The following is a 71,923-nucleotide window of genomic DNA, read 5'->3' on the forward strand; positions in this document are numbered from 1 at the left end:
GCTGTGTATTCAAACTTGAGCTCATGCCCAATGCAAATACAGGATGGATGTTGTGACGTTTCACTCCATATGAAAATATGCTTATGATATGAATATGACATAACTGAGATATACTTTATGCAAGATGGCTCGTGAGATATCATTGGAAAGGTTATGATTTACTGAATATGATTATCCAATTGGTATGACTGTATCATTTCTGTATCTGAAGTTAGGAATATTAACTATGTATCTGTATTTCAAATGTATCACTTTGGGTGTCACCCCGAACCTTCAGGTGCAACAATGGAAAAGCCAGACAGGGCTAATTGGCCAGTAGCAGAGACAACGGACTGTGAAAGGGCTTAGGGCTTGTCTACACTGGCACTTTACAGCACTGCAACTTTATCTCTCAGGGATGTGAAAAAACACCCCCTTGAGAGCAGCAAGTTTCAGTGCTGTAACGAGCCAGTGTAGACAGTGCACCAGCGCAGGGAGCCGAGCTTCCAGCGCTGGTAGCTATGCCCCTCGTGGAGTGTTTTTTTTAGCGCACGTTCTCCCAGGACTACACAAGCCACGTTAAAATGCTGCCACAGCAGCGCTTTAACGTTGCCAGTGTAGACTAGCCCTTAGTCTTCCTGTGGATGCTGGAGACAGGCCTACGAGCAATGGCTGCCACAGCCATGCAGAGACATGGATCCGAGTCACCTGGTACTGGATACTCCTCCTCCCCTTCTGGAATGCCAGTGGTTTTCTACTGGAAGACAAAGGGTTCCCGCCTTACGCAAGAGCTATATAAGGCAGGGGAGTGACATCATCATCATGGTTCTCCTCTGCCTCCCCACCCTAAGAGACACTGAAAAAGATCTGGAAGCAAGAACTGAATGGGGGTAGAAGAAGGATTGAGCCCAAGCTGCAAGGACGTCCAGCTAATGAGTAATAATAACTGAGGTTTCAAGCTGGAGGCCAGTGCATCTGCCTTTTAAGACTTTCTGTAATCTGCCTGTAACAATATCTAGGGTGAGAAATTACTATTTGTAACCAATTTCTTTCGTGAAACAAGCTTAGTTTTATTTGTTTAGTAATCTACTTTGTTCTGTTTGTTCTGTACCCCTTTAACCACTTAACATCTGCCTTTTATAGTTAATAAAATATGTTTGGTTTCTTATTAAACCCAGTTTCTGTAATTTCTAACTGGGGGGAGGCAAGAAGTTGTGCATACCTTCCTCCACCTTGAAGGAGGAGGCGGATTTCATAATATACCTTTGGGTCTGCACTCCAAGGGAGGTGGACACCTGAGTGCTGGGGCAAGTCCCTTAAGCTGAGCCTTTCCAGAACTGATCTCTTGTTTCATTCTGCAGCAAGACAGGTAAAAAGGGTCCCAGGCTGACATAATAGGTGGGCTCAGTGGTATCTTAGCACATCAGATGGCATCCTAAGGGGTCCAACCCATCACAGGGTAGTTGTGGGTGGTATTTGCAATAGCATATAATTTTTCATTTCCCATAGGCAACATTTCTTATGTCAGCTGTCAGGGTTATTTTGTTCTTAGCAAGACCTATTATTAACTAGCTAGTTCTAGCTAGCATTTTACTAATCTGACTGTGTGTAGCTGAATGCAATACATCTAGTTCATGTATAAATTTCAAATTATTAGCTACACTCTTAGGGGAAAGGGTTGGGGATGTAACTGGAAAAGGCGAGGCACGGGTAACTACAGTTCTTGTCTGCCTGTGTCTGGGATGTGCACATTAAAAATCCCATAGCACTTGCAGGGAGATAATCCCACTATTTTGGCAAACATTTCCTTTCTCAGCAATAGGTTCTAATACCCAAAGCTGTAAACAGGGTATTACTTATGTGCATAACATATGCTGATTTTCCCCACACACTTATACTACCAGAAAACTATAGGAAGAGTTTTGAGATACCTCAGCTAACCCAATGGTGCACAGATAATTAAGGCCTAAACCAAACATAGGGGATACACATTCTTCTGAAGTGAGGGCCTTAACTAATAAAGACGGTTTGTTTAAAAGAAGAAGTGGTACTTTCTCATTCACTTAGATAGATAATCCTGCATTTCAATATATTTATAATTTTTACTTGCTAGCTATACTTAGTGAATTGAGATGAGAATTTAGACCTATAGGGGCAATTTTTTTAAACGTGGATAGCATGGGTTAGGATTAGGGATCATGGATATCAAAACTGGTTTTGGACACAAAAATAAGTTGCAGTTACTCCACTTGTATGTACAGTTACCCACCTGTCATACAATGTAATTTTACAGGAACAATGTTTAGCCTTAGTTTGAAATTTACTGTGCAGATACTCTTCTAACATATACTGTGCTGGACAGTCTCCTAGATATTCTGTCTCTTTCACACACACACAAAATTGATTTATGTATTTTGTATTTATTGTTGCTGGGCAGGTGGAGTTATTTTATCTTGATTTTATTTTTCAAGCACTCCAAACTGTACTTGCCAAAAGGCAGCTGGCCCCAAAGAGTGTGCAAATGAAATTAAACGTGACATGGTCAGTGGCATTGGAACAATTCTTATAGTGGGGTGCTGAAAGCTACTGAACAAAAATGTAAACCCTGTATATAAACCACTTCGAGCCAGGGGGTGCTGCTGCACCCCCAATACCGCTAGTTCCTGGACATGGCAATGTAGGAAGGGGAGCATGGAAGTGCCAATAAGGTTATGATCCCAAGCATATGTGGGGTTTTAAAGGTGGGATGGGGGCTGTTACTTATCCTCCCCCTCGCTTCTCAGGGGCATTGCAGCAGAAGCACTATGCCTCACCTACAGGAAATCTAGTCATAAGAAATCAACTAAAGATATCCCTGTCCTTCTGCCATCCTCAAAAAGGGAGCTGGTTGCCATAGGAGCCGGGGAGACTCACTCAGTATATGGGAGCTTTGCTTCCCCAGTCAGGGCCCCCCCTCCAGCAGAATGACCCCTGCTGCCAAGTGTTGGCATCTAGGGCAGGCCGTGGGGCAGCTGCCAGCCTGTCAATGGTTTTCTCCATAGGCCAGTCCCAGCACCTTGAACTCCCCGGGCAGCCAGCCCGACTCTTGGAGTCCAGGGTGCTGCCCTCCTTGCTGGGGCACCGAGAGGCAATCAGCCCCTGCACCAGGTGCAGCCACCCAGCCCGCCTCCGCCACCTGCCCTGCGCGTCCCTGCCAGTAACTCACGCATTTAGCCTGTGAATCAGACAATAATACCGCTCGCTGATTGGCTGGCAATGTCCTAACTCTGTTCCCTGATTCGCTAGAATATCTTAACTTTGTTTCCTGCTTCGTTGGCACGCTCGCTACTGCCAGAGGGTCTCCGATTGGTTAGAGTTGGAGCCTATCCCCTTTTATGATTGGTTGCATGCAACGTCATTTTGTTTTTTGATTGGCCGGCACATAGCTCATTCTGATCTTTGATTGGTTAGTATCCTATTTGCCCTATCTTTGAATTGGTTGTATTTTTCTTTCCGTTTTTCTGATTGGCTGGCATCTTATGTGAGGTCAGTTCCGGTCTCCCCGCGGGTCACGGATCACGTGACATGGGTCGCCTGGGCCACTGAGGGGAGCGGGACGGCTTCTCGCAGCCAATCACAGCTTCCCTTACTTCCCTCGTTCAAAGTCGGCGGGCGCGATGGCCAATGCCGGTTAGGTCCCGCCTATGTGTGTAGTGAGCGACGGTCCTGGTAGCCAATGACGTGGGGCGCGGCCTGGCGGCGGAGGTGGCGGCTTCGGCGGGGCTGGTGAGGCGGCGATGGCGGACCGAGGAGGCGGTGGCGGCGCTGGGGCTGGCGGCGGCGAGGGAGACGCGGGGGCGGCGGCGGCGGAGCGGTACAATAATGAGATCAGGTAGCGCAGCCCGGCGGGGCTTCAGGGACAGAGAAGAGCGGGGTTTCACACGCCCCGCGCCGCGGCCTGGCCGTCGGGCCTCCCCCACCGACCCCTGCGGCCGCAGGCTCCTCCCCCAGGGCCTTGTGGTCCCGCGCACCCATCCTTCACTCGCGGTGGTTTCGCAGGGTCTTCCGCTTCTCCCCCACAGCGCGCCGGGCAATCTCCCCGTGAGCCCTGGGTCCGGCAGCTCCTTCCCTCTCTACCTCCGCCGGGCCCCGCCATCCCTCTGTGCCCCCTCCTCCCCGCCGATCCTTCCCTCCCACCCCCTCCGTGCTTCCCCCTTGGGCCCGGCGACCCCTCTCTGCTCCCAGCGCAACCGGGCCCGGCCACTCGTTTGAGCTCCCTGCAGCATGCTGCCTGTAGGCTAAGCACACCACTAGCTGTGTCCCCTGGCGAGACGCACGGTGTCCAGGGCCTCAAGGGGCAAATGCAGCTGTGGCTGTCATGTTTGATTTTTCTCTGACTCGTGCTCTCCTTCCATGCATCCCAAACTGCAGAGTTGCCCCCTTGGTAGTAATTGTATAAAGCTAGAATTAAAGCATTCCATCCTTTGGGGCAGAAGTGGTGTCTTTGGTGGGGGGGTTGAAATACAACCAACACGCTGGGACTCTCATCCTGATTGGGGTGTACCACAACAGAAATCTGAAATAACAGTAACGCTCTCTGATGCCCGGTACAACAGACAGGAACTAATGCCAGCATGAGTGGTAAAATAGCTTTCCTGGCCTTACTTAATTGGAACAGAAGAACCTGCCATACTTGTTCAAAGGTCCATCTAGCCCAGTATCCTGTCTTTTGACAGTGGCCAATGCCAGGTGCTTCAGAGGGAATGAACAGAACAGGTAATCATCAAGTGATCCATCCCGTTGCCCATTCCCAGCTTCTGGCAAACAGAGACTAGGGAAACATTATGGCTCCTGGGAGCACATAACCTGGTGTTATGGCGATAGGTGTTCTAAAAACTATAGTTCTGTCTTAACAGTACAATTCATGGTGTTGCTGATAAATCCCTATGCTGTTTGGGACCTTGCTCTCTGACTGTCATTTGCCTTGTTTCTGTCTCATCACCGTTAAGATTAGCTGGGATGCTGTTATTGTCAGTTCCTAGGATGATGTTTTCCAGGCCTCACAGAAGAGTTTTCTCAGTAAAGAGTGCCCCTATATTTAGAATTTGCTCCCTTTGGTGCTCCATCACTGTTAGAGTTTGGTGATCTTTGGGGCATCATTCAAAGCACATTAATTTTGTTTTGCTCTTGGGCATCTCAGGGTTAGTAGCAATGGTCAGTTATGTACCACTTAGTGGGCTGCCTCTATAAAACCTATGTAAAACAGCACCTGGTTTCTAAAACTGTAGGTGCTATATGAAACTTAAATCAGCAGAAGTAGAAGTCTATATAATCTGAGTGCTGAGTTGCATGTGTTTTGCCGTTCACCACCTTATAACCTTTGTTTTTTTCAATTTTGAGTCATCATGCCAACATTGGTATTGCACTGGCACTAAATGGTGGGCAAAATTGTTTTCCTGAGAGCATCAGAAGAGCGTTTGTTGGTTGCAAAGGTGAACGTTTTTTTCTATATATACACTTATTAAGCTGCCTGTGTAGTGGGCTGGGTGGCACATTGGGTTTAGTATATTAGCCTTTCATGACTGCAGATCAGAGTTCAAATCCTCCGTTAGGTCATAAGTGAAAAGGATGCAGATGGTCTCATCCAAGTCCCTGGTGGACACTCATTCACATTATGAAATAACTAAAAACCTTGGCACAATCGGCAGCCATTGCTCGAGAGGCCTAAGATGTGACTATAGATAGACACGGTGATTCAGGTCATGTTTGAAGTGCTTTGGCAGAGCTGTGTGAGGGAAGCTTGCACAGTGCCTGTCCGTACTAAGATGGTTCAATCTAAGGGTCACTCATTTTCATGAGTGAAAAAAATCACATTCAGACTTCTAATGAATTTAAATTGTGAGGGGGGTAAACCTATTAAAGTACTTGTACTTTTAATTTTATCTATTGAAACTTGACAAAATTTGTCATGTCCTTCTGCTTTTACTAGTTTCACTTTTTGTAACACAAATTAATCTATCCTGCAACTAATCAGCAAACACAAATAGTTTTCTTCTGGCTTTACACACAGAATGGCTCAGCAGCAAGCACTGAGATTTCGTGGCCCAGCTCCCCCACCAAACGCTGTCATGAGGGGTCCACCACCTCTCATGCGCCCACCTCCACCTTTCGGCATGATGAGAGGTCCACCTCCACCACCTCGTCCTCCCTTTGGACGTCCTCCATTTGATCCTAATATGCCTCCAATGCCACCTCCAGGAGGGATTCCTCCACCAATGGGGCCTCCACATCTACAGGTAAAGAGTGTATGGGTTTGGTTTTCTGTTTTTGATGTGGATGGATGTGGTAAGAACTCAGCAGCATTCAGAAGTGATTACAGCAGGAAAAGAAAAAAGTAAATGTTAAAACTAATTGGGTTTTGATCTTACCCTTTTTTATCACACTGCATGTTGTTCAAAAATACCTCTAATAGAAGATCCTTCACATTGTTCCGAAAGGCAAACATAATGGAATCATGTGCACAGTTAAGATGAGTTCATTGACAAAAAACTCCAGTAGTGCAGAGGTAAAATTCTCTGGTAGTGCCTGGTGTCCTTCCAGATCATCAAGTTCAACTACACTCTAACTTCTGAAAACCAGGTAATGAAGAGTAGAGCTAACACAAATTAAACCTCAGAAAACCATGAAAGTTAAGGTACATGCCACCCCTGCAATATAACTGCTCCTTGGAGCTGACCTTAGCCACTTGAAATGGTTTAATAAGGGTGGTGCTATAATAAGACATGAAGAATAAAAAGGAGACTGTCCCATTGTGTTGTGATCAACAGTTTTTAATTCCAACATTTATCTGCATGCACTCCAGCTGAATTCCTTGTGTTAGATGTGGTTATATTGAACGGTGGATCGCTTAGTTGGAGCAGTTTGGAAGAGTTGTTACTGTGATATGAAAAGAGGTGCATATGTACCTTGAGGGATCAAGCAGGCCTAATTTCAACACTGGTTCTGTAGAGGTGTGTCAGTAGTGGTGCACAGTCATCTTGTCATGTGGATTGCCACCAGTCTAGTGAAAGGATTGTAATATTTAGCAAATTTGGGTTAGTTGCTCTGGAGTGGGCTCAGTCTGTGTAGTTAGCTCATGTTTGCTATACCTGACTTAAACCAGAGTTTTGTCTTAGCAAAGAAATGTACTTTGTCCTACAGTGCTTGTAGGTGCAGTTCCCTGAGTGTTCTGCAGCATCTCCAAGGATAGAGTGCTTGTATGTGTGTTATGGGTGGGTTGCAGTTTTGCTCAGAGAGAATGGAATTAAGATTGTGTTGTGGTGATGGCATATACCTTAACTGTGTATTTCCTGGTGTTTAGGAGGGTGAGCCTGGCACCTTTCCCACTGCTGGAGGTAGCATGGGGAAGGTGGGGAGTTCGGGATTCTCACGCTAGTGGAGGAGTCATGGGAAGGAATTGTAGGTGTATTTGTAAGGGAGGGAGGAAGATTGTGCGCAGATGACTCCACTTCTTTTCCCTCCAAGCACGTCACTGGAGGGGAAGGTGCCCAACTGCCCACCCTTTATGGTAATGTTCTGTTCGTGCTTCTGAGCTGCCAGAGAGCAAAGGTTTCAGAGGATGATCCCTTATTTGTTGAGGAATTGTAGAAAAAATACTTTTTTTGGAAACCCATTTTTTTTTAATCAAAGCTTTAAGTCATCCAACTGGGTTTTCAAAGACATAGTGTTTGATCTCGTACATAAATAAGGTTCGGTATCTAGGGTGTTCTGTCTCCTCAGTAGCTGTGCCAGAGCACAACCCTGAGGGGCAGAGCCTTCATCCCACTCCCTCCCAACCCCCCCGGCACTACTCTGATTCATACACACACATTCCATATTCCCTTGCTCTCCACCAAAAAAGTTATAAGAATCAGAAGAAGTTATGATCAGCTCATGCTAGTGGAGCTGTGTATCAAGAACCCTTGACCAGATGACACAGGATATGCTTTTCTTTGATCGCATTAAATTCCATTGTTCAGGAAAGGGTGAAGACTGAGTCATGATTACGTTATCCTAACCACTTACTATCTTCACTGTCTTGTTTTTAAGTTCTTGCCATTACTTTTAAAGTAAAAGCAGAGTTTACATGTAGATTTCATAGCATTTTTAAAATATCACTTTTAAACCAGAAATTTGGACCTCTGGGTGAAATGTTCTAAAGAGCCCTGCAAAATGAAGGCAGAGAGCAAGGAACTTGCACAAAATGCATTTCCTGAAAACTGCCTGGGGTAGGCCTTAAACTCTCAGTGCCTGGGTGCAGCTAAGGTCCAGTGATGACAGCATGTCATCTTGAGCCACCTATTCACTCTCACAGCAGGCTGCCTGCAGACCTGTTTTTACAGAGTCCCATGTCTCGCAGCATATATATGTTTAAATGCATCCATGATGCTTGTGCCAAACTAGAGTTACAAACATTGCCCTCAATAACTTTTTCAGTATTGCTTCCTGAAAGGGCCGGGGGGGGCACATGCTAAGATAAATCTTGAGTGACTAAGATCAGTTTGGGACGGATCAGAGCCTTAGTTTGAGTCCAGTTCTGCACAAAAAAAGTAGACTAACCAGATGATTTTGTAAAATGCTGTGTTTTAGGGGGTCTGTATTTTGGGGACCCCTGGCTCAAATGACCCCAAATTTGAACTGCTTACACTATCTAGCACAGCAAATTTCAAAACAATCAGAATATACATATGTTTTTTAGAATACTTAGAATAGTCGATAGTTTAAACAGAAAGAAATGCTTAGTCTTACCAACAGGAGAGTTGTTGCTTTGCGATTATGCTAAAACAGTGATACTCAAATTGAGGCTCGCAAGCCATGAGTGGCTCTTTAATGTGTCTCCTGCAGCTCTTTGCAACACATGATATTAAAGCACTGTGATTCAATTATTAACCAATCAGGATGCTTTTATAATGTTGTTAACCAATTGTAATTGATAAAAACAGTAATACCTGGTCAGTCATTTTTCTGTGAGAATATATATAAACTAAATATTTCCCCTGCATTACTGTTTAAATATGAATGTATAGTAAATGAAGCAATGAATTCACACTACTGATGCTCTTTTGGGTAATGTTGATCTCTAGTTTGGCTCCTGAACCACCGAGGTCTGAGTATCACTATGTTAAAAGTTCACGTACTATGGGGGGCATGCATGAAATAAGAATTTAGAATTATATTGGGGTGTATCCAATTAGCATTAAGCATTTTAAAATTAAGATTTTTTTGCTACCTTTGGACATTTAGTAATAATGACTTAAGTTGAACTAATCCTCTGCTGGATCATCTGTTAAGTGCTTTACAAAAAAAAAATATTCACAGCTGATATCTCTACTTTGTTGAATTTGTACAGTTTCCCCTTAATGTCTTAATAGTAAACCATTAGCAGGTAGATAATTAAAAGGTATAATGGATTGTAATGAATTGTCTGCTTCTGCAGTGGTACACCTGCTCATACCCCACTTTGTATATCTCATTGTATAATTGTCTTGTGGCTTTACAGTGAATTCAAATGATTTCTAGCTATTGATGCCTGGAAGACAGTTATTCAGCACGTTCTCTCTCCTGTTTTCTTTCACTTGCATCTCCTGTAGGGATATTTTTTTTATTTCTCTCTTCAATGAGGGGGGAATCATTTATTCCACCCCATGCCTCTTCTCTTTTTACAGCCACTTCTTTGCTGCTCTGCATTTAGTTTATACCTCAAGGCTTGACGTATTTGTTAAAGCTGTTCTCTGTGCTATGGTTTGACTTGTCATAAGATGTGGCCCTTGCCTTGGTATTGCTATTTGAGGCCATGGCTACCCTATGGGCACTACAGTGGCATGGCTGCATGCTGTAGGTCTGCCACTGTTAACCCTGTATTGTAGATGGAAGGGGATTTTCTGTCACTGGGGGCCTTCCACTTCCCTAAGCAACAGAGCTAGGTGGATGGAAGCATTCTTCCACAAGGCTGAGGATTTTTCATAACCCCTGAGTATGCTATGTCAATCTCAATTTTAAGTGTAGAACAGGCCAGAGATTGCAACATTGTTTCAGTGGACTGTATTAGAACAGCTCTGAACACTGTTACTAAGTCTTTTCTTGCTGAGGCTGTGCAGTCAAGTGATTCTGAATATGAACACAAACTGTATATGGCAGTCCTGTGACATTGTTACTATTATATGAATTTACACAGAGGCCACCATTCATGCCTCCTCCCATGGGTAGCATGCCGCCGCCTCCTGGTATGATGTTTCCTCCAGGGATGCCACCTGTCACTGCCCCGGGAACTCCAACTATGCCACCCACTGAAGAGATATGGGTAGAAAACAAGACTCCAGATGGCAAGGTAAGACTGGAACCAAATACAACAAGGAGCTATCAGGAATAGTGAGTGACTGTTACCATGTTACCACATATGATCTTGTTTGCATTGGTGGTGGTGGTGTGTTGATCTTGGCCATCGAGGCTGCAGATTGTGTATAGTAAGAGTCTTTGTTTTTGTCATGCTGAATAGATAGGCAAAACAGAGCCATTTCCTTTTATTAATACGTATTCATAGAGATATTAATTTTTGCCCTCATAATTTGAGAATGGGGGAGTAGGCCCTTCATTGTGAAAACATACTATTGTTTGATAATGACTTTTCTACTCTCTAGGTCTATTTCTATAATGCACGAACGCGTGAGTCTGCATGGACCAAGCCAGATGGGGTAAAGGTTATTCAGCAATCAGAACTGACACCAATGCTTGCTGCACAAGCCCAGGCCCAGGCGCAGGCCCAAGCCCAGGCTCAGGCTCAGGCACAAGCCCAGGCGCAGGCACAAGCCCAAGGTGCCTCCACACCAACAACCAGTAGTCCTGCATCTTCAGTGTCTCCATCAACATCATCAAGTCCTCAGTCCTCCATGACCTCCACTACAACCACAGCCACTTCAATTTCACAGACCATTTCCAGTGAGTTACTGTGGGTTTCTTAGGCTTTGTGAGAGTGGGAAACAAATGCTACCTTAGAGGAAATACTGTAGTAAAGACTTAATGTGACATGTGGCCCCTCTTCTTTGCTAGGTATTTGTCTTTGCTGCTGCTGCTACCCATATGTTCTCAAATAACTATTAAGCATCTGTTTGGTTATCGATATACTTCCAACAAAACTTCAAATGCTTTATTTAGAAAAGGGCAGACATTATTTTGGAGGGAGGGGTTGTTCCACCAAGGTGTCCCATCTTACCTGTCTCCAGGATCCAACCTGCCCTTCTGGTTGAGAAGGTGGACATGTCAGTGCTGCCTCTGGAACAAGCCGAGTTGATTGTTGTAGAGCAGAACTTCTGCTTTTTCATCCTGCAGAGCATCCCAGTGCTTCAGTTCCTTTGTGTTTGCATGACAGAACAAACCAGGAGAGGGTTCTGAGGTTTATTGATGAATGATCCATGAACTGTAGTTTTGAAAACTATTGCTCTTCACATGAACTGAGCCACTACAATGTTTCCAGCTCACAGCAGCCCAAGGGAATAAGGGACTGACCTTGTAGAATGTATATATTTAGATTGTAGACATAGCAAATAATCTTACAGTTGACTCTTCATCTTGAGTCATTATTATGTCATTATGTCACTAGATCTAGAAAGCTGGAAGGTAACTACCTAGCCTATTCTCGTGATATATTTAAGTGTAGTGTGTAGGGCATTATTTTATAGGCTGTGTAGCCATTTGTTAAATATGTAACAATGGTCAAGAATCAGACAAATGTTTAGGTTCCATTCCATATCAGCTTTGAGATCCATAGTTTACTCACTGTAGTTTTCTCTGCTTTTGATGCATATCTTTATACTGAGGCCCCTTTTATGTAACTTAATAGAATAATGTAGAAGTTGACTTGACTCTTGGCTGCCAAAAATGTAATTTCCTGACACCAAGCAATAATGAATTTTGCCTTTGTTCTTAAGGAAGGACTGTTAATGTTGATGCCTGTGGTCAGGTGCTAAAGCTTGTGTTTTAAAAGATCAATTTTCTCAGCATTCAGAATCCGTCTGTAAAGTATTGGGCGTCAGAAGAGCTGGGTTCTAATTCTGACTGTGCAATTGATTTATTGTGTGACCTTGAGCAATCATTTAATCTCTGTATGCCTCAGTTTCCCTACCTTTAAAACAGGAATAACTCTCTCACCCTTTGAGAATTGCAGATGAATAGTATTAAATATATACTAAATATTAAGTATCTTTATATTATTGAAAAAGTGAGTTAATCACTTTAATAAATACTGAAGAAAATAATTTCCTTGCAATCTGTTTTTATGACATAAATTTAATATCTAAACATAATCACTTAGTACAAGAAAAGTGATATTTCTCCATCATTGCACTGTATTATCTTGTAAATTTATAACATTGCTTTCCAGGGTAAAATAAATCAAAATGATGCCTAGTATAAGTTTAATTCTTGAAACGCATTGGCTGCCATTTTTCCTCCTTTTACTCCACACATTGATATGCAACATTAGCATCCTGTTGAAGGCTAACTCGAATCATCCTGCAAGAAATGTTGAACTGAATGTTTAATATTCATTTACCCACTAGGAGGCACTGAAGGCCACTAGAATTCTTCCAGCCCATGACTGAAAGCATTTTTCTAAACTTTTCCTTGATTATACAAATTTTGTGCAGATATTTCTCCACACTTGAATCACAGTTGCATGGCCATAATCTAAGAATATCACACTGTTGTCATGTACATGCACATGCAGAACTGCTGCCTTTATATTGTTTAAACAACAATATTCTTTGCGCGTTAGTTCCTTCATTCAAGGTTTTGTACAACTTTCCCCTCCTACTTGTCTCAATCTGAGCAGAGGTTCAAATTTCACTTATCACCCAAACAGGTTATACTAGTTCTCTGGTAAACAAAGCAAAGAAACTTTTGCCACTGTCCTAGAGATTTGTTAGTTGTATTATACAAACAAGGGGGCAAGGGAAATAAAAATTGACCTTTTTTTTGGAATAATGTAATGTCACAGGGTGGAGAGAGGGATTTTTCTTTCCAGCGAGCATCTTTTCCTTATGTGTGTGTCAGTAAGGGATGAAATACTGTATAGTTTGTGTAGGGAAGTATTAGTAAGAGCTCACTTATTTACAGTTCACATGTTGTACCATTTAAGAAAACTACAAGTTTTTTTTCTTTTCTTCTTTTTTTAAATTTTTTTTATCAGCACCGACAACACAAGACCAGACCACAAGTTCAGGTGTTTCAGTTGCTACATCTTCAGTTAGTGTTTCAACCTCCACTCCTTCTGCTACACCTGTGCAGACTGTACCCCAGCAAGTCCCACAGACGTTGCCTCCTGCAGTTCCTCATGCAGTACCTCAGCCAACAGCAACAATTCCTGCTTTTCCACCCGTAATGGTACCTCCATTTCGTGTTCCCCTTCCTGGCATGCCTATTCCACTTCCAGGTAAATTGGTAAACTGTAGTTGTCTTGTCAACTATGTGTCCATGTTGTCAATTTGTTTGCACTCGTGCCAACTGTGTATGGAATTGCCTAAATCCTCTCCATTTAATTTGTTAGTCTCTAAGGTGCCACAAGTACTCCTGTTCTTTTTGCGGATACAGACTAACACGGCTGCTACTCTAAAATCCATTTAGAATGTTTTCTGAAATAATTCAGGTTTAGTGGACAGACTTTTTAAGTAATAGTCACTTGAAACTCTTTTTTTACATATTTAATTTTCTGATACAGTTATTAGAAAGTAGTTATTTAAACATGTAAAATACTTGTTTTGGATAATACAAATAAATTAGAATTAGCATGCACTGAAAATTGCATTTTATAAATGGATTTTTTTTTTAAGGGATCATGTCTATACTCCAGTCCCATACAAAGTAATGAAGAGCTGGATTAATTCTCTAAGTGACTCTGAGACTGTTAATCAACTGTAAAAGTAGTTTATTGCCAGGATGCTCTAGCACTACATTTTTTTTCATATAGCAGAATTCATGGTTGGTATGTAATCATTGCTGTCACTTCATTACTTGGATTTAGAGCTTCAATCTTATGCACAAACGTGCATTAGGAAATGGAATAAAACTAGAGAGGAGACTAAAAGTGAATTACATATTCTAGAGTCTCTCTAATATCCGGGGACCGTCACGGCCACAAGTACACTGCATACATATTCAGAGCAGAAAGTATTACAATTCAACACTGATATCAAGTGTTCCCAAGCCTGATCTCTTGCAGCAACCAGGCATAGTGTCGGAAAATGAGCAAAAAGACTTGAGCTGTAGGGGCTCATGTTGAAGCTTAGTCCACGTTCATAGATTTTAAGTGCTGAAGGGACCATTGTGATCTAGTGAGTCTGACTCCTCTATAACACATGCCATAGAACTTTCCCAAAATAATTCCTAGAGTATATCTTCTAGAAAAACATCCAATCGTGACTTCAAAATTGTCCATGATGGAGAATCCACAACCCTTGGCAAATTGTTGCAATGGTTAATTACTGTCACGGTTAAAAATTTACACCTTATTTTCAGTCTGAATTTGTTTCGCTTCAACTTCCAACCATTGGATTGTGTTATACTTATATCTGCCAGATTGAGGAGCCCATTATTAAATACTTGTTCCCTGTGTACGTACTTATAGACCGTAATTAAGTCAGCCCTTAATTTTCTCTTTGTTAAGCTTAAATAGATTGAGCTCCTTGAGTCTATCACTGCAGGGCATGTTTTGTAATACTTTAATCATTCTCATAGCTCTTTTCTGAACCCTTTCCAATTTATCAACATTCTTGAATTGTGGGCACTAGAACTGGACACAGTATTCCAGCAACAGTCACTCATTGTCAAATGAAGAGGTAAAATAACCTCTCTACTCCTACTCATGATTCTCATGTTTATGCATCCCAGGATCACATTAGCATTTTTGGCCACAGCATTACACTGGGAGCTAATGTTCAGCTGATTATCCACCACAAATGACCAGTCTTTTTCAGAGTCATGATTAGAAAAAATCAACTTTGTAGGAGTGATGCAACACCACAATTTTGTTTTAAAAAGGAAATTATAGGGAAGTCATCAGCTTAAACAAGACAAAATTATACCAGGTTGAGGACAGTCGTCTGGTTGATATTGAATATTAGGAAAGTAATTTAGAGGTCTGATTCTTTACTCCTGGGGGAATTCTGCGCCACTGCGCATGCGCAGAATTTATGTTCCCTGTGGATTTCTTTGCTTCCCTGCAGAAAATTGACTTTCTGATGGGGAAGCAAAGGGAAGCCACAAGAGCAGTCATGGGGCCCTCTCCAGCAGTATGTTTTGGGTGTCCAGGGCAGCTGGCAGAGAGAGAAATCATTGTGAGACAGGGGACAGGACTGGGGAAGACCGGCTGGTTGCTCCTGCCCCGTGCCAGGCTCAGCTGCTTGTCCCAGCTAGGCTGGGGAGGACGGGACTTCCTCTTTCCCTGCATGGCATCTGGGGCCGGGTCAGACCCACAGCCAGATTTCTCCCCCAGCTGCAGGAAGCTCTGCATCCTCCCCCTCCCCCGGCTCCTTCACCCATCACTCCTCAGCTGCAGGGGTAGGGATCCCTGTACAGGGAGCTGCTCTCCCATCCGCCCAACCCCCAAGTATCCAGACCTTCTCATACCCAGACCCTCCTGCTCAGCCTCACCCCCGCACTCCAAACCCCCCTTGATAAACCCCACTCTCCTGTAGCTGGACCACCCCAACAAGCCACCCGCACCTGGATCCCCACCCCACCGAGCCCCAACCGGCTGCACCTGGATCCCCACCCCACTGAGCCTCACTCCCCCAGCTTCTGGACCCCACCTCAGACCCCCCTACCCCTGCTGAGCCCCAACCACCTTCACCTGGACCCTCCTGCGGAGTCCCACTACCATTACACCGAGAACCCCCCAACAAGTCTCTGTGCATCCAGATTCCACTGCACTCGGATCCCCCACTGAGCCACCCACACCCAGATTACCCCACACAGAACCCTCTCACCCCACACCTGGATCCCCACACACTGAGCCCCTCCACACTTGGATCCTACCTTGCTGAGCCTGCCCGTCCACACTGGTGCATCTGGAACAGAGGGGCAGGGCCCTGGGGTGTTTCTGGAACAGGCCCGGTCCTTGCGCTGTGTCGGGGTTAGGTGCAGCCTCACCACTGAGTCTCTGTCTGGAGGGGTAGCTGCTCAGTGATCTCCCACCTCTGTGCAACCCGTGGCCTGTGATCCCCAATCCCATGTTGGAGCCTCCACGTTTATTTGACAGATAAAATTTGCAAAATTTTAAAATATCGTGTGCAGAATTTCTAGTTTTTTGGCACATAATATTTTTTGGTGCAGAATGCCCTCAGGAGTAGATTCTTACATATTTTGGGGAGTTAAGGGAAAAGAATAACTAATTATTAAGTTTTAAAATGTGCAGCTTAAATCAGGATGAAAAGAGTCTGACTACTCTTAACTTCAGTTCCTGCCTCCGCCAGCAAATGATCAGTGTAAGATGAAGGATCCAATATTCTTCATGTAAAATGCATATTCCGCTGCTATTAAGTGTAAACAGGCAGGCAACATTTGAATGATCAATACAATAAGGAAACAATTTCAATATCCAAGAAACTGGCCATGAACAATGGACACTTGTATTTTTTGTAAGTTTCCAGTGCAGAAACTCCCACGTTGAACACCACACTGGAAAAGAAGAGGAAAGTGTGAAAAACAAACAAAAAAACATGGTTATCTGATGGAACATTTTCCTCAAATTCTCTCAGAACATCAATATAGTTTCTGAAGTTCTGGAAGATTTATACCTGACCCATTTTCCCTTTTCACTGGGAAATAACACATTGGATTGAACTGGGAGGACTCCATGCCATTTTGAATTTGTTTTCTTTGATTGTTCTAAATACACATTCTCTTTGATTACGGAACAAAACTATGTTTTGTTTTGGTTTTTAATTCAGCTAAATTTGGTTTGACTTGGTTGTACTTTTTTTGTGATGTTTCTAGAAAGCCTTGGAATATTCCCACCATAACTATAAAATGCCTGAAGAGATGAGTTTTTAAGAAACAAGCTAAAATGATCCCGTTAAAATATTAGCAGAATTTGAAAAGACACATTGAGCATAAGTGTGTAGCTCTTTTGTGTTAGGCAGTGATGAACGTGAAGCCATCCAGAGAGATCACTTCATATTAAAAAAAGAGCTGAGTAGTGCAATTGACAAGTGCTCTTGACATTTAAAGTTCTGCAGCATATTGTGGCATGATACTAAATTAACTCTTCCATTGTGTTAATATCTTATGATACTAAATTTTAAGGTCGGTCCGCTTACTCTTAATTCATATGTGAAAAGCTATCTATACATTTAAAAATTTGTCAGAGGAAACAGCTTTTTTTTTTTTTTTTTTTTTTTTTTTTGGCTGTAGTTGCTAAGAAGTCTGTCTGCGCAGCAGTAGAACCAATTTCAGTGATCAGACAGATAACATTATTTATCCTGATTTAGTTTTAGGACATACTGTAACTTCCTTAACAAAACAGAACTTTTGCATTCATTCAAAGGCTGTATCATAAAAAAACCCAACAAAACTAGACAAACACTTCATTCAATACCATTTGATTCAATGCTTCGGTATCTTCATTCATTCATACTACATAAAGTTATTAGAAATTTTAATAAAAGAATTCAAAACTAAAGAGCACTGAGATTTGATCTTTTCTAAAAGATTTTTTTTTAATAAATTGGTAGTATATTTAGTGCATTTTCTATATTAGATTTTTGATAAAGAAAATTAACATTTATTTTGGTTATAAATACAGGGGTTTAATTTCATTTTGTGTTGTGGGAATTCCCACCTCTTATCTCTTTTATATGGTAGGAATTGACACATTTTAGGGTCTGGGGGTATATTTCTGAGTTTTTCAGTTAGCAGTCTGAAAGTACTGGATTGATACTCAAATATTATACAGTCATGACCCCTTCCCCCTAAAATGAACTGTCTTCTGGAATCCCTTTTTTTCCTCCCTTTTATTCTCTCATCTCTCCTAGTGATTTTTCATCTCACTGAAGGGGATTAGATGTCACAGTTTCCATACCTTCCAGTGTCATTTCTTCAGTGAGCTAGAAAGCAGTCCATGGTGCTACCTCTCCCAAAGGCTAAATGTTCTGTCTTCACAGCATTCCTAACCCATGCAGCTCCACAGACTGTGACAGAGCTAATACTTCCTACCACTGACCCACCAATGCAGCTTCTTTGTTTGTGTATATTTCTTCACCCCTTCACAGCTTTTTCTTTATGGGTAGGTCTACACTTACGTCCGGGTCCGGCGGTAAGCAATCGATCTTCTGGGATCGATCCCGGAAGTGCTCGCCGTCGACGCCGGTACTCCAGCTCGGCGAGAGGAGTACGCGGCATCGACGGGGGAGCCTGCCTGCCGCGTCTGGACCTGCGGTAAGTTCGAACTAAGGTACTTCGAATTCAGCTACATTATTAACGTAGCTGAATTTGCATACCTTAGTTCGAAGTGGGGGGTTAGTGTGGGCCATGCCTTTGCCTCTTCTCTTTCAGCTTCAATGCCTTTCCCTAATGACCATCACCTCCTCTTTCCTTTCTGGTTGAAATTGTGCTTTCCCTGCTGCTGCCACCACCACTCTCACCCTTGTCTTAATTGATTAAAATTGTACCTCCACTGTTGCTCCTGCCTTCTTTCCAGCTGGAGTAGGAGCAGAATGAAACTGACAGTGACTGCATGAGTTTCTGTAGCTGCTTCTATTGGCCTCTTCTGGGCAAATGCTATGCGCAAAACTACCCTCAGCACAATCTCCTGTAACGTTGTCTCATAGAGAGGGGTGAGATTCTACCCCACACTGAATTTAAACCCTTGAATCCTCTCTCAGATGTTTTATAAAGTCCTAATATATGTTACATTTTAAACTGCTGGTTCAATGTAAAACAGTAAATGTTGCAGTAACTTAGAACTAGTTTTATAGTTGATCTGGCACCACTTTTCATAATATGTTGGAACAAAGAAGAATTTACATATTCCTGCCTGGGATCTGTCTTTTCTATTGGAAAATGGCATTTTAAATTGTAGCAGGAAAATTCATATTATTCAGACTCCCAGTAATTGCCAACATACAATGGCAGCTTTCCAACATGCTTGCTTATCCATTTTACAGGTGTAGCAATGATGCAAATAGTCAGCTGCCCGTATGTAAAGACAGTCGCTACCACCAAGACCGGTAATTTTTAAAACCATCTTAGTTCATTTTGTCTGTAAGTTGGCATGGTAGTGAATGTTGTTGTTTATCTTTTATTTATTTATTTGCTTTCCCCAAATGAGTGGATCTATATATTTTTATTACCAAAAAAAGTCAAAATGAAAATATATTGGCCAGCAAACAACTTTTCTAATGAGTTATTAGTGTTAGCCTATTTAGTACAAAAAAACTACACAAACTCACATTATTTTAATCATTGACTTCTGCGATAAATGTGAACCTCTTCATGCCCATACTTCTTAGTTCTGTTTTGTGTGTGTGGGATATTTGTGTTTTTTCTACTTCCATTTGTACAGTGACATGACTGCTTGCATGTTAGTATGTATGTGATGTATGCGTGTCTTAGAATAAATCTTCATTTCAAGGTTGTGCATTGTTTGAAAATAAGCCATTTTCAGGAACAAATATGTTTTCATACAAAAGACAGTTACTTGTTTCTTCAATAATGTACTGTTTTGGTTTGGTTTTTTGGTCCCGGGTTAAAAGACATTACAACTAGAAAAAAACTTATTTTAAAGTTATATTAAACTATATGCTTAGTTGATTATCATAAAACAGTATTTTGGTGCTTTTGTGTCACAAAATGATGTTTCATTGTCACTCGCTCTTTTGTTTTGTTTTTTATTGCTCCTTTATGTAGGTGTCTTGCCAGGAATGGCTCCTCCTATTGTACCTATGATCCATCCTCAGGTTGCTATTGCCGCTTCACCTGCTACTTTGGCTGGAGCAACAGCAGTCTCTGAATGGACAGAGTACAAAACAGCAGATGGGAAGACTTACTATTATAACAATAGGACTTTGGAATCAACATGGGAAAGACCCCAAGAACTAAAAGAGAAAGGTACAGCATTCGATTTTAGAGTCCAGCCACAACTAGGTATGATCACTTTTACAACTTAACATTATAAACGTTGTTGGAAAATGTGAACGAGAATTACTTTAATCCTCTTCTCCCTTAATTAGGATTTCCAAAATGTGCTAACTTTGAATTGGATATAGGTCTTAGAGTTAAAACATATTTGTTTTCTGCTATGGTAATAGCTGTTCATTGCTGTCAAACCATGGAACACTTAGATGAATGATGCATTTATTTTCCAGGAGAAAGAAGTTGTATTCTCATACTAGTATGCTTGAAAAGATCTCTGTGGAAGGACAAAAAGTGGAAAGAATTTTTTAGTTTTTAAAATGTTTTATATGTAATTTTACATCCTAATGATAAACGCATTGAAGAATGGAAATCTGTGAAAGCACAAAGTTTAGAGATTGAGAAAAATGAGTTTGGGATGGAGAGAAAGGGGAGGGGATGAATAGGACAAAATTAAATTAGCAAAAAGAAAAGGTTATATTCCATAACCCCAAATTCATTTAACCCAAATTACATCCATGGGGGGGGGGTCCCCCCACCCCCCCCAAAGGTGATCCAAATATAATGCCAAAAAGAAGACTAGAGAATGAAAATCCCATCAAACATTCTGATTCTAGTATCTACAAAATTTTTGCTATTCTTCACCAGTCTAGTCAGGCACAGGTAGTTCTTCCTTTTCCCTCTTGGTTGAATTTTTATATATATACATAAACACACCTGCTTAAAATAACTCTCAACCATGCTAGTTAAGACTGCTGCCCAGGACCTAGTTAAAAATTCAGTTCTCACTAACTCAGCTTACTTCTCCTGAATTGAGAGGTCCTTAAGACAGAGAACATCTGAATTAGGTTCCCTGAATAAAGAAGCATTTTCTAGATCCTCCAAATATATAAAATGTATTTTAAAGGAAAGTAATAGGTGCAGAACAATGCTCAGAAGGCTGTCTCTCTGCAGTTGCATTGTATAGTCTTTTTTAGGCAAGAGCTGTCCATTCCGGAAACTGGACTGCACCCTTCACTTGAGTATTCCATCAAAACTTAATGTATAAAACGTTCTCTAGTGGTTCGGGAACCTGTGCAGAATTCTTGGTATCCAAATGTGTGTCTGCTTAAAATTGCTTTCTAGTATTTCAACCTCTTCTGTAATGTTCTTTAAAGTTCCAAAGTGCATTTTAAAACTTTCATTCTCCATTTTTAATATCTCTTGAATCTTGATAAATGTGTAGTTTATTCTAGAGAAGTTCAACAAACTGCAGTTTTTTTTGGAGCAAAAGTATCTAGCTCACCCTCATTTATTTTGTAGCTCTTAATGCATCCAAAGAAATTGCAGACTTGTCATCTCCCTTCCCAAACCCATGGACTCCCTAACCAAATTTTAATGTCATGAAAGGGAAGGAGATAGACAGCAGCTGATCTTGCAGGGAACTCCTTTCTGAGACCTATTGTCACCAGACATAGTATCAAAAACAAACGAAAAACAAACGAATCCAGAAAATAAGGGTGCCCTAACAGTATATAAACAACAAGCTGTTTGTTAAAAAGGCAACAGCCTGCAAAGGAAGTCTATGCCAGGATGGTGTGCTGCTGATAGCAACCCTTCTGCATCAGATAAGACCCACTAGAGCAGCCTGCAGTGCAAGTCAAAGCATTCAAATAACTTCCTCTTCCCCAATATTTGTTGATTGGATTTTAGGTGAAGAAGTAGTCTCTGTATTGGGGTTAGAGAAATAACTCTTTCTATCACACACAATATTCTTTTATTAAAATTTAGTGCAACTTCAAGCCCTCACTTTATTATAATATTTGATGGTTAACATCCTTAGCTGACTATTTTTCCCAAGTGACTTGTTTCTATTGATGTAACCTCCTTGTCTTATTTTTGACTTCTAATATTTCCTAGTGGCGTTGGGACTAAGTATAAGAACAGACATGTAGGCTGCTAAAGGGCAGTTTTAATTACAATTGTGGAATCCTTGCATGTAGCCTGCTTTAAGAAATATGTAGAATCTGAGTTCTAATTTATCCTGCTAAACAAGGAATGTGCATGAGCACTTCAGGAAACTGGACTGAATTTGAAGCTCTTGTCACAGGGACACACCCTGAAAATCACATCTCTCTCTACTGTATTTACATGCAGCATTTACAGTTCCTATAAAAGAAAGAAGTTGGGGGGGGGGGAATATTCTCTTACAGGTTGTTTACTTTGTGCGTTTAGCATTACTTGTATTTGGTCAGTTTCCCCTGTATTGTCTGTGAGGTTCCTGTTTGCTGAAAAGGCCAGAATTTAAAAAATAAAATAAAATTCAGTTTTCTATCAAACTTAAATTTTTAGAAATGAGCCAATTTCAAAAATTAAAGTTGACTGTGTCACTTGAATCTTGTTAGGGCTGTTATATGGGTAGCAAGGTGTTAGAGGGATTCCATTTAAATTATTTTCTACAGTGAATGGCCAGGATGCCTGTTCTTTGGGTCAGATTCTCTGCCCCATTCCAGTTCCTTCACAACATCTAAACAACAGAGAGCAACCAGAATTTGGCTTCAGCTGCCAAGTTGATAATTCTCCCAGCAGAACTTCTGCCTTTTGGGCGGAGGGCATATGGGGGCGGGCGGAAGAGTAAGGTCCACTACAGCAATTCATACACTAACTGCCATAAGTTAGGGAAGACTAACTTACATTGGGGCTGGGATACTGTGAGATCAGGAACCCTAACTGACTCCCCTTTTCCCCCATGTTGAGCAGATCCTGGCACAGGAGAGAATCTGGCCCTTTGAGGATGACACTTAATTCTCTGAAGAGAGAATGGCCAAAAAAAAAAAAAAAGTACAACTTGAAAAACCACATTGATAAACTGAATCTGATGAGTTCAGTAAAAATTGTAAGTTACCGCAGGCAAACTTTAAAAAAAAAAAATCCTTTTTCTTATAGAAAAAGTAGAAGAGAAGATTAAAGAGCCTATTAAAGAACCTACAGAGGAGCCTTTGCCAATGGAAACAGAAGAAGAGGAACCCAAAGAAGAGCCTATAAAATTGCTGATAAAAGAGGTAAAAGACCTTGCAACCAAATAAAATCTTTCTGTGTATATATGTGGATGCAGAGGTATTGATAAGAGATTAGTTAGTAATTTGAGTTCATAGATTATTGGGGGTGATATGAAAATAGTATTTTTTTTTTTGTCATGACATTTAGTGATTTTTTTTTTAATTTAAAAAAACTTTAAAAAGAAAAATATAGAGAGATGAATTAGGTGGTAAGTCAGTAAGAATTTGAAAATTAAAATAGTCTTACCTCTAAATACATTCTGATTTATAAAAAGTCATTTCTCTTGATGTATTCAGCAACTCAGTTTGCTTGATGTATTCAGCAACTCAGTTTGCCATGGATATCAGGATTCTGAAATATTGAAAGAGATGCATGTTTGTGTATTTTCTTTATTTTCATAATTTTGAGACAAAAGCAAAACTTCCTGTATACAATACAACCAGTAAGTTTAATCTGTCAGAAAGTCACATCATAGAGAACCTCTGCAAAAGTAAAGTACATTTATTTCCCTTAAATTACAGTAACCAAACTAAAACTTTTTCTTGTGTACAGTTTTTTTTGTTATGTAATTAAGGTACAGTGTATAAAAACACATCTCACCATAATCTCTTCATTTAGGCCCTGATTCGGGGAAACATCCCAGTTCAGGCAAGTGTTTAAGTATATTTAAATTCCATTGAAATCAATGTTAAGCATGTGGCTTAAGGGCTTTCCTGAATCTGGGTCTTGACTTAAATAGAAACTAAAGCGTGTAGCATAATAATCAAAACATGGTTACATTTGAGAAGACAGATGAAAACTAATAAGATACTAAGAAAGAGGGTTTTTTAAACATACTAGGCACAAGAAATTCTAGCAATATTATAGGCCCATTACTAGATGGAGATGGTAAAATTGTTAATGATGCAGGAAAGGCAGATGTGTTCAATAAATATTTCTGTTCTTTATTTAGAAAGAAGCAAGATGTAGTCATATCAATTGAGGGTGAAGTACTTTCCAGTCCATTAGTAATTGAAGAGGATGTTAGATGACTTCTCTTAGGAATAAACATTCTTAAATCAGCAGGCCTGGATAATTTACTCCAAAGACTCCTAAAAAAGTTGGCTGGGGAGATCTCTCACCTGCTTGTTTTAATTATTAATAAATCTCGAAATACTGTGGAAGTTCTAGATGATTCTAAAAGAGTACTACTGTTGTGCCATTATTCCAAAAGGGCAAGTGGGATGACCTAGGAAACAGGTCAGTTAGCCTGACATCAGTCCCAAGCAAAATAATGGAAAAACTGATAGGGAACATAATAAAGAATTAAAGGACAGGAATATAATTAATGCCAATCAAACCTGATTTTATTCTCTGAGGTATTACAAGTTTGGCTGATAAACTTCAAAGAAGTAGTATACTTACTTTTGTAAGATGTTTGACTTAGTACTGCCTTGTTGTAGCTTTTGGTCCCAGGACATTAGAGAGACCTGAGGAGCATGAAAGCTTGTCTCTTTCACCAACAGAAGTTAGTCCAATAAAAGATATTGCTTCACTCACATTGTGTCTTTAGTACTGCATTACATTCTGATTAAAATAATTAGCACAATATATCAATAGAGCATGTTAAATGGATTAAGAACTAGCTGACAGATCTCAAAAAGTAGTCATCAGTGGGGAATCATCAGTCAATTGTGGTGATTCTGATGAGGTTCCAAAGGGCTTGGTACTTTGCCTGACACTACTTAGCATTTTAATCAGTGATCTGGAAGCAAATATAAAATCACTGCTGATAAAATTTGCAGATGACACAGATTGGCAGAATAGTAGATAATGATCATATGGACCAATCTGAATGGGCCCAGGTCACCAAGAAATCCAAACAAAATGTGTTTTAATACAGTCAAATGCAAACATACACAACTAGAAACAAAGACACAGGCCATATCTACAGAATGGTGGACTATCCTGTGAAGGGGTGACTCTGAAAAGGTTTTAGGGGTCATAGTGGACAGTAACTCAGTGTAGCTAGCTCCCAGTGTGATGCTATGGCAAAAAGGGCTAATGCGATCCTTGGTTGTATAGACAGGGGAGTAGGGAGATGATATTTATATCAACATGTAGCATTATTGAGAATGATAAAGGATTACTGTTTGATTCTGGTGTCCACATCTTAAAAAAGATGTTGAAAAACTGAAGAGGGTGCAGAACAGCCACAAAAATGATTCGAGGGCTGGAGAAAATGACTTGCAGTGAGAGACTTTAGAGCGCAATCCTTTTTAGCTTATTGAGAAGATTAAGAGGTGACTTGGTTAGTGTTTAAGCACCTTCACAGGAAGAAAGTACCAGGTACTAAAGTGCTCTTGAATCTAGCAGATAAAGAACTGGTGGCTGGAAGCTGCAGCCAGGCAAATTGACATTTGAAATTAGGCACAAATTTTTAACAGTAAGGGTGATTAACCACTGGAACAAACTACCAAGGGAAGTGGTGGATTCTCCATCTCTTGACGTCTTCAGATCAAGACTGAATGTCTTTCTGTAAGACATGTTTTAGCGAAACAAAAGTTCTGTGTTAGTCAAAGACAAGTTATTGGGCTCAATATATGGGGAACTGGGTGAAAATTAGTGGCCTGTGATATATAAGAGGTCAGACTAGGTGATCTAATAGATTCTTCGTGCCTTAAACTCTGTGAATATAATTGAGGCTGTTGATTTAACATTATTTTAAATAAATAAATAAATTTGATTCCACATTACTGTCAATTGGCTATAAATGAAATAGCTGAACAGAGAACATGGCCGACTCTTACAACCTTTATTTTTTTCCCTTCTAGGAGCCAAAAGAGGAAGAAATGACTGAAGAAGAAAAAGCAGCTCAGAAAGCAAAACCAGTTGCAACTACTCCTATTCCTGGAACCCCATGGTATGTAGCTAACTCCCAGTGCACACCTTTGGTATTCCAGTTCCTTTCCCTGTAGTATGTTGCAGCAGATATCTTGTTGGTGAGGAGTGTTGCTTCATTGTTGGAACAGGAGACTGGGAGTCAGGACTCCTGAATTCTTTCCTGGCTCTTTCACTGACTCTGTTTCCTAGAGCCAATTAGATAATTTGCTTTCCTCTTACCTGTCTGTTAAATGGTTCCAATACTGTATGTGCCTTACAAGGGGAATGGAGCTTAAGATTTGTAAAGTTGTTTGAAATTCTAAAATGAAATATACTTCAGACTTCAAAGTAATATTAACAGTATTATTGCAAGATCTCTAAATTGAGGGAAATGAAGCCGAATCTCTGGAAGCAAAAATAGGACTGTGAAGGACAAATCTCTGTAGATCTTAATGTTAATAGGAATTCTGGAAATATCGTTTGACATTTGGATGTATATCTGTCAACCACATTGGAGCCCTTCAGTTTGGCATTGTTGCTGGTCAGTGTGCTAATATGAAAGTAATCATGCTGTGAAATAGAAGATCATTGAACCTATTGCAAGAAAGAAAATCATGGGTACTTGGAAGGATCTGTCTGCCATTTACAAGAAATGTATACACAAGTATTCCAAAGGGGCTTCCTGATAGGATAAAAATATATGGTGGATATATACAATACAGATTAAAAAATCTGGGGGGGAAAACCTCTGTACCTCTGCTTGGTGGATTTTTTTTTTTTTTTTAACATTTTCTATTTCAAGTGGTTGTCGACAGGATTCCATTTTTGGTGCACATGCACCCAGTGCATGGGAGATCAGATTATTTTAGCTATCAGTGTCTTTTGAGGCCACACCTACCCCCCAGGTGTCCAAGGAGATAAAGAGAAGAGTAGGCCCAAGCATGTCTCAGTTCCTTCTTATTGCCTGTGGCAGCAAGAGAGAATCCTGTGGATATTTCCTCATGCTTCTCTAATGCTGCATACAGTTTTATGAAGCAGCAGCTGCAGAATGAAAATTGACTAGGATCCAGTCAGTTTTACTTCCCCCACAGGGTTCTGATCAGTAGCAGTGACACTTTAATATTTTCAGTTTTACTCTTTGCTGGTTGAGAAAACATAGTATCAAATGCAGAATCACAGCTCTATTGCTGAGTGAGTAGGATGGTACTGTGTAGTTTCTCATTCGGAAGGTTAGTTTTGCAACATTATAAAGCTGGGTTTTTTAACAAAAACTTATATTCTGCAGAAACTGAAAGTTTTAGGCCACTTGCCAGAGAAAGTTTTCTACTGGTGATTAGTGAGTGTGTGGGGTTTTTTAACCTGTTGAACTGCAGTATCATTCATTTAGCATCTGTTTGTTTTCCTCTGTTTCTGTAAAGTGGATAGTGAATAGCTGGAATAGATTAGAAATCTAAATTCTTTGCAGGTCAAATTAGAAAGCATTGTCTTTTTTTCTGGGTGACTTCATATTTTCAATTCTCATGGGTGATATAAAGCAGGCATAAAAAATGAATATAGATAAAATTAAACTTGTTGCATGTGCATTCTCTGTTTCAAAATTCTTAGGTGTGTGGTATGGACTGGTGATGAGCGGGTTTTTTTCTACAACCCAACCACTCGTCTCTCTATGTGGGACCGGCCAGAGGACTTAATTGGAAGAGCTGATGTGGACAAAATTATTCAGGAACCTCCTCACAAAAAAGGAATGGAAGAAGGAAAGAAACAAAGTAAGAGGAAAATCATCATTATCGGTCCCCATTCTCCCCATCACCACCTTCATAGGATTAATAGAGAGACAATGAACAACTTTTCACACAAGCTCCATTTTGTGCTTATTTTCAAAATGAGCATAAAAAATAAGTGAGAACTGTCAGCCGACTTTGAAAAATGAGGTGTAATTATGAAAACTGAGACAACTAAGTTAAAAAGCTGATTGGGATAGTAAAAATTGCAGATATATAAAGTGCTTAGGAAAAAGGTCCAAGAGAATAAAGGGGATGTTAATGACAGGAGAAATGTTATGTCTGATAAAAGAAAATATGTAAGAAAATCGACTAAAGGAACAGACATCTTTATTGAGAAGAAAGGTAGAAATGGTTAAAAAAAATTATAGGAAACAGGAATAGATTTTCAGGCCAACAAAAAGCAGACAAAAGATCTAATCACAAAGATAAGACAGTAAAATACTGGAGCATTGAAAGAAGGGAATTAAATTAACGTTGACTGAAATAAAATTCTTCAGTGATCAGAAATTGTATTTATTTCTGGCGGTTGGGCAGCATTGTTTTCATTAAGAAGCTACTGAAGTAAGACTATTTTGGGCATAATTTCTAATAAATCATCCAAGAATGATAGACTTTCGCATTTAGGAGGGAAAGGCTATTTTTGGGTGGGGAGCGATAAGGGAGATTTAATTCTAAAGACAGTAGTGCAAAATATTACTTTGCAATTAGAAGATATAAATGGGCTCCATGAAGCATTTACAAAGGCACATTTTAGCCTCAATTTGTTTTGGAAATGTGAGGTAGATGTTTAATTCCTTTAAAATACAAAACTGACCACAAATCATGGAGTGCAGTGTTTCTCAAACTTTTTATGCTGGCGACCCATATGGACTTAAAAGAAAAAAATCATTAACCCCCTCCCCACTAGAAAAAATTGTGACCTTCTACCTTCAGCCCCACTCAGGGCAGAGGGCTCGGAGCTTCAGCCAGGCTGGGGGCTTGGGGAGTTCCCGCTTGCAGCTTTCTGCCCTGGTGAACCCAATGAAGTGGAGTGGTGACCCACTGTTTGATAACTGCTGATGTTGTGTTTTCTTCCAACTTATACTAAATTGCATCCCAGTCTTACAGTCAGATCCATTGGGAGAGGAAAGTGGGCCCATACAAAGTCCCCTGGGCTTCTCTGTTGGGTTTAGGGATGATCGTTTGATTACTTAATTTTACTAAAATGAGTGAGCTCAGCATTTTGAGTTTGTATATTTATGGTTCGGTTCTATTTTCTGCATGCAAGTGTATAAAACACAAATGAAAATAGAGTTCTTAAATCTTGTAATGGGAAAGGGATTTTAAACATAATTAGAGAATAGATTTCATAAGAACTAATCCCTTCTGTTGAATGAATGGAAAATAGAATATGGAAGAGCATTGTTTTGTGGCTAATATTACAAAACTAGGGTGTTGGCACTTGCTATAACAATCTGATTTATAGGGACAATTCAAGATGGAGACTTAAGCATAACGCCATAGTGACAAAAATTATCAAGCTCCGATGATATTTCTCTAAAACTGAATGAAGAATGGCATCTAATTTCCTTCAAAATAATGGGTTAAAATTGTGATCAGGCAGCTTGATATGGTATGCAAGAGGCTTCAGGCATAAGTTGTGAACTTTTCTTTACTTCACCTAGAAGACTGTTAATGAAACTTATCTTACAGTTAAAGAAGATCAGGAATCAGCAGAGGAAACAAATGATGATGAGCCTATTAAAACAAAGAAGCGAAAGTAAGTTAATCTTGAAAACTCTTATATGGACTTAGTCTAGATATAGAAGGCTCTGTCCTGGTCTCAGCAGCACTCATGCAACCCTGTTGAAGGCAATGGCATTGCCCTGGTATAACTGAACAAGATTACTTTAGATTTCTGCTACCTTTCTTGCTAATGTTACTTAGTTTGAGGGTTTTAGAGCTGGATAGAATTCATGTTGAGAGAGAATTCCATCTTCTGTGGAAGTCATAAATAATAAATGTGTGTTTGTGATAGAAGCTATCTGTGATAGCCTGATCTCCCTCAGGAGCATTTTGAGCTGTCTTTACATTATACAGTTCTGTGGTATTGGCATATGCCACTCATTTGCCCAGCTTGTGTTCACTCTGTTTGCACAAGTTTTTGTTGCCCAAAAAAGAGAGTAGTATGGATTTCTGAGCTGGAGTTTTTCTATAAAAAGGCTGTTTTGACTGTGCTATAACATCATGAGTGATTGGTTTTGCTTTGTTTGGTTTACAGAAAATCAGGGCAAATTTTATTGCTCCTAGATCTTTATGCCTTGTTACAAGTATAACTACTCCCATCTTGGTATTTTGTGTCATTTGATGTAATCATGAGGTAGATCCTGGTTATGACTGTGAGAATTTAGAATAATACTTCTGGGAACCAAGAATGTCTCAGTAAATATCCCTAGAGGAGCAGTGTATTTTTGAAAAATGTCTTAACAAAGCGGATTATGTGGTGGTGGGTTTTTTTTTTTTTTTTTTTTTTGGCAGTTCCCCCCTTAAACTCAATTTGATCTACATTATAAATGTTATAAACTTGCTCAATCATGTCCTTTTTAACTCAATAAACAGAGCCTGGTGTTTTTAACAAAGAGGTAGAATGTAAATAGAGTATAAAACAAAAGATGAATTAAACCTACTTTTCTTTTTAGTGATTTTACATTTTCTTTTGTGATTTGCTTGATAATACTTAAAATCTGAATGCCTTGCTTGTGTTTATTCACTCTGATGTTTCAGTCTTTGACAAACATCTTGCAATGGTTTGTACAAGCCTGTATTGCTGGAACGATCTAAAATTTCTGTTCTATTTATGATGCAGTTCAATATCTTAATTGCAGTGTTAACATCACTTCTAAGAGGATACTGTATGTTCCATTTTTACAGGAAAGATGACAACAAAGACATTGATTCAGACAAGGAGGCTGCCATGGAAGCTGAAATTAAAGCTGCACGTGAGAGGGCCATTGTCCCTCTGGAGGCTCGAATGAAACAGTTCAAGGATATGCTGCTAGAAAGAGGGGTCAGAGGAACTATCCTTTTGACAATCAAGTAGAACCTTGTTAATTCTTACTTTGCTAATTTGCAAGCCTAATAATTCTCATACATGCAAAAGCAGTCTCATCCCACTTCTGAGGAAAGATTGAACACGAGACGGGGCTGTGATTACTAAAATCATCACAGTTATCCTAAATAATTAAAACTGAACTAAGTTGTCAATATAAGTGAACCAAATATTCTGTGATGCATTATCTTTTCCTTTCATATCTCCTGATTCTTTAAGCCACAATCAGTGTGAATTAGCACGATTTTGTTATATATTTAATTTTCCAATGTTAGTTTTCAAGTTTCAGCTGATGTACAGGAAAGAGAAGGGGATAATTCCCTGACCCGAAGACTTTTCTATTTAAAAAAGTGTGTAGTATATTGACAGGTCAAAACATAGGTAGGTAGGTGGAGATTTTTCAGAGGCACAGAAGTCATATCAGGCACCCAGTACCCATTGAAAATCAGTGGGAGTTGAGCACCTCATTCCTGTTTATTCTTTTAAAATCTTCCCATGATCACAACATGAAAGGAGAAAAACTTTTGCCTCATCTTTCCTTAGACTATTCTCCTAACATTGAAAACTAGCCATTTCTTTTTTAATTAAACTGAGTTAGAGGCTTGTTCAATACCAGTTGACTTTTATAGATGCATTGGCTTCCTAGAATGGTAGCAATGTTTATATGCAAAAGAGAAGAGGTTCCAAATTTGAAGTGATGCCTGTACATCTTTTGTTTTGATCCACAGCAGTGGCATTTTAGGGTTATTCCAAAAATGCTCAGTTGAGATCAGCTTACAGATAGACAAACGGATCTTTGTATTGAAAAAATGTCTATGAGAAACTTTTAATTTAAAAACTCAGAACATTTAGCAAAGGAACAGAGCAGTCATAGGAAATCAAAATGCAAAGCTTGAAGGTTCTCTTCTGATGTAGTGATTTTTAAATGCCACGCAGTAGTGGTTATTTTAATGAGTAATTAGATGTGTGTTACTTCTGTGTAATTATGTAGAAGTTTTCAGAGCCAATTAGTGTGGAAATTTGCCATGCTAACCTCCCACCGCTTGTCATCTATTAGTGATGAAAACTTCAGGATGGATTTCGGTTATGTCTTCTTTTTAACAGATGTCCTGTAGATTTCAAGCAAAATACGCAACCTTTGTATCTTTGGGGGAACTTAATTACCAGGCAAAATCCAGTCTATTTTTTACTTTTTAAAGGTTTCTGCCTTTTCAACCTGGGAGAAGGAGCTGCACAAGATAGTTTTCGATCCTCGGTACTTGCTTCTCAATCCTAAAGAAAGGAAACAGGTAATAGAAAAGGTTAATTAACTTCAAGACATACATATCATTAAAAATAATCTTTGAGTGGAAGTATAGTTGTTTAAAACCTCCCCTTTGAGGACCTGTATTGCAAATGTCTTTGTTTGTTTGTTTTTTTTATGCTTTATTTTCAACAAAGAGCAGGAGCTGGTACTTCCTCTGGTGGTAAGATTTATTTCTTGCTGCAATGAAAGTTATATATAGCCAGGAGGCTGCCAAAAAAACAGGTGCAGCAGAGAGCATCTTCATTGTCACACGAAAATATTAATAGAATGAATAATGAACACATTAAAAATCTGAGCAATGAAAAATTCAAGCACAGGCTTTATTATAAGGCAGACTCAGTTCAGGAATCCTTTCCCCAAATGAAGGAAGAAAAGTGAAAAAAATTGAAAAGCTTTAGGAGAGGAATAAGCCCCTTTTCTTAACGTATGACCCAGAAATGTTTAAACTTTATTTTTGTATTAGTATATTTAAATCCTCCAAGTAAGTCTCAGGTTAACAAACAAGTTATGAGGGGAATGTTCATATGACGACAAATACTACTGTATTACACCACTTCCCATACATGCATTGGGAATGGATTCTGAGTGTATTATAGAAGCTATTCCAATCTCTACAGTACATGCGCATATGTGAGTGTTGCATAAATGAATGGTCTCTATTATAATGGTAATTAATCCCTTAGTGTAAGTATTCAGAATTATGCAAGATGCCCATGCTAATATAAAATGTATCAGTTGTTAGGGGAAAGGAGAAGTTCTGTTCTCTTGTAAAGAGGTATCTAACAAGGATGGATTAGTAATTCCTTCCAAAATAAGTGTGTGTGTGTGTGTGTGTGTGTGTGTGTGTGTGTGTATAAATATATAAGAATGAATGAAAGGAAAATGGTATTGTTATTTGGATATTTGAGTACTGCCAGGGGTACATCTACTAGCAGAACTTGGGAAGGTATGGTAAAATGGCTTCCTTTGGAATTGTCCTGCAATTGGAGAACTAAATGTTGGGCCCGGGCCCTAGGGGGTCATACAGAGACCATCCATGATTGTGAGATTTCCTCACTAATATGAGGTCAGATCTGCAGGTTTGCTAGGCCAAAGCAGGCATACCCCTTCCACAGACTATTTGGGCAAACTCTGCAATTTGAAACACATGAAGTTTTCTTTCTCTTCGCCTTCCTTTCCCTCATAGGGGATAATATGACTCCAAATTTCTACATTTTATGTCTTATTGGTATTTCTCTAGGTATTTGACCAGTATGTGAAGACCAGAGCAGAAGAAGAGCGCAAGGAAAAGAAAAACAAAATAATGCAGGCCAAGGAGGATTTCAAGAAAATGATGGAAGAAGCAAAGTTTAATCCAAGGTAGGTGGCTTATTTCACATTCACATGTGAAAGCTTTTACCAGGTCAAAATACACTTTATTTTTCAGTAGGTAATTTAACCCCCCTTTTGCTCCTTTCTCTTTCAAAACTGTAAAAGAAGGGGGAAATGAACTCTAGGAAAATCTTGGGCCTGTTGAAATGTATTATTTTCTTCTGCATGATTATAGGCTCCCTAACCAACAGAGTGCTGGAATTTGGGGGGTTGTGATGCTTGATATATTATAATTCACTGGTTCAGAATGTGAAAAAATCCCCAGCACATGGCTGGATGGTGAGAAAGGGCTCTTTTTTTTTTTTTTCAATGAGTGTTCTCATGCAGCTCTTGTAGCCTTTGCGGATCGTACTGGCCTGTGAGAAGTTTTCCTTGTAGCAGAAAATCACTGTGTACGTGTTTGGGTTTGTTTGTTCTTTACCTTCAATGAAAAAGTGGATATCGTATATTTGTGGCTGTGTAGATATCATACACAGTATTACAGAAAATATTAATTCTGCAGTATAAAAATCACAATGATTCTATGCCATCCAGGGGTATCTATTGCAGTAAGTGTTTTGGTGTTTTGAGCATGGATACTAGATATTCTAGATTATGGTGCCAAGATGCCTGAATTGTTCATGTTCATAGTTCTCGCCCAAACAACTCATAACCATCCTTATGTCACTTAATAGCTTATAAGCATTATATTTTACATTAGATGTATTTCAGTGTCACTTCTAACCTAGATCAGACAGGAATTCTTTTATGTTAAAACAACAGTTCATTTTATTCACTTCAACTTCATGGATTCAGCGACATACATTGAAATGTGCTGGAAGCCAGCATGTGCAGGCTTTAGGCTAACCAGCATAATTGACTTCACATCTGTAAAAACAATCATCAATCAGAAGTGTTTTTAGACATCCAATAAGGGAAGTTGTCAGGAAAATTACATTTTTTGGCAGCTGTGGGATTTTGAGTATTTAAAATACATGAATGGGTGTGCTAAATATGTCCTTCAGAATGATTGACTTTAGTACTTTGCAATCCAAGAAAAACTAAAACTCTTCTCTCTGTGAGTGTTTATGTATACCAAGACAAAAGCTGTTTTCGCACAGAAAAAAAATAAAAATGGGAGAGAAGAATATAATCTCTAGATGAGGGACTTCATGTTTTGTTTTACCCTATCCTTCATCTTCTAGTGTCAGTTGTTTATCTAAGGCATTGCTGCACTTCCATGTGTGTCAACTACTTTAAAAAAATCATCTATCCCAGTCTAACATGCTCAAGTTTGTATTCCACTCTTTTTATACAGCTCGTGTTCTTCAGTATAGCTGTACATTCACTTTCTAATCTTTTTGAACAAGCTATCAAATTTTCTTCTTGTTTTAATTTACCCTACAGCAACAGTAGGCGGGATTTTCCAAGTCTAATTATTTCCATGCTGTGATGAACACATTCGTATGATTATAAGTGTCTCACGTATTCTTGGGGCCAGATTTGCATCAGATCTTGGAAAAAGCACAGTAGTGTTTTTTTTCGAGGTAAGTGGCAGTACTATATTTACTGCACATCTGAGATTGGAATCTGGCCCTGGAGGTGAGAGAACTGTAAAGAAAATGCTACAGAGATAATGGGTGGAAAGCCCTGCACTACTGCATGTGCTCAGTGTTAAAAATATCCCAACTCCTTGTGTCATAAGGTTAAACTATATAATGTTCATTGCAGGAAAATTAATTTATCCAGTGTTCTACATTGACTAACACCAAATGTTGAATTTCTCAATGTCACTCTTAGCACAGTTTGGCTGCAAGTGAGTGCATGTAAATTTTAGATCACACAGCTGTGAAATATCTGGATAGGCTGGACTACAGTGTTAATCCACAAAAAGTTAAGGTGTTTTAAACAGCTGAAATAAGTAAATTTATTTTCTTTGGTTGCATTGTAATCTTTTTCCTAAACTTGCACACTTGCACAGATAATTTTTGAATAAGTCTTGAACAATATTCTTCTGTGTCTGCTTAACCCAACTCCTCCTCTCTAGTTTATTGATCAATTATCTGCATAGTGAGAACAGAGGGTTTTTTTTTTTTAATTGTATTTTGGCACGTGATCTAGCAGAAGAGATGGTGTTTTCTGCTGAACCTACTTCACAGCAAAGATAGCTCGAACAAATCAGTTCACTTGCCATTTTGTTACAGAGCTACTTTTAGTGAATTTGCAGCCAAGCATGCTAAAGACTCGAGATTCAAGGCAATTGAAAAGATGAAAGATCGAGAGGCCTTGTTTAACGAGTTTATCACAGCGGCAAGAAAGAAGGAGAAGGAAGATTCGAAGACCAGAGGTGAGAAGGTAAGGAAAGTGGCTTTAGTTCCAGTGGCATGAGTGGGGGAGGGGGCTCGAATGGGATGGGACAAAGCCAGTACTAGGTTTCCAGTGTTCTTTCACTGAGATGTTTGTTCCCCAGCCTTACAGCTTTTAAAATACAAATATTTGACTACTGCTATTTTATGGCCTTTTAAATTAATCTTCTTAATTTTGCAGATATATCAACTTTTAGGCAATGCAAATACATTGATAATTCATTATATTAAAAAAAAACAAAAAGCCACATCATGCTGTTTTAACTGGAATGATACTTGTCTTTTTTAAAAAAAAAAGGTGACATCCTGGAGGATGAAAAGGATGCTTGTTCTCTTTGGGTAGAAAATCCAGAACTGGCCATTACCTTCCTCTTCTCTCAGTGGTGGCAATAAGATTTCAGAATTCTTTGTAGACTACACCATTTAAATTTTAAAAAGCTGCTTTATCTCCTTTTCTACCTAAAAGGTAGCACTTTAGCGACTTTCTAATCTTTCAGTAAACATACCTTAAGTATAAATTACTGCTTATCAGAATTAAAGGTCGACTATTAAAGATTAATGAATTCCAAATGTCATTTGGCTGCGATGTCAATACTCAGGAGCAAGCGCTCACCACTGGGAAAACAGACTGCTAGGAGGTGGCATCAATAGTGTTACCATCAGAATATGCAGCCACTTTCCTAAATGTCCCTGTGTGTTGTGTGAATGGAGAAAAATAACCTCTGAAGCCTAATCATTTTTGACATTTAAAATCTCCAACATTTATTGTGTAAAACAGAGCTAGTGTAAATTCCACTTATTAGGAAGCAGTGGTGAGAGAGTAGCATGACACTTGTAGAAGAGAAAATGCTGTGGAAACAAGAATTGGAATACCTTAATAATTGAAATAGCAATTTTGGATAAATATTGCCAAAGTAAAGAATTTGATTCTTCTAATTAAATGCATTATTGGTTTTTAAATTACATTTATTCTATTGCTGATGTTTTCAATAAATGATTATGCTTTCAGAGAAAACGAATGAAATCTAATTGAAAACTATACCTAAACTTTTACATACTGTATTTGAACCACAAATGTGGAATTTTAAAACACTGTTTTTGCACCATAGCAATAGTCTAGTTGAAAGTTTAAAGAGATGTAAATGCTTTTAGTTTTAATGTTGCATGATTATTCTAAATTAGACAAGTTTAAAAGAAGAAAGACTGTATTTCTCTTTGTACTTGAAACTAATGTTCTTTCTCCAAAAGCCTTTTGTAACCATTTTATGTATTCTGTTTTGTAACAAGTGGATAGACTTTACAGTTATGTGCTGTGCGGCCTGTCAATCAGTTCAGTCTGACAGCTGTCAATCACTGACACGCAAAGTATTATGGGATTCCCTAGTGAGGAAAGAATTGGTATCTCTGTGTGGTGACTTTAGCCTCCCGCAGTTCCGGTACTTTACATTTTTTTAGCTTTTTCCTTGTGAAGTGATGAGAGTTGTGCCCAGAATGTGTTGACTGAAAAAAAAAAAAAATCTAAATACACCTGCAGTATTTTCAGCCTTATTTTTGTTTGCTTTTTAAAAAAATGTAAAATAAAATAAAATAAGGCAGCTAAATTGTAAAGTGAAGCTTTCTCAGCCAATATTAAAAATCCAAAGATTTTCTATAAAGAAGATAAGCTCTCCACAGAAATCTTTAAAGTAAGAGTTTGAAATATGGTTTTGATTTCCTCAGTTGAGATTTATTATACTAAACAGTGCCATGGGAGCCTCTCTTTCAGATGGTCATATAGTCGTTTTTATCACTGTAATGACTCAAATCCTGCCCACCTTTACTCATATGAGTAAGTGGAACTCCATAGGTACTATTCAAGTGAGTAAGGTGAGTGAAGTTTGGCTCAGTGTGTGAATTTTCATGGTGAAGGAATCCAGTGTAATATGGGCTGGTAACATGGAAGCTTTTCTGCAAGTTGTCATCACACTGACCCAGAGCACTTCCTGTCTTCCTCTGGCCTCTCCTCAAAATAGACATTGCAAGAAAACTAGCATAAAAGGCCAACAAACTCAATATAAGCTGAAGTCTCAGCCATATGTATACTCACTTTGCCAAGATTATAAAGTTAGTGCATTAACTTTGTTCCATCTAACCCTGATTATCCTATATTAATAGCTTCCTACCTGCCATTCTGCTCTAGTTTAGGCATTGCACTCTGTTCTTTTTCAGTTCAGGACACTTAAGTTGGCAACATCTTAAGCCCTTACATAGCAAGATGCCAAAATTTTGTCAGGTTATTGTTTTAATTAATGGCTTGTTAATATCCTTCCCCACCTATTGACTTGAGGTGGCCTGTCTTAGTGCACTGCCTTGTGCCATGTACATATAATCAAGGATGTTTTGGGGTGCTGAAACAGTCTTATTCTGTCCTCTGTGTTAAGACTTGAAAATGGCATTGCATTTTCTGAGGAAGAAAGCTACTGGCTACATGATCTCATTTACTACTAAACAGGCCAGTAGTAAAGTAACAGTCAGCTAAGACAATGTCAGTTCCTTCTTGGCTGAAGAAAATGTACTAAGTTGTGAGATCATGCTGGCTTTAAAGGAGGAGAGGAGGGAAGACCGCTAACTGTTTCTGTAGTAACACGGAAAAATGTTTTGATTCTTGAGCTGGAGCTAGTGCCAATGTATTACTATTTGCAGTTGTGCTTTGGTTGTGCAGTGTTTTAGTCTCCTTTCTCCTTGTAAGAGGAATCACTGCATATTGTGGACGCTCACCGGGCTCTTGGGATGGATTGATGAATAGCCAGTGACCAGTGTAAAAAGGAAGCAGAAATACTGTCTCTGTGTAGATATATATTACAAAAGGGTGTTCCTGTTTACACTTCGACCAATAAGATACCCTTACTTTTATAGATTTCTGTGATAACATCTTAGAACTCCTTGTTTTACATTTTAAATGTAAGTTTCTAATGCTCATGGCTTAGAAAGCTTCGTATCTTGATACTGCTTGCATGTTTTATTTAAGATCAATTCTGGAACAACATACAGCATTTTATAAAATAAGTAAAAGGTTTTGCTTTGCATCTTGTTCAACACTCTAAGGTAGAGTTACAGTACTGTAGGTGAAGAGTTACAAACTTCTTCACTGTAACACTAAGGAGTTGTTTCCTAATCTTTATTGTACTTGTCTCCTGTCTTGAGATAGCACAGAAAAGTCCATAAAGATTCTTACAAACTTAAACAATAAAAACACTGTCAAGAGCCAAGTTCATCAGTGGGGAAGCCTGCAGAATATTGGCTCTGATCTTCATTTTACCCTAATATGTGATAATAACTATATATATGTCATTTTAAGAGACCTGGAAGGTTTCAGTTAGCTGATAAGGCACACACTTTGATAGCCTTACATTAGTGTTCAACTCCCATTGTTAACCTCTGTATGTGGGAGCTGAGACTTTTGGGGGAGTGCAAAATATATAGCCAAGCCAGCCCAAGCTAGGTAGTAGTATTATACTGCAGCAAAGGAACTAGTTATGGTCTTGTTCCTATGCCACCAGGGGTTGGTAGTGCTGTGAAGGCAGCATGCTTAACCCTGGGTAGAGAGTGCTTTGAGCTATTCAGTGGGCTCTAGCCCTTCAACAAGTGATGTCAACTTGCCTCTCAAGGGAAGGCTTGTTCTCTTGGTTGAGAAAGATGGTGGCTTAAATGCCAGGGCCTTGAGGGTTTGAAGTGGTGGGAATTAAAGAAAAAATCCTAAGATTCCAAAAGGGACATGGAGGAACATCCACCCCAGGGTTAAAAATCTTTACTAACTGTACAGTAGCTGCCCTTGCAACTGCTGATGCTAGTTTGGTTCTTCTGTCCTGAGGTCCAAAGTTAGCATCAGACCAGATCTAATAGTCTTCCATAATGTTGTAGCTATGTACAGTGTTGAGGGTTTTATTATATGTAACATGCCATTTCCATTTTTTAAAAGAAGTAGCTACAAATATTTGTTTATACGTGAATAATATATTTTAAATTTAACTGCTGAATTACAGCATTTGGGCACCACTTTTGAATATATCTGTCTTCTTAAGACTAGACTTAATCATTATATACTTAAGGTCTGTATATCTTTGTTCAGTTAAAAAAGGTTTAATTAAATGTAACTAAAATCCCACTATTGATCTTAAACAGGAAACAGTACAAAGACCTCCTATTTAATCGCAGATACAGTATATACCTCCATCCACTGTATACTTGAGGCATGAACCCATGGGTATTTGCACTACCTAATTAGGGCTCTGCTTAAAATCTAACTAGCTTCTGTGTCATGGTTGCCCTGGAATACTGGTTTGTGCAGTACAGAAGTTGGAGGGATTATATTTTAAAAGCTCAACAAGAAAGTTTTCTTGCTCTAGTCTAATTTAGGCTAAGTGTGCGGATGAATATTTTTGTTTAAGATATACAGCTCACCTTAGATTTTGATAGTCTTCCTAGTGTTTCTGTTTTAATATATTTCACAAAATTATACCCAAAGTGGAAGTGGATTTTAGAGATAATGAACCCTGAAATTCAATATACTTTTAGCGATTTTGATGTTCTATTATGTAAAATTCATATAGTTTGCTTCGTTGAGGTAAGTCTGCCTCTTTTTCTATTAGCAAACATTCAGGAATCCTGTTACTCATGAATTGTTTTTCTTCCTATATCTTCTAATTTAAAATATAGATTAAAATGGACTTCTTTGAACTACTGTCTAATCACCACTTGGACAGTCAGTCTCGCTGGAGCAAAGTGAAGGACAAAGTAGAGACTGACCCCCGTTACAAAGCAGTGGATAGCTCTTCACAGAGGGAAGACCTTTTTAAACAATACATTGAAAAAATAGCTAAGGTATGTGTGTAATAGGTGCTGGGTAATACTTTCACTGTTATCTACACTGTTGTTAATATATTTAAAAAGTTTGAGAGACTTGTAATGCTATCACTTTTGTAATGATACACATGGAATGCAACCAGACCAGCAGAGGTTGCCTTCTTTCATGTGGTTTCCTTTCAACTGAACTCCAGTTGGCTCATATGCAGTGCCTCCATTGGTTCTTTCACTTCTGTTTCATGTTCCTACCTTCCTCTTCAAGGAGCTAATGCCAGAATGAGAAGTTAAAAATAGTCTAACTAGCATTAATTTCCACAGCAGTTTGCAGTTGAGTTTGTCTCTACACGGGGGAGCATGCTTCATAAAGTGGCTGCTCTCTGATCTGTTTCCTTCCCCGACTCCCATCCAGTGAAGATCAAAAGCTGCAGTGGTCACTTAATAGCCTTTAGTTATTATATAGAGGTTTTAATCGATAGATTTCAAAGCACTTTATAAAGGAAGGATTATCTCCATTTTACATAAAGAGCAAAAAGGTGAAGTGACTTGTTCAGGGTGTCATAGCAGTCCAGTGCACGGTCCATCAGACAACATCACTTTCCCCTCTCTTTCTTTCAGTTGTATTAGTTTTGAATATTTATTTTTAGATGATGAGATTTTTGGGGGCTCAAAAGCAGTATACAGTTCAGCTCACTACTTTGCTTTCATGTGCATGAGCGGAGGAGGGGAACATCTGTCCCAGAGAGGTGGGATGGACACAAGATTTATCTGTTGTACTTGAACTGAATAGCCTCATCATTCAGACAATCATTTTGAGGTTTGATTTCTCCTCCATGGGATGGGTTGAGGCATGTCTCTTTAAGGATGTTACAATAGCCACATACAAATGGTTGAATGGTCTTTGATATTTTGAAGCACAGCATTTTTAATACCGCTGTTGAGCTTTTCCTCCACTTTAAGTTCACAAAATAAAATCTTTAGCAAGATTAGCTTTTATTGTTGCCAGCCAGCACCCTGTCTACACTATGGCTCTCAACATTGCTAACATTGCCGGTAAGTTAGTGTTAGCAACAGAAGGAATTCTTTCAAAAATGCCCTAAGTGCAGACAAACCTTGGTAGTTGAGAAGTGGTGTATTTCATTTTACCTATTTCATAAATGACAGTCTGTTTAATGATACTCATCCTCTTGTTTCCATTAACTGTTCAACTTTTAACTTGTTTGACTAGCTAATCAAAATATGAAAGATGCTACCTCTTTATATGTTGTTAATGGGAAAATATGCTCTTGCTTCTGATTCAGAATTTAGACTCCGAAAAGGAAAAGGAATTGGAAAGGCAGGCTCGCATTGAGGCAAGTTTGCGTGAAAGAGAAAGGGAGGTTCAGAAAGCTCGTTCTGAGCAGACCAAGGAAATCGATCGAGAACGTGAACAGCACAAACGAGAAGAGGCTATCCAGAATTTCAAAGCACTTCTATCTGATATGGTGAGGCTTGCACACTTCTCTCTCTCATTTGATTACTGTAGGACTTTCTTTGCCAGAACAGTTCATCTAATTGTTACACTAATGTAGAAATAAGTTCCCTGATTACACAGCAGCACATTAGCACTTGTAGTCATTAAACTTCTGTTTCCATGATACATTTATTTTTTCAGGATTTTTGTCTTGCTGGGAAAAATATGCTTCAGCCTTACAGTTGGTGTCTTAGGTTTCATCCAGCAAGTGCATTCTTACAATATTACCAAAAAAGGCAATTAAAATTGTAAATACTTTGTACTAGAAACTCTAATGCACAAGTTGGAAATGGAGATTTATTGATTCAAGAGCATTTTCCTCACCTCGTTTTGTCTGCCCGACTCATGCCCCCAATATAGCATCTGACCCAGCTCTTTCCACTTCTCAGAGAGCACTTTATTGCACTAGTTGATCCAACCCTTGAAACAGCACTTCCTAAGAGGGCAGGCTTGGTGAGATGAGAATCTCGTGGTATGTAAGGGGAACCTCTTGCCTGCTGATCTAAGATGTGGACATACCTGAAAGGTGGGTGGTGGTTGAGCACAGATTCCAGTCCTGTTGTCTTTTGCGGGGATGGGGGAAGGTGCAGTATATAAATTTGGTTTCTGTTGACCCAATATCTTTGCTAGTGACATAATGCAGGTAATATAGATTTGGCAGGAGCTCCTTGGAGGTTGTTTCTGGTTCCAGAGAGTAAACATTGCACTAATTAAAGTGCCCAGTGGCTGGTAGGAATTGATTATGATGTATCTCAGAGGCTGCTCTTCTAGATCATATATGGTTAATACAGTATATTATTCATAGTGGAAGATCCTGATTTTTCTATAGAGAATGGCAGAGCAGTCCAGATAGGATGTATCTATCTCCATCTGAACTGCTGCACAGTGAGATTCTGCAGCATGAGATTGGCATTTGACAGTGACTAACTGCATGAAAGCTGTTGTTGTCTCTTACTCCCCTTACCAAATGCAGTTTTAATTCAGATAAAAGTTGATGAAGTAGAAGCTAAGTGTTTGAAGAATTGTCTGATAATGAAACAGAGAAAGAACATAGTTTTTGTAAAATGTAAATTTTTGTATCAGGTGAGATCTTCAGATGTGTCATGGTCCGATACTAGGAGGACGCTCCGAAAAGATCATCGGTGGGAATCTGGCTCTCTGCTAGAAAGAGAAGAGAAAGAGAAGCTTTTTAATGAACACATTGAAGCACTTACCAAAAAGAAGAGGGAGCATTTTAGGCAACTTCTGGATGAAACTTCAGCGGTAAGAGACTTGTGCATGAAGGCAGTACAGCTGATAAAAATGAGTGTCTAGAAATGGAAATGACCACTTAGGAGGTGGAAGAAAAACTTCAAAGCATTTCTATCTGATATGGTGCTTCTCTCTGATAAGAGCTTACTGCCCTCAAATCGGGGGGACCATGAGATTGCTAGTCAAGTAGCAAGAATTTTTAATAAATCTGTTGTGGGGGGGTGGAAGTACCATAATACTGGAGAATAGTGTATTTTAAAGAGGAAAGAAAGGAATCTGGGCAATTACAGGCCTGTTAGTCTGACCGCCGTATTTTACAAGGTTTTAGAGCAGATTGTGACGAGAAGAGTAATTAAATTTATAGAGGTAAATGGTAACTGGGATGTAATGCAATATTGGTTTACCAAAGATAGTTCATACCAGCCTAACTAGAGTTCCTTCTTTTGAGAAAATAACTGATTTTGTAGATAAGGAAGTGCATTTGATCTGATATACATGGACTTCAGTAAAGCATTTGACAGGGTACCTAATGGGAAGATGCAGATCAGTACAAGTATTGTAAATGAATAAGGAATTGGCTAAAAGAAGAAGAAGAAGGCAATGAATTGTGCTGTAAGGTGAATGATCAGATTGGAGGGAAACTTCCAGTGGAGTTCCTCAAGGATCGGTCTTGGGACCAATTTTATTCAATATTTTTATTAATGATCTAGGCACAGGAAGTAGGAGTGCTAATGAAACTTGCTGATGATACAAAGTTGAGTGTCAATTGCCAATACAGTGGAGGGCCGGAATATTATACAGGAAAGTCTGGATGACCTTGAAAACTGGAGTGACAGAAATGGGATGAAATTCATTAGTACAAAGTGCAAGGTCTAATAATAAGAGTTTCTGCTACAAGCTGGGGGCTGATTATTTGGAAGCAACAGAGGAAGAGAGACCTGGTGTGTGGGTCGATCACAGACTGAGACACAAATATGATGTGGCTTTGAAAAAGGCAAATGCAATCCTAGGGTGTATTGAGCCAGGCATTTGAAGATAGCGAAGTATTAATGCTATTATACAAGGCACTGATCAGACCTTATTTGGTCACCCATGTTCAAGAAAGATTAATTTAAACTTGAACAGGTGCAGAGAAGAGCTGCTAGGATGATCAGGGGAATGGAGGGCCTATCTGAGGAAATCGGCAGAGCTTGGCTTATTTAGTCTTGCAAAAAGAAGGCTGAGGGGGGAATATGATTGTTCTCTGTAAATACATTAGGGGATAAATACCAAGGAGAGTGAAGAGCTGTTTAAGCTAAAGGACAATGTTGACACAAGAACAAATGGATATAAACTGGCCGTGAACAAATTCAGGCTGGAAATTAGAAGGTTTCTGACAATCCAAAGGGTGAGGTTCTGGAACAGCCTCCCAGTAGGAGTGGTAGGGACAAACAACTTACCGTATATACTCAATCATATGCCGGTTCATTTATAAGCCGACCCACACCCCAAGATGGATAAGTAAAAATGGAAAAATTTTATAACCCATTCATAAGCCGACCCTATAATTCAGGGGTCAGCAAACTTTGGCTCCTGGGCCATCAGGATAAGCCACTGGTGGGCCGAGATGGTTTGTTTGCCTCGAGTGTCCGCAGGGATAGCTCAGTGGTTTGAGCATTGGCCTGATAAACCCAAGGTTGTGAGTTCAATCCGTGAGGGGGCCACTTAGGGAGCTGGGGCAAAAATCAGTACTTGGTCCTGCTAGTGAAGGCAGGGGGCTGGACTCGATGACTTTTCAGGGTCCCTTCCAGTTCTATGAGATCGGTATATCTCCATATATTATATTAATTATATTATATTATATTATAACCTAAGTAAACAAAGTGTCACGGTGTGCGAGCTGCTTACCATGACGGGCCGCGATAGCAACTGGTGGGGAAATTTTTGGGGGAGGAGAAGCTGGGAGTCAGGAGTAACCCCTGTGACCACCCCCCACATGACCCCACCCCCTAGCCCGGGAGCCCCACACTCTCCCCATCCCATCCCTTCCCACCTTATCTGCGGAGGGCCAGGGGAGGATGTCTCTGACCTGGCTGGAGCTGCTCCGGCAGACGGGGCGGTGCAGCCGCAGCATGTTCCAGCACGGACGCAGTGTGCTCCAGTGGGCCGGGTGGCACTGCCACAGCCTGCTCTGGGGGCGGGGCGGGGCCGAGCAGCACGGCTGCAGCCTGCCAGCCCCAGAGCTGCAGCTGCTTCAGATGCTGGGGGGAGAGCAGCATGGCCAGAAGAGGAGAGACTCTGGCCCCACCTCTTCCCTTCTGGCTGTGCTGCCTCTCCTTGCTCCCTCTGTTGGGGGAGGGGCTGTGTCCCACCTCTCCCTCTCTATACCTGTTCATAAGCTGACCCCCTTCTCTGGTGCTTCCCTTTTTTACTAAAAAAAATTCGGCTTATGAACGAGTATATACGGTAATTAGTTTTGAGAGAGAGCTGGACAAATTTATGAGTGCAGTTGTATAACAGGGTTGCTTGTGATGATACATTGGTATGTTCCCAAAGCTCATGTTTCAGAGTTTCAGCTGGCCACTGGCAAGGGTCCAGAAGGGATTTTTTGTCCCCCAGTGTATTCTGGAAGGGGGTTTTTATCTCCTTCCTCTGAAGCAGCAGGAATGATCATGGCTGGAGATGGAATATTGGGCAGGACGGGCCAGGGCTCTGAGGTGGCACCAAGCATTCTGTCTCTCAGATGCTTGGCTGGTTGGTTCTTGCTCACGTGCTCAGAGTCTAACTGGTCGTCATGTGTGGGGTTGGGGAAGGAATTTCCCCCCAGGTCACACTAGCAGTGACCTTGAGGGGGTTTTGCTTTCTTCTGCAGTGTGTGGATACAGGATCCTTGCCAGGATTATCTGGATAATATGTCATTTAATTATTTCTCTGCTATTGCGGGGTCCTTGTGCACTGCTCAGTCACAATGTATTAGAGGTCAGACTAGATGATCTAGTGGTCCCTTGTGGCCTTAAACTCTATGACTCTGACTTGCATCCTCTAGCTTTACTTTCTGTAGTTAAAGTTCTCAATAATAATTCTTCCCTAGGCTTTTTCTCCCACACCAACTTTCCTCACTTCCCTAAAAAAGGGAATGCTGGAAAGAATAATCTTTTTCTCACCTAACCAGTTATACCACAGTAACCACCTTGAATGTTGTGGTCCATTTTCACATTGTCTTTTCACGCTCTTGAACCTGGTTTCGTTTTTGTAGTCAGTGACTGTCATTCATTTTCCGTTGGCTTTTTCACATCTCTTCAGTGTTGCATTATTTGACACCTTCTATTATGACACAGTCCCTTAATGTCTTGAGCATTTTAATCTTCTGTCTTTGTTCCTACCTACCCAATAACTTGTCTTAATGAATAGTGGTGGGCAAGCCTCCGGAATGCTATCCTTCATCTTGTCTTTTTTATCTTAACTCCAAAATTCATTCTTAACTTTCAACTCTATACCGATGCTATTTAAACCTCTCTCTCCTTTCTTTGTTATTTTGTGACTTCTTGCCTCCCTTTTATCTCATTCTGGCTTCATCATAACTTTCTTCAAGTCTCAGGAGGCAGTTTTATTAAATATTGGTTAGAGGAGTATCTAATATTCTAATCACTTTTTATATGGTAGACTAAAATAAATTAAAATGAATATCTGACTTTGAGCTGGGGCTTCTATACATTGCTGTTTTTACGCATACAAACATGCTGTTGAAATTATCCAAATATGCATTAGGAAGAACTGTTAAAATTTAAACTATAAGAAACTGTCATAATTTTGTGAGGACTTTTCTCTTAAAATCCACCAGTTTACAGAAAATGAGTTCAAAAAGGAAAATTGTTACTATGTCCTTAGTTTGCCCCCTTATGCTTGAGGATTTCAGGACTCTCGGGAAAGTGATCATATGTACTGTATGCTTAGACTGTAAATATAATTTGTAATATTGAACTGTTTTTGCCTCTTTTGAAAGATTACTTTAACATCAACATGGAAAGAAGTGAAAAAAATCATTAAAGAAGATCCCAGGTGCATTAAGTTCTCTTCCAGTGACAGGGTAAGAAATAGTCTTACTTCATTGCTACTAGCCTTCCCACGATATCCAAAGCAAAAGAGAGTGAATGCTTGTCAAAATGGATTCCATTTCACATGAATATAACTATATCACTGTGTCAATCAGATATTTGCTTTTTTTAAAATCTTAATTAAAAAACACTTCTGTAATGATCTTTAAACTAGTTATAATAAAATTATTTCTTACACACTGTAAATTAATATGAAATACTTTATAATCTACCGTCACATTTTCTATGATATTACTCTTTTTCTTCATGCAGAAAAAACAAAGGGAGTTTGAAGAGTACATCAGAGACAAATACATTACTGCCAAAGCGGACTTCAGAACGCTATTGAAAGAGACCAAATTTATAACGTACAGGTGTGTGTCAGTGTCTTAGAAGAGCAAAGACTTTTCTTTACTGTACCTTAAGCGTGTTGATGAACCGAATTTCACTTTCTCCTCCCATTTAACATTTATAGACCAGTGTCTGAGGAGCTTTACTGCAAAAATTGTAGATTACTAGGTTGCCTATGAAGTTGCATAGTAGTGAGAGGTCCATCACTGTATGTTGGCTTCTGCACTGATTATTATCAAGTGTTGACAACTGTTCTATAGCAGGGGCTTTTTGGATTTTTGTTTTGCTTGAGAGCATTGTTTGGGGTATTTTGTCAAGCGATTCAGCTCATTCTGTAGTGAAGCCAAATTACCGTTTAATTAGGATCCTAAAAATTAGGGCTGAATACTCTGCTTAATACCCAGTGAAACTTCCAGTGATGTTAGTGGGAGTTTGGAGAAAAGACAAAGGGTGAAACCCTACCCCCATTAAAATAAAAACAAATCTCCCATTGACTTCAGTGGGCTTTGAGTATTAGCTTTACAAATAAGTTAATTGTTGAAGTCAGTCTGGTCTGGAGCCTACTGCAAAATGTTACGGGCCTAGGCAGATTCCCATTCCAGAAGCAAAAGAGCTCGAGGTAGAAGGGTGCTGACTAGGTTTATTAGATCCTAATCAGTTTCTTGTTTCCCTTTGCAGCCAGTGCTGTATATAAAGTATTGGAGCTCTATTTCAGTTGCTGCTGTTCTCAGTGGGCTGAATTGCAGTCTGAAATTGTGCGGTAGCCAGATTGATGCATCAATCAAACTGGGCTGCAACTGGGAATTTAACGTCCATGTTTTAATAGTTTGCTTCTTCTTGAGTGCTTAATTTCAATTGTGATTATTTTTTTCTTATTTTTACATTTTTGTGGTTCATTTAATGCTGATAAATGGTTCTGGCGGCCATTAAGACTGAAGTCTTCTGTTTATCCACAGAACAGATACAGCACAGGCAGTGGCAGTGCAAGATTTTTTACACACGCATTCCTGCCAATGTGCCTCACCCCTGACCTGATGGGGCATCTGTATAGGTGAGAGGATAGCTCAGTCTCTATGCCCTTTCAGCGCTTGACCTATCTGCTGGCACTGTCAAGAGAGGTTCTAATGGTGCGGGTAGTTTTTGTAATTTGGACATCTACCACCAGTAACTGGACTAAGATTCCCAATGCATTTTATGTAGGCTCCCAGACAGCTGCCCAGATGGTAACTGTTATACTTCATTTCAGATCCAAAAAGTTGATCCAAGAATCCGACCAGCACCTGAAAGATGTAGAAAAGATTTTACAGAATGACAAGCGTTATCTGGTACTTGACTGTGTGCCAGAGGAGAGGCGCAAGCTCATCGTATCCTATGTAGATGACCTGGACCGCCGAGGTCCCCCTCCACCTCCCACAGCTTCAGAGCCTACAAGACGAACAACAAAATAATTATGAAATACTCTCATAATGGGGTGTCTGTTAATTCAAAAGCTTGCATGAGCCATCTGTCCGGTTTTTACATCTACATTACCGTGAACCTATTGAAAACCATCTGAGGAACAGAGGAAGCAGCAGCATTTGTGAACATAAAATGGTCTCTGTGCAAAGAGAACACTTAAGATATTTATGCTTTTCTTTGTGTGGCATGACTGACAAAAACCCCAACCATGCAGGCTGTGTCTAGTAATTTTAGATCTCAGAACAATGGAATATCTGTATATGAGGTGTGGATGTCAGTGATATTTGGAGGCATTCTTTTCAGCAGTGTTATATATGCAAGTCTTAAGGATGATTGACATTTGTGGTTTGAACTAAACTACACAAGTATCACAAATTTCCTCCTAATGGTTACCTAAGTTCAGCTGTTTTAACAGACAAAACACTGTCTCAAGTTAAACTATTGAGTGCTGAAGGCAACAGTAAAAAAAATCTTAAATCTGAAAACAAAGGGTCTGATTCTCTATTTGCTTTCACCCTTGTAAATCAGAATTAAGTCTATTAAAGTCTATAGAGTGACAGTGATGTGAGTGAAGAATTAGGCCCACAGAGACCAAATTAAACACCATTCTGAATTTGTTCACGGGTCTGCTTTATTTCTCCCCCCTCTCCCCACCCACTTTGAAGTACAGGCAAAATCAGGTTTCTTTTGCCCAAGTGAAGATTTGTCTGATAATTTTTTGCTCAAAATTGGAAACACAGTAAATAACAATGGTTCCCAGAACAGGACGGTTGTATAAACATATTTTTATTTACCATAAAGTGATCTTTACTGACTTCTGGATTAGACTGTGGATTTCCCTTCTGGGTAATTCTTGTAAACTATACTCCTGTTATGAATGTTAAACTTGTGTTTCTAAAGTTTAATTTTGAAATGTTGGGATTGTTTAGTTTATGTATTTGAACTACAATAAACCAACCCTTTTTATATATGGATTGAACATGCTTAAAAAGTTTGTTAAATCTCAAAGATGTCTCTTTAACAACAACAAATCCAAACTAACACTAGCTATCCTGAAACAGACCATTTGCCTAATGAGACAAAATGAGTTAGTGATAAATCATGTAGACAAATGTAATTTTGATACTAGAACATCGTATTCAAGTGCAAATACAATACAAAATTTGAAAGACAGCAAAAATCTCAATCTGTGTATGTTTGCTTAATCCCTCGATCCTTTTTTGTTCATTGTACTTGAGATGTTGAAAGAGAGCGAGTATTCCTTCGGTACTTAATCTATGTGTCTTTGTGGTAATGGTAATGTCTGATATGACACAGCTCTCTTCCATTTGACTCGTCCTTCCTTTCTCCACAAAAAAAGATTTTTGGAATGAGAAATCGGTTTGTCATGAATTTTTGTTGGACTGCTGTTATGTGAGACTGCTGGTGCTCCAGGTCCTAAAAAATCAAGTGGCTAACTCCTTGCCAGCTGGGGGGTCTCGTTCACTAGAATATGATGTCAACTTTCTGTAGTTTTAACAAAGTTGTATTGCCCATGAAGTTTAGGTAAAGGCGAAAATTCTCCTCTTACATAGTTTATTAACATGTATTTTACAGTAGTACTAATAGGCCCTCCCATGTTAGGCACTTTTCTCACACACAAACTGACATGATCTAAATTCCAAGAACTCAAGAGAATCCAGATCACAGACAGATATAAGAAAATTTTGCCTAAATTAACACTGCAAATATGTGTTTAAGGAGCAAACATTTAATCAGTTTTTCTATAAATGCACTAGCAATAAAACCTAAAAATCAAAAGCATAAAAAAGTTCTCCCCAGCTCCTCCTTAAGACACACACACAAACTATCGTGTAAGATATTGTAAAATTTGACATCAAGCTACAACCTTAAGCACAGTACTAATAGTGCACCCCACCCCCTACTATACTTATAAAATAAAATCTCTTTATTGGGTTTGTAAACCAGCATAGCTGGACAAAACCATCTGGTCCTTCCCATCCCCTCTTAACATCTCACTAAATGAGCAATGTAAAGGGCCCTCTGATTAAGAATGACCTGCTTCTAGTCTACTCCCATGCAAATGTGGAATTTAGTGGTATGTGAATGTCAGATCTGCCAGAATGAAGCATGGGGAGTGAGGTGGCCTCTCAAGGTATGTCTACACAGCAAAGAAAAACCCATTGCTAGTCCATGCCAGCCGACTTGGGCTGCAGGGCTATTTCACTGCCGTGTAGACTTCTGGGCCCAGGCTGGAGACCAGGCTCTTGGACTATTCCAACCCCAGGTTTCCAGAGCCTGGGTTCCAGCCCAAGCACAGATTTCTACACAGCAACAAAATAGCCCTGCAGCCCAAGCCTGAATCAGCTGGCATGAGCCAGCTGTGGATTATTATTTGCAGTGTAGACGTATCCTGAGATGCTAGGTATCCAAATCATGACAGACTTTATAGATCAGTATGCTGAATTGCAGTCAATCCAACTGAAAGCCCATGCCTGCTTGGGCATAATGGTGTCTTCTATCTAATGTGTGAAGCTAGTAAGAAAGCAGACCTGCCAGATTGTGCGCTAGCTGAAATTTGAGTGGACTTCCAAGTGTAGCCCCAGTGTGGTGGTGGTAAAGTAGTCTAAACTGGAGGTATACGGCTAGGATAACTAGTGGATTGGAACAGTTGTGACCACCTACCCATGCACAGATGAAACACTGTCAGCCATTGCTGCAGTCTTGAGACTCAAACTCACTGGAAAGTTAATCAGAAGAAAAAGAGTTGAGCTCAAACTCTGCCTGACAAGACCACATCTGTCTCATTAATTCAAAGATGAGAAGGCAAGATAAGATCATCTAGTCTGACCTGTATAGCACAGAAGTTCCCCAAAATAATTCCCAGATCAGATCTTGTAAAGAAACATCAAGTCTTGATCTTAAATGGTCAGTGATGGAAAATCCACCATGACCCTTGGTTAAATTGTACTAATGTTTAATTATTCTCACAGTTGAAAGTTTACACCTTATTTCCAGTCTGAATTTATCTAGCTTCAATTTCCAGCCATTGGATTGTGTTATACTGTTGTCTGCTAGATTGAAAACTTATTAAATATTTGTTCCCCATATAGGTATTTATAGACTAATGAAGTTGCCCCTCATCTTTTTCTTTGTTAAGCTATACAACCATACAGTCATGGTAAGGTTTGCTCTTGTCTGTGATACATAATGGGCATTGTCTGGTGCTGAGAGTCTGAGGCTGCTCCAATGAGTAGGATAGCTCCTATTTCCAAATACTTGGAAATTCACAAGGTAGGACCAATGGCTAAATTCACTAGAGCTGGAGAGGTCTGAGGACAGCATTTAGCACCAGTGAGAAATTCTCTCAACTCTACATTTTGGAGTGTTCACATAGAAACCAATCACCATGTTAAGATACAATGCTATTCTATTAATTCCTCTTGAATTTATCTCAATGACCATATCAGCACAGCTTTATAAAACAGTCCCTTCACTGCTACTTAACTAGAAGAAATGTCTCCTTTGAATTTCAGGGAACTGAAGATAATGATATTTGGATCTAAGTAAGGCAAACCAACTTCACTTTATTTATTCACAGTTTAAAACAAACTGACATTGACAACTCTTATACTTTAAGTGCTTTACAAAATGGGCATGAAACATTTTCATTGAGGAAGGGAGAAATCATGTCTAGCTTAAAACAAGGTGCCTAAATATACCTTCATCTCTATAATGCACATTCAGAAAGAAGGGATTATTGTTTTGGTTCTGAAAGACAGTTCTGGCCTGTTAGCAAACCTCACCTACCTTTTCAGACCTCAGTGCATGTTTTAAGTGGTCTCAAAAAAATATTTCTGAAAATATTTCAACTGCAGCAGTCAAATTCTGCATTGTCACCCCATACAACTATTTAATTCCACGGAAGTCATTGCAGCACTTAAACCAGAAAATTCAAAAAAGGTACATGGTCTGTACTGTATGTTTGTAAATACTAATGTTTTAGCTTTCTGACATTTAGAATGATGCTGAAATTCAGCTCACCAGTTTGTCCTTGCTTGTTAAGAACTACTTCATTAGGTTTGTGTCAGTTCTCCTTATTTCTGCTCTCTGAATTCCGTGTCTCTCAAACACCTTTTTAAAAAAAAAAAAAAAACTAACTCCATTTTGGCTACTGAAGTGCAAAACATCAGTATTTCAGAGAAGGCACTTCACCAAAATTTTTGAGTCAGGATTTGAACTATAAATGCATTGCCCTGATATACACACATACATACATACATACACACACACACACACACACACACACCCAATATTGTGGGTGGGGTGATACCTTTTACAGGACCAACTTCTGTTGGTGAAAGAGACAAGTTTTGGAGTTTACACAGAGCTCTTCTTCAAGTCTGCAATATCCAGGGACCAACAGGGTTACAATAATACTGCAAGTATGAATATTGTAACAGATTAGGAAATCAAACATTTAATGAGCACAGGAAATGGTAAGAATTTCATCAGTGTAACATTATTTGCATGTCTTCAGTATCCCTTAAGCACACTGGTAAGTAACAAAACTATACTGACAAGACCCTTCCTCTGCTTAAAACTTCTGTAGCTTTCTAGTCTCCAACCACCTTATTGATCACAGCCTACTGTCTCTTGCTCTTCGTGTTCCCAAGGAATAGGGTCATTGTCTTGAGCATCGGGAGCTGCTTCTCGGTCATGCCAGAATTGCTCGACATCTGGAAAGACGGGCATCTCCTTCTTTTCCAGGCTTTCTAAGGCCTGAGGGGCAGCTGGGAGTTCTTTCTCTTGCTCAGCAGTCACTGGCTCTGGAGAAGGGACCGAATCGGGGAGAACCTCAGAGGTAGCAGCTGGGATTTCCTGGTTGTCTGTGTCAGGGAGAGGCTTTTTAAGGGTCAGCCTTTTCCACAAGCCCTTAAAGCCCTCTCTGAATTCCTCAGACATCACCAGGAAGATGAGAGGGTTGGCAGAAGAGATGGTGAACATAAGGGCTTGGGTCAGAGCCAGGAAGCCTTCGGGGGGAGAACGGCCTGCTGGCTTTAGGTGCCAAACCCACAGCCAGGATATCCATTCCGGCAGCCACATCACGGCCAAGGTGACAGTGACGCTCAGCAGCATGAGTGTAAGGCGCCTGGATCTGATCTGGTTCCTCAGGTTCTGGGTCTTGGTCCCCCTGCGCTGGCACCTGCCATAAGCGCGCCAGAAATAAAGGAAGGCGCAGAGCAGGGGCGCGCAGAACACGAGCAGGGGCGAGAGCTTGACAAAGGCAGCCATGAACTCCCGGGCGGGGGCTGGCACGGCCACGACGCACGCGGGCGAGCCCGCCGCGAGCTCCCGGAGGGTGCTGAAGACCCAGAGCGGCAGGGAGCTCACCAGGGCCACCAGCCACGTGGCCAGCAGCACCGCAGAGATCGTGCGGGGCTCAATACTCACTTGCTTGGCCGGGTTGCTGGCGTACATGAAGCAAGCCTTGGCCACCACGGCGGTCGTCAGGCTCTTGGCGGCCATGCACGTGTAGAGGAACCCGTCGGAGGTTTTGCAGACGAACCAGCCCAGGGTCCAGGCGCTGCGGGAGTAAGCGGCAGCCCGCAGGGGCGCAGCGAAGAGCAGGAGGAGCAGATCCGCCAGGCTGAGGTTGAGGATCAGGGAGTGGATCAGGGAGGGTTTCCCGCGCCTGGCGTTGTAGAGCAGGATGCCGATGACACACGCGTTCCCCGCCACGCCCGCCAGGCAGATGACGCCCAGCAAAGCGGGGATCACCGCCTTCCACTCCCGCGAGTCGTGGGGCTGAGAGCCGCCCGCGAAATGCACCTGCGGAGCCAGGGAGCTGTTCATGGTGCTGCAGCCGGGGGCCGGGACTTTCTCCCGCGGGAGTCACGCCCAGCCACGCTGGAAACCTGCCGGGCGCCACGCGGGCTCGCTCCCCTGCTGCCCGCCCAGTCTCTCGCCCACTCCCCGGATCGCCCCCGCCTGACGGGACCTGGCAGCCGCGGGAGCGCAGCGCGTGTAGGAAGCCGAAGCCGGCCCGCCTGGCCCAGCGCTATATACCTGCCGCGGCTGGGACTGACACGCCCCGGCGGGAGCGCATTGGCCGCGGCTCAGTAGCACGCCTGGACCCCCGCCGGGCAGCCCCGCAGCGCCACTGAAGCGCCGCCCCTTCCCCAGAAGGCGGGAACCGGGACGGCCGCTGGCGGTGCCCCTTGGCTGGCCGAGCGGGCGGGGAGGGAGCCCGCAGCTCAGCCTGGCAGCCCCTCACCCCCCACCACACAGACCTGGCTCCAGAGGGCGTTTGGACTCAGCCCCCGGCTGGCGAAGCTCCCACAGTCCGGCCGGCCGCGGGGCTGGGCCACGGCAAGGCTCGCTTCAATCGCGGAGGGACGGGCTAGAAATTAGCGGAGCGTTGTCGCCTTGCAGCGGCCCCTCGCCTGCAGGCCGGCCAAGCCCCCCCCCCCCCCCCCACACACACACACACCCCAGCTCAGGCTGCTGCAAGAGACGAGTTAAACTATGAATAGCGATTCATGAATACAAGCAGCACGAGGCAAATATCGCGCATCAGGAAACTGAGTCCTCGGTGGTGCCCCCGAGAGGCGACGTCCAGCTAGTTGAAATGCTCCAGGGTGGGGGCAGCCGGGGTAAGTTTTAGCTCGCTGGGGGCCGTCTGCGCTCCGTGTTTACACTGCCCCGTTCCAGCTTGCAGCACAATGCTCCCAGTAACCTCCAGCAGTGAAGGATGTAGCGAACTGACTTGAATTTAGCATCAGCTGTACAGCTCCAAGAAGGACGCTTTCTAATGTACATTGCTATGAAGCATGACAAGAAGGTGGCTATACTTGCACAGGGAAGTGTCTCAATGCTTTAGCAAACCAACCTGGAACCAGGAACATGTAACCCTGGTAGGACCTCAGATGGCTCAGTGGCAAGGGGCACCATGGCAAGTACAGTGGTGCCAGTGGGCACCGTGGCCCCAGGCGCCCGCACCACCGAGGCCCCGCTCCGTGGCTGGGCATCCCAAGCGCTCTCGGCATCCCCGCCTCGGCATCGAGAGCAGTCCTCGGGTGCCGAACCACCCAAATGTATGGTGGTGGTCGCAGCCCACCTCAGGAGGAACGGGCTGCAGATCTTCCCCTACCTGGACGATTGGCTGCTCAAGAGCAAGTCTCGGTCCCAGGTGCAGGCGCAGATGGAATTCCTGCTAGACACCTGCATGCGTCTAGGCCTAGTGGTAAACGAGGAAAAGTCCACGTTAGTCCCAGTTCAGCGCATACACTTCATAGGGGTGCTGTTAGACTCGCTGGCGGCCACGGCCCCCCTCCCCTGGGACAGATTCGAGACGCTCAAAGGTCTCATCGCCTCGGTCATGGCCTTCCCTGTGACGATGGCACGGGTGTGCCTTCAAATCCTAGGCCATATGGCAGCATGCACCTTTGTGGTGCAACATGCCAGGCTCAGGATGAGGCCCCTCCCAGTATTCCCAGGCCAAGGACGGCCTGGACAAGGTCGTCACATTGCTACCCTATGTAGTGACCGACCTGCAATGGTGGTCCCTCCCAAGCAACATGCTTCAGGGTATCCCCTTCTGAGAGCCCCCTCCCTCACTAGATTTGGTGTCAGACACTTCGGACCTGGGATGGGGAGCCCATGTGGGGAGCTTCAAAACCCAGGGCAGATAGTCACCCTCGGAATTGTCCCTACACATAAATGTCAGGGAGCTCAGAGCAGTGCACCTGGCGTGCGTACCCTTCAGCCAGCACCTAGGGGGAAAGGTGGTCAGAGTCCTAACGGACAATACAACCGCAATGTATTATATCAACAGACAAGGGGGCACACTTTCAGCGGCCTTGTGCCAGGAAGCCCAGCTCCTGTGGGAGTTCTGTATAGCTCACGACATCCTTCTGAGGGCTATTCACCTGCCCGGCAAGCGCAATACGCTCGTGGATCACCTAAGCAGGTTTTTCTCCCAACAACACGAGTGGTCTCTACACAGGGAGGTGGCCAGGCAGCTCTTCCTACAGTGGAGCACTCCCCAGGTAGATCTGTTCGCCACCGCCCAGAATCGCCTATGCCCACGATTCTGCTCCAGGGCGGGAGAGGGCGAAGGGGCGATATTGGACGCGTTCCTAATTCCATGGTCGGGCCGCCTGTTCTACGCCTTCCCGCCCTTCCCCCTGATAGGCAAGGTCCTACAGAAGGTGAAGGCAGACGGGGCGTGGATTATCCTCATAGCCCTGGATTGGGACCATCAGCATTGGTATGGGACCCTCCTGCAGCTTTCAGTGCCCCCCCCCCAGCCCCCTTTTGCACAGGCTGCCGCTTCGACCGGGCCTCCTCTCCCAGGAGGGAGGATGTCTCCTCCATACCAACCTGGCCGCGCTCCACTTGACAGCGTGGCTGCTCCATGGTTAAATGAGGAGGAGGGGAGGTGTGCTGAGGGGCTTAGACAGGTCCTGTTGGAGAGCAGGAAACTGTCCACACGTCGAACCTACCTGGCTAAAAGGTATTGGCTCTCCAGGTGGGTGAGGGAGAAGGGTTCCTCCCCCTCCTCTGCATCTATCCAACTCATCCTTGATTACTTCCTGTCCCTTAGGACCCAAGGGCTGGCGCCCTCTTCGGTCAGGGTACACCTGGCAGCCATTTTGGCCTTCCACCCCCCAGTGCAGGGCTACTCGGTGTTTTCACACCACATGACGTCCTGGTTCCTAAAAGGGCTGGATCGGGCTTTCTGTTACGCTAGACCCCTGGTCCCGCTCTGGGACCTGAACCTAGTGCTCTCCCGCCTCACAGGGCCCCCTTGGCCATGTGTTCTTGGTCCGACTTGTTGTGGAAAGTGGCGTTCCTGGTGGCTATCACCTCAGCCCGCCGGGTCTCGGAGCTTAGGGCCCTGACCTCCGAGCCCCCGTATATGGTCTTCCACAGGGATAAGGTCCAGCTCCGCCTGCACCTGGCTTTTCTGCCGAAGGTAGTCTCGGCTTTTCACATGGATCTGGATATTTCCTCCCGGTCCTCTGTCCTAAGCCCCATTCCTCCAATGAGGAACGGTGCCTGCACATGCTAGATGTGCGTAGATCTGGCTTTTTACCTAGACAGAACCAGGCCATTCCGGAAATCCCCACAGCTATTAATTGCATTGGCCGAGCGCACGAGGGGGCGACCGGTTTCCACCCAGCGGATTTCCCGCTGGATCACCTCGTGCATATGCAAGTGTTACAACCTGGCAGGGGTTCCCCCGCCTCCTATAGTAAAGGCTCATTCCTCAGCTGCCTATGTGGCTCTTGTCCCTATTCAGGACATCTGCAGGGCTGCTACATGGTCCTCTGTCTACACCTTTTCGTCGCATTAAGCGATCATCTCCCAAACGCAGGATGACGCCGGGTTTGGTAGGGCGGTACTCTTTAACTCCTACCCACCTCCATCGGGTAACCCTTTAACTCCTACCCACCTCCATCAGGTATAGCTTGGAGTCACCTACTGTGGAATACACATGAGCAATCACTCGAAGAAGAAAGGACAGTTACCTGTTCTGTAACTGGCGTTCTTCGAGATGTGTTGCTCAGGTGTATTCCACATCCCACCCTCCTTCCCCTCTGTCGGAGTTGTCTGGCAACAAGGAACTGAGGGTGGGGAGAGCGCGCAGCCCCCTTTATAGCACGATATAGAGGTTTCCCCACTACAGGTACTGGTAAGGGAAAAACTTTCGGTACCAGTGCACGTGGTGAGCACGCACACCTACTGTGGAATACACCTGAGCAACACATCTCGAAGAACGCCAGTTACGGAACAGGTAACTCTCCTTTATTTACTGTTTGGTTTACCTTTTAGACTGTTGATCAGATTAATCCCTCTCACAGGTAACTGAGCAGCTGTTTGGGCCCCAGCATGCTCCTGTTGAGTTCAGTGGCACAAACTACAGCCCAATATGATTATAAAATAATGTTTACATCAGATACAGCTGAGGTAACGTAATTTCAGTACAATGGCCTTATCTTCCTTAATTACTTCTTTTACTCCTTACTAGTCCAACAGATCTGCCGGTTCTCTCACAGGCTTCCAGCTACTGCTATACTTAGATAATATCTTATTTGTTTGTGGATGCTTCGCTCTTTGCTCTTCAGATTCCACCTCCCTGTGCCATTTCCATTTTACTTTTTAAATGTCATAGTTTATGCTTCTTTCCATTGACTTCTGTAGGGATTCCATTTACTGAAGGACTGGGTGGTAACCTCTTGTTCATGTGACTCTATTAAGGTTGCTTGAGTAGCCTCCAGGCTGAGTGTAAGGATTTTAACGTCCTTACTTTTGAACGTAGGGTCCTTATGACTGGCATCGTCCTCACTCTTCCAACCTTCCGCTTTTTAAAAATCACCCTTTCAAAAGGTTAGTGTCAAGGAGCTAGTTTGGTTGCTATTATTTAGTGGCTCAACCATTGCTACCTCTTGAATCAGCTTCTGGGTAACGTAGCTCTAAATTGATATTAGCCTCATCACTGTGTGCTCTAGTTAGAGACAATAATTTAAGGTACTGTGAAATGGCTCCCCTAACCTATGACATTGACCAAGCAGTTGAAGCCATCCATTTTATTAGCACATTGATAGTGCACCTAATTTTATGTAATGCATTAGACTTTCTGTCCAGTTTACTTTTCTAGGGCTGTGGACATGGGCACTGTAAAAAATGTAAAGCAATAAACACACATACACTGTCATCAGTGGGCAGAGACAACTGCCTCCACTCTTCAGCTGCCATTGTAGTTCTCCTGACTGCAGCACCAGTAAACAGGAAAAAATCTCCCTGCAAAGGTATGCCCCGAATTATGCCCCGAGGTTGCCTAACCTGAGCTCTGACGGCCCAGGAGTAGTAGAAAATTTCATAGTCATGCTGCTTTTACTTGTTTTAGCAAGTCCCCATGAGTTGTTCAGTCCTAAACACTGACAGCATCCCAACTGTACCAACTGGGCATCAGTAAGAGGCAAATTCTTACACAGCCATGTTCAGTGATTCTCAAACTTTTGTACTGGTGACCCCTTTCACATAACAAGCCTCTGAGTGTGACCCCTCCCCCTTATGAATTAAAAACACTTTTTAATATACTCAAGGCAAAGCAGGGTGTGGCTGGGAAGCTGACAGGGATAGCTCAGGGGTTTGAGCACTGGCCTACCTAAACCATAGGTTGTGAGTTCAATCCTTCAGGGGGCCACTTAGGGATCTGGGGCAAAAATCAATACTTGGTCCTGCTAGTGAAGGCAGGGGGCTGGACTGGGGAGTGGCATGAGCTTTTTTTGCAGGCCGGACGCCTTTGGCGGCGCGCCTGCGGGAGGTCCTCAGTTCCACGGATTCGGTGGCATGCCTGCGGGAGGTCCGCCAATCCCGCACCTTCGGCATACCCGCCGCTGAATCCGCAGGACCGGCGGACCTCCTGCAGGCATGCCGCTGAAGGCAACCTGACTGCCACCCTCGCAGGGACTGGCAGGGCGCCCCCCGCGTCTTCCCGCCCCAGGCACGAGCTTGGTGCACTGGTGCCTGGAGCCGCCTCTGGCTGGACTCCATGACCGTTTGGGGTCCCTTCCAGTTCTATGAGATAGGATAGGTATAGCTTGTGACCCCCCACATAATAACTTCATGACCCCCAGTTTGAGAACCCCTGTCTTAGACTATTTAAGGTTTTATATATTGTATCTAGCAAATTGAACTGCATTCTCAATTCTAATGATATTCCTGCTTGGGTAGGATACTTGCCTACATCAGAATCAGGTTGTAAATCTTAATTAATGCCTGTAAATCACTTCAGAATCCTCAAATGAAAGGCTTACATGCAAAGGAAAAAGTCTTATTTTTCTTAATTGCATCATTACTGTATCTTCACTGGCTTTTGAATTGTTGCAGATCTTAATTGTATTTCTTCTAAATTGTTTTCAGCCGTCTCAAGCCCCAGCTAACTTTCCCACAGAGCCAAGCAACTGGCAAATTTTCTGCCAGTGGTGAGTGTACATTTGCATTTGCTTTACTTGTGCTACATTTTTTTCTACCCATTGGGAGTGCTTTATCAAGGGCATGAAGGCCGATGGAACATTGTCTAACAGTGAGATGTGCATGGTACAAATGAAATAATAAAGATATATAGTTCTTATAGAGCACTTTTCACAAGCAGATCTCAAAGCACTTTACGAAGGTCCCTACTCTGATGAGTTTACAATTGATACTAGACTTTATAAAGAAAGGGATGACAGTAAACAGTGGTGACGGGCACATGGGAGGATGAAGGTCACAACAATGAAAGATCATGAAATATGCTTGAAGTTAGTTTCATGTCTGGTTCCAGATTTAAAAAAAAGAAAAGCTTAGACTAACTCTATGATCTAGCAGAAGTCTCAAGTTTTTTATGCCTCAGTTTTCCCAACATAAAAGAGGGATAATACATACATGCCAGATTTTTTTGAAAGACAAGGTAGAGGAGGCAATATCTTTTTTGGGATCAACTTCTGTTGGTGGGAGAGAGAGGCTTTTCCAATAAAATATATTACCTCATGCACCTTGTGTCTCTGATATCTTGGGACAGACACAGCTACAACAAAAATGCAGATTTTTTTGAAGAACTTTGAATGGATGAAAGGCACTTGTGTTATAATTACAAAGTATTATTGCTCTTATTATAACAAACTTTTTTTTATTCAGGCATATCAGTTTGTCATTTAGCTGTTTCTGAATTTTAAAGGGTGGGTTTCACAAAACAAAACAAAGAGCTCAGGAAAATAAACATTCCAAATGACGGAAACCCCAGTTGCTGGGGTTTTTGTTGTTGTGGTGGTTGCAGTTTTGGAGTCATTTCAATTTGGCTCTGAATTAAACTTCATTATTAAATAGGAAAATAAAGGTACAGAAAATAAAACTTTGATCAACGCTGTCCCCATTAAATGAATAGGTTTGGAAGTTGTTGCCTTAATGCTGCTGAGGTGTGTTCATAGTCACCCCTCAGCCTTTCCTGGTAACACCCAGAGATGGATTATTTTTGTTTGTGATCCAGACAAAAACTAAAGTGAATTGTCTGTTTATTTTTCAGTTTCTGCTCTCCAGCTGGAATTACAGATGAGCCACTTCTTTAGGTGACATTGGAAATTATTCTTATTGCAATGTATTATTATGTGTAGAATTAAGTTCTTGCTAGAAAGCCTAGATAGCACTAGTTGCTACTCATTCCTGTATGTCCTTGCTAGAGTTGATGATTGATCTCCTGTGATGAAGGCAACACAAACTTGTGAAGGCAGTGTGGTCTGGCAGATAGAGCACAGGTCCCTGGGTTGTGGTCTCAGCTATGCTACTGATGTACTGCATGATCTTAGGCAAGCCAATTAGGGCTAGATCCACAAAGGGACTTGGGCGCTGCAATGCTTAGCATTGCTATACCTAACTCTGAGGCACCTTGCCAGGCAATGGCATTCCTAGCCCTTAGTTAGGTGCCCATACTCCCCAGGCATTCTGTGAGAGTGTTAAGTGACTAAGCAAAGGACTCACAGAAGCCAGCAAGCTGAGTGGGGGAGCCACTCTTGGAGTTAGGACTGACACAATTATTCCAGCAAAAAACTTTTAAATGTCAGCCAGGCCTGAGACTCCCAAGAATCAAATAGCTAGCAGATGGTAAGGCTTCTAATTGATATACATTATTTTAGATGCAAAAAGTTGATCCACAAATCCATCCGGCATCTGAAAGAAACAGAAAAGATTTTATAGAATGACAAATGTCATCTTCAGAGCCGAGTAAATGATTCTCAATCATTTGTTCAACAATTTTGGCCTTTTTTTCCTCTGCAATTTGTTGATGAAGAGAGTGCAAATTCCTTCAACAAACAGTTCTTGCCCTGCATATTGTTTCCATTAAATATTGTCAATGTCATAACTGAGAACACAATTCGTAATTCACAGTATAACTGATGCTACCAATTTATGCAACTTATATAATTAAAAACTAACTTCATTAACCACAGCCCTGATCCTGCAACTGAATCAGCATGGACAGAACTTTGGAGTCCTATTGACTAATGATTGAGCCAAAGGGCTTTGCATGAGAGGATGGGTCCACACACATAAAGCTTCTTGCAGGATTAGTTGCAAAGACAGCATGTCTTTTCCATAGTATTGTTTGTAATTCACAATTTATATTGTTTTGGTTAGTTAGAAACATCAGTCAATTAGGAAGCAGAAAAATATCACATGGACTTTATGAATAATCTACACAAATTGCAAATTTTATAGATGAATCTACAATTTGAAGCTTGGTTTTGGGGAGACGAAAGCTAAAATTTCCAAGTATCAGAGCTGGAAAAGCTCAAGAATTTAAATGTTTACAGAAAGTGATCTCAAACGGGTAACAAATACCACTGAAATGAAATTCACTTTTAAGTTCGAATACACATTCACAGAATTTTTTCCCCTGGTTCATTCACTCCGATTTATCTCGAGCCTGATCCCAAGTCATTGAATCCATAGAAAAATTTCTACTGATTTCAATAGGCTTTGGATTGGGCCTCTGGTCCTTCCTTGACTGTGCCAGAGGAAAGATACAATTTCATCATGTCCTACGCAGGTGACCTGGATCACCAACTCCCCTTCCACCTCCCACAGTTTCAGAGATGAATAACTAAATAATTATGAAACACTCTCACGCAAGGGTATCTGTTAATTCAAAAGCTTGCATGAGCCATCTGTCAGGTTTTAACATCTACATTACCATGAAACTATTTCAAAACATCTGAGGAGTGGAGGAAGAAGCAGCATTGTGAACATGAAATGGTCTCTGTGCAAAGAGAACATTTGAAATCTCTATGCTTTTCCTTATGCAAGATGACTGACAAAAATCCCAACCATGCAGGCTGTGTCTAGTAATGTTAGCATCTCAAGACAAAAGAATAACTGTGCATCAGATAAGGTGAGCTGTGATTTTTGTAGGCATAATTTCCAGCTGAGTTATATATTTTCAGAGCAAGGATGGTCTTGTGGTTAAAGCATTGGACAGGGACTCAGGTGATCTTGTTTCAGCTCCCAGGTCCCAGATTCACTGTGTGACTGCAGGTAAATCACTTAATCTGCTTGTGCCTCAGTCCCACAGCTGTAAAATGGGAATAATATTTCCTAACATCGCAAGGGTGCTATGAGGATATATTCATTAATGCTTGTGAGAAGTTCACATACTGTCACATATGGGCCATAGAAGTAGATAGACAGACCTGTGTTATGCAGTAGTTGATCATAATGATCCCACTGGCCCTGAAATCTATGAAATCACCCAGTATTCTGATGCAGAATCTGTTTGCAATTTGCACTGTGGATCCTTTTCCAGTTTTTATAAAAGCCTTATATTCAGGTTGCCAATTTTCAGTCTTTTTTTTTCCTCCTTAACTCTGCTATTTTTGGATTGCTTGACCAGTCACTATTCCCTTCTCTATGTCCCGTCTTCCTTTTTTACTATTCAGCTGTAAGCAACCTTTTTGAAATAGTGGACTATTGCTGTTATGTAACTTTCATCACAGACCATAGTAATTGGGCCAAGTTCCCCAGGTTATAAAAGTAGAGCTGGGTGACATTTCTTGCATGTAACTTTTTTCCAGTAAAGAATGGACACTGAAATATTTCACAGATTTGCTTCGATGTCAACAAATAGTTTTGGGCAGAAAAGGACAAATAAATAAATCCAAAAATATCAATGTATTTTGTTTCAATATTTTCAAAATGAAATGTTTTGAAAAGTCACTTTGAACTGAAAGATCATTTCAAAATTTCCTTACATTTTATTTAAAAAACAATAAGAAACATTTTTAAATGGTCAGACTTGAAACAAAACATTGGTCAGACTTGAAACAAAACAGAAATTTCCCAACTTCTTTATTAACCGAAACTTTAAAAAAAATCATTTCTATGACCCAAAATGTGTTTTCCCCCAGAATTGCCAGAGACCTGATTGGCTGTTTGCCAGCTCCATATTAAAGGTTCTGAATTCTAAGAGAACCATAACTCTGTGTTTACAAACCTCAGGCGAGTGATTGAGTTGAAATCGTCTAAACCGAGTGGTCTTCTGTTATCAAATATTTCCACTAGATGGTGCAGCATCTTCGTGGATCAAAGGACAAAAAGGAGACTGAAAAGTCGCAAGGAGAGGAACTTCCATTCTCCATTCTATTCCATAATCCCATCATCAGTGGCCATTTCTGTGGAGAAGGTAAGGGCAATGAGACCAAAGTCTGCTCTCTTTGGCAGAGGTGGTTCCTGTCAGGCAGGGCTGAGCACACCAGAGGGGCAGTGTGGGAAAGTTCTTTTCATATGCTTGGTTACTTATGTTCCAAGATGCAGTACAAAAATATGTATAAATGAGTCAATGAAAAAAGAGAAGCTCTGAGACCTACACACAGAATTGCTGTAATATCAATCACATGCCTGAAATCCTGACAGAGTTTATTACATTAGGAGAACAATAGGATCATTTGGAAAAGCTGGACGCAAGAATATTACTAGGGTCTCCTCCTTATGGATTATTGAAGGAAGCCAGACAAAAAAGGAAAACGGGGAATGAAATTCCAATTTAAACCCACACTCATCCTAACCCAGAGAACAGGGATCAAACTCAATTACAGCAGGACTCAGCTTTTGTCCACTACCTGGTGAGATGCTCTGCTGTTTTAGCCTCCATTTGCACCCGTTGTTTGGCTTCGGATGCTCACCTTAGTAGCTGTGACCTAGATCCACGAAGGTATTTAGTCTTCTAATTTCCTCTGAATTCAATGGAAGTTAGGAGCCTAAATACTTTTGTGGCTATGTGCCTGTATGTCTAAGCGCCTGATAAGGGGTACAAATCAAGCATCCAGCATCTAGTCAAGAGAAAGAAATGAGGCAAATTGTCCCCACAAACAGGGAGGCTCCAGTTGGAAAAGGAGTTATGGAGCTAATGGTTTTTGGAGCTTTTGGTCCCTCAGGAGAAACCTACACAGTCCAGTATAAATCAGTAGATACCAAATGAAGGGTTCTAATGGAGTCTAAAGGTAGGCTGACACTGCAATGTAAGCCCAGGGTTAATAGAACTTGAATTAGCAGAACCTGGCTTTGTTAAGCTATGGCTTGAACATCTACACTCATTTGTTACCCCATGTTAGGAATTGTTGAACCCTGGGTCCCAACCTGAAGTTCCAGCATCTTCACTGCATTATGCAGGCCTGAGTCCAACCACCCATATCCCAGACTTTTTTGCGCCCTCCTAAAATATGGCTGCTCTAGCCCTTTGTTCATGATGCAGTGTGAGAAAATGTGAGTGTCGAGAAGACAAAGAAAGTTGGCCCTTGAGATTGTGGAATACTCTTGGTGGACTCATAGGGCATGCCTACACCGCAGTTAAGCACCCATGACTGGCCTATGCCAGCTGACTTGGGCTTTCAGGGCTCAGGCTACGGGGCTGTTTAATTTTAGCTTAGACCTTTGGGCTTAGACTGGAGCCTGAGTTCTGGTACCCCATGGGGGGCGGGATATCCCAGAACCTGTGCTCCAGCCCAAGCCTGAATGTCTGTACTGCAGTTAAGCAGCCCCGTAGCCTGAGCCCTGCCAGCCGAAGTCAGCTGACACGAGCCAGTCACAAGTGCTTAATGGCAGTGTAGACATACCCTTTCTGGTCTGGAGAGGGCTGAGCTGCTGCTTACTATAAGTCTGGAGCCATTTCTGCCACAGTTCTCAGCAGAGGGCAGCGTGTGCGCCCAGCATGTTCTTTCATTCTCACGTAAAGTCGCAAATAATTTTTTCTCTCAGCTGAAAAACTTTCATGAGACAAACAAAGGTTTCAAGGCATAATTGAAACCTGAGGTCCAGATCCTCCCAGGGTCACCTCAGTTCAGCTCTTTTGTGCTATTCTTTTCAAATGCCAAAAGGGCTGGAAAGTGGCCTAAATGACTTTCTGGGATTCTCCAAACATAGAGGAAACTTGGGTGAAATAGGGCTAGTGGATCCAACTCGTACCTCATGATGTCTCACAGCTCCTGCTGTAGGGGACATGATGGTGTCAGGGAAAGAGCACTGGCCACTCAGGTGATCCGTGGCTGCTAGAGCAACCCCATGGCATCTGGGTGTAACTTAGAGCAGCCTTGTGGCATAACCCTTGGTCCCACTCCCCCAGCTGAGCATAGTTCGGCAGCCATATTGAAGATAAAACATGGGACTGTATTTGGATATGGTAATGATACAAAATAAACTCAGCACATCCCTAATATAATTAAGTTATTATTAGGTAGTCTTATATCCTTTCACGAGAATCTGCCATAGCTGTCACCAGCCTTGCTACATGCTAGCCAACTCTTGGTTTATAGCACAGAAAGGTGAAATGAAAAAGGTTAATCTATAATCTGCAAATTTCAACATAAAATATTTTCTGTAAATCACCCACTCAGCATCTATTAGAATGGTGCACTTACTTATCATTCTTCAGTGGTTTGAACATAAAGGGCCATATCCTCAGTGGGCGTAAATCAGTGCAGTTCCATTTCCACACAAATTAACCCCATCTGAAGTTGATTATTGTTTACAACCCTTTTCTGAGGATCTGGCCCGATGAATGTATCTGTTAAATAATAATTGTAAGGACTATCAAGTAAACAGAGAAGTTATTCAGTATAAATGGGGACTGAATGGAAACAGATTTTCCAAGCTAATTTTGCTTAAAACATCAATACTCTTCTCCTGATTTCCCTCTTCAGACTCTTAACTCTGTGTTTTAATTGCATTTATGTTCACCAGGCATGCCCTGTCAGTGTAATCTGTAGTGTGGCTACATGGAACAAGTGGCCTTGTAATCATTTTGTCCAGCTGTGCACATGGAGATAACTAGGCTGGTATTTTGCATGCTTTTGCAGTGGCTGCTACCAGTTATTTTGAATGTATAGAATTTAGCACAATGCTCGGTGATCAAAGTATCCCACTTCATTGATGTTATGTTTTATCCTCCACAAAGAAAGAGGAGATGGAAGGAAGTAGAAGTGAAATGGCTGTAATCGAATTTCTGTGCTTAAAAAGAAACTGTCAAGTAGTTTAAGCCTCCGGTTTGACCTACAATAATGGTTCTAGTTAAGGCGGGGGAGGGGGGGGGCTCTGCAGATTTTAAATGTCTCTTTCTCTCTCGCTTTTTTAAAACACAGCACTTTGTTATCCACATTGCAAATACCAATAGTGCAATTGGCACTAATTGGCCACATTGCTGGGAGCTCCAACAGAGAAGTTGTGACTGGGCAATGCTTTGGAACTACTCCATATGAAGCCAGTCAGGACTCTGGGGGAGCCTCCTCTCTCTGAGCATATGATCGCCAGGGCAAGAAGCTTACACAGCTTTGACTTTCCTGGATCTGACCTTGGAGCATTCAGCATTAAGTTGTCATGGGATAAGAGGGAAGGTCCTTTCATGGATTGAGAACTGGTTAAAAGACAGGGAACAAAGGGTAGGAATAAATGGTAAATTCTCAGAATGGAGAGGAGTAACAAGTGGTGTCCCCCAAGGGTCAGTCCTAGGACCAATCCTATTCAACTTATTCATAAATGATCTGGAGAAAGGGGTAAAAAGTGAGGTGGCAAAGTTTGTAGATGATACTAAGCTGCTCAAGATAGTTAAGACCAAAGCAGACTGTGAAGAACTTCAAAAAGATCTCACAAAACTAAGTGATTGGGCAACGAAATGGCAAATGAAATTTAATGTGGATAAATGTAAAGTAATGCACATTGGAAAAAATAACCCCAACTATACATACTAGGGTTACCATTCATCCGGATTCTCCCAGACATGTCCAGCTTTTTTGAGTTAAAAATAGCGTCTGGGGGGAAATTGTAAATGTCCGGATTTCCCCCCCCTCCCATGCAGAGCGCGCACAGCTGACAGGGCAGCCAGCCGGATCGTGCCACTCGCAGGAGGCTGTGGCAGCCAGAGCCCCTCCTCCGCTTCCCCCTCCTCTCCCTTGCAACTTGAGATCACTCCCCTCCTCTCTCTCCCCCCACTCCCTGCATTCGCAGATCACCGGCCATTAGCATCGGGCCTCCGGCAGTCTGGAGTTCCTCCCCCTGCTCCCCCTCCCCTGCTACCCAGCGAACCGCTCCGCAGCACTCTGTTCGGAGTGGCACGGTAAGGGGGCCAGGGGGTCGGAGAAGGGGCAGGGGGGTTCTGGAGGGGGCAGTCAAGAGACAGGGAGCAGGGGGAGGGTTGGATGGGTCGGGAGTTCGGGAGGGGCTGTCTGGGGGTTGCGGGTGTGGATAAGGTTTTGGGCAGTCAGGGTACAGGTAGGCGGTAGGGTCCTAGGGGGGCAGTTAGGGTGGGGGGGTCTCAGGAGGGGACAGTTAGGGGACAAGGAACAGGGAGGCTTAGGTAGGGGGTGGGGTTCTGGAGGGCACTTAGGAGCAGGGATCCCAGGAGGGGGCAGTCAGGGAGCAGGGGTAGGGAGAGGGATCGGAGCAGTCAGGGGATAGGGAGCAGAGGGGTTTAGATGGGTCGGGATTTCTGGGGGGGGGGGCTGTCAGGGGGTAGGGAGTTGTTGGTTGGGGCGTGGGAGTCCCTGGTGTCTGTCTGGGGGTGGGGGTGTGGATAAGGATAAGGATTGGGGCAGTTGGGACAGGTAGGGGGTATGGTCCTACGTGGCCAGTTAGGATGGGGGGAGGGTCTCAAGAGGGGGCAGTCAGGGGACAAGGAGCAGGGAGGCTTAGGTAGGGGGTGGAGTCCTGGGGGGCAGTTAGGGGCAGGGGTCCCAGGTGGGGGCAGTCAGGGGACAAGGAGTGGGGGGGGGGTTGGGGGTTCTGAGGGGGGCGGGAAGTGGGAGGGAGTGGAAGGGGCAGGGGCGGGGATAGGGCAGGACAGGGGCGGGGATAGGGCAGGACAGGGGCGGGGATAGGGCAGGGCTCCTCCCGTCCTCTTTTTTGATTGTTGAAATATGGTAACCCTAATACATACAATATGATGGGGGCTAATTTAGCTACAACGAATCAGGAAAAAGATCTTGGAGTCATCGTGAATAGTTCTCTGAAGACGTTCACGCAGTGTGCAGAGGCGGTCAAAAAAGCAAACAGGATGTTAGGAATAATTAAAAGGGGGATAGAAAATAAGACGGAGAGTATCTTATTGCCCTTATATAAATCCATGGTATGCCCACACCTTGAAACTGCATACAGATGTGGTCTCCTCATCTCAAAACAGATAAACTGGCATTAGAAAAGGTTCAGAGAAGGGCAACTAAAATGATTAGGGGTTTGGAACGGGTCCCATATGAGGAGAGATTAAAGAGGCTAGGACTTTTCAGCTTGGAAAAGAGGAGACTAAGGTGGGATATGATAGAGGTATATAAAATCATGAGTGATGTAGAGAAAGTAAATAAGGAAAAGTTATTTACTTGTTCCCATAATACAAGAACTAGGGGCCACCAAATGAAATTAATGGGCAGCAGGTTTAAAACAAATAAAAGGAAGTTCTTCACACAGCGCACAGTCAACTTGTGGAACTCCTTGCCTGAGGAGGTTGTGAAGGCTAGGCTATAACAACGTTTAAAAGAGAACTGGATAAATTCATGGAGGTTAAGTCTGTTCATGGATATTAGCCAGGATGGGTAAGGAAGGGTGTCCCTAGCCTCTGTCAGAGGGTGGAGATGGATGGCAGGAGAGAGATCACTTGATCATTGCCTGTTGGGTTCACTCCCTCTGGGGCACCTGACATTGGCCATTGTCGGTAGACAGGATACTGGGCTAGATGGACCTTTGGTCTGACCCAGTACGGCCATTCTTCTGTTCTTATGTTCTTATCCCCTTCCACATCATGCGCTTCCAGCAGCGAGTCTGCCTGGGCAGGGTTCCTGGGGAAGCCAGAGGGTGCTGCACCCCAACTCCGCAGTCAGACGTGGCTCTCAGCCAGCCAGTAAAACAGAAGGTTTATTATTTGACAGAAACACATCATAGAACAGAACTTGTTAGCACAGAAATCAGTGACTTTCAGCCAAGTCCATCTTGGGGAGTCCTGGGCCAGAAGCCCTGGACTCCCCCTCTTCCAGTCCCCCCCCAAGCAGACTTCCAGCTTCCAGCAACCTGACCTCAGACACTCCTGTTGCTCCTCCTCCTTGTCTTTGTCTCACTTCCTGGGCAAAGAGTCATCACCTGGTTGCATCCCCCTCCTGGGTTTCAGGTTACAAAGGGCACTGGTCATATCACAGGTGCAGGCAGCTGGAGCAGCCTCACCTGCCCCAGAAGTCTCAGCCAAAGTCACACACCCCTATTCCCACCACCGAGGTATTGGTGCAGCATCCAGGGAAACTGAGGCACACACGGTATTCATGCAAAACTGTAAAACTCACATAGGCTCAACAGTAAGACTCACATACAACATAACAAGGGAAAATCCCCACTTCATCACATCTCTCCCCCCTTTGAGACTGAACTGAGCAGGGTCACTTTAGCCAGTGGCCTGGGGAAGTTCAGGCCCCCCCTCTCCGGGACAAGGCATCAGCTATAACATTTGCACTCCCCT

At 41.9% G+C, this 71,923-nt stretch overlaps 2 protein-coding genes across 12 annotated transcripts; one reads left to right on the forward strand and one right to left on the reverse strand.

The window, feature by feature from the left end:
* The first annotated feature begins 3,724 nt into the window (after nt 1-3,724).
* On the forward strand, nt 3,725-50,366 carry TCERG1 (transcription elongation regulator 1). Of its 11 annotated transcripts, XM_054036987.1 has the most exons (24): nt 3,762-3,850; nt 5,359-5,450; nt 6,029-6,254; nt 10,172-10,324; nt 10,635-10,932; nt 13,181-13,423; nt 19,152-19,214; nt 19,894-20,130; nt 23,044-23,159; nt 23,776-23,805; nt 25,971-26,059; nt 27,625-27,785; nt 29,496-29,562; nt 30,714-30,849; nt 32,091-32,180; nt 33,438-33,556; nt 35,752-35,902; nt 40,609-40,773; nt 42,054-42,236; nt 43,349-43,528; nt 47,499-47,582; nt 47,863-47,963; nt 48,902-48,991; nt 49,187-50,366. In XM_054036987.1, the coding sequence occupies exons 3-24, from the start codon at nt 6,030-6,032 to the stop codon at nt 49,386-49,388; spliced, it is 3,183 nt and encodes a 1,060-aa protein (XP_053892962.1). In that variant the 5' UTR covers nt 3,762-3,850; nt 5,359-5,450; nt 6,029; the 3' UTR covers nt 49,389-50,366. The 11 variants fall into 11 exon arrangements, with proteins under 11 accessions (XP_053892964.1, XP_053892963.1, XP_053892956.1 ...); XM_054036989.1 differs by lacking the exon at nt 5,359-5,450 and having other exon boundaries at nt 3,725-3,850; nt 48,897-48,991; nt 49,187-49,274; XM_054036981.1 differs by lacking the exon at nt 5,359-5,450 and having other exon boundaries at nt 3,727-3,850.
* A 3,325-nt stretch (nt 50,367-53,691) lies between these two features.
* Nucleotides 53,692-55,254, reverse strand: GPR151 (G protein-coupled receptor 151). The gene has a single exon (XM_054038308.1). It carries the CDS (start codon nt 55,252-55,254, stop codon nt 54,031-54,033), a length of 1,224 nt encoding a protein of 407 aa, XP_053894283.1. The 3' UTR covers nt 53,692-54,030.
* Between the last annotated feature and the right edge of the window lie 16,669 nt (nt 55,255-71,923).

Source organism: Malaclemys terrapin, chromosome 8 (genome assembly GCF_027887155.1).
Source record: "Malaclemys terrapin pileata isolate rMalTer1 chromosome 8, rMalTer1.hap1, whole genome shotgun sequence".
Taxonomy (NCBI): Eukaryota; Metazoa; Chordata; order Testudines; family Emydidae; genus Malaclemys; species Malaclemys terrapin.

Excerpts from the sequence above, each read along its gene's own strand:
- TCERG1 (XM_054036981.1), top strand. The coding sequence starts at position 3,756 with ATGGCGGACCGAGGAGGCGGTGGCGGCGCTGGGGCTGGCGGCGGCGAG. Across the intron at positions 10,933-13,180 it reads AATTTCACAGACCATTTCCA|CACCGACAACACAAGACCAG; the intron begins GTGAGTTACTGT and ends TTTTTTTATCAG. Across the intron at positions 40,774-42,053 it reads ACATTGAAAAAATAGCTAAG|AATTTAGACTCCGAAAAGGA; the intron begins GTATGTGTGTAA and ends CTTCTGATTCAG.
- GPR151 (XM_054038308.1), bottom strand. The coding sequence starts at position 55,254 with ATGAACAGCTCCCTGGCTCCGCAGGTGCATTTCGCGGGCGGCTCTCAG.